Raw genomic sequence first — 72089 nt, forward strand, 5'->3', positions numbered from 1 at the left:
TTAAACGGCATCATAGAATGTATGGCTTCCTGTGACCCTGTGGTTTCCTGTGACCCTACATTTTATGATGCTGTTTTGCGATGGATTTCTCTACGTGCATCCAAACAAGTTGCTGTTGCTCCCCAGCTATCTGTGCACTTTGTTCTTGTAGAGGGGGGAGCTGATCTGCACTAAATGGGGTCACATTGAGACCCCAAAATCACCGCAGCCACAAATTCATCCTGGATGGTATTGTTACGTTTGTCATGTTGTAGTCACAGCCATTTGTGGTTTGCAGCGCAATCTCATTTACTCACATTAGCCGAGATGCCGCACAATTCAGGGAGCGCAACATAGTGATCTTTGTTCACGCAATCTGGGGAGAAGTTAAGCACTATTGTTCACAGAGCGAGGTTGTACTAGCTACAAGAGGAAATCTGAACCACACACTGGATACTACTATATGAAATATTACAGTCAGTCTACGGGCAAGTTCTTGCATTTGATTTTTAATATTCATCAATCTTACTGCGGTGATATTATGGAGTCCTATCTGAAAGGGCATTAAAGGGGCAGTCCGGCGCTAAGACACCTTATCCCCTATCCAAAGGATAGGGGAGAAGATGCCTGATCGTGGGGGTCGCGCGGCTGGGGACCCCCGTGATCTTGCACGCAGCACCCCGTTAGAATCAGTCCCCAGAGCGTGTTTGCTCAGGGTCTGATTACTGGCGAACATGGGGACGGAGCAGTGGGACTTCACTGCTCCTCCCCGTGTGCTGTCACGCTCCGCCCCGTGTGATGTCACGCTCCGCCCCCTCAATGCAAGACTATGGGAGGGGGCGTGACAGCTGTCACGCCCCCTCCCATAGACTTGCATTGAGGGGGCGGAGCATAACGTCACATGGGGCGGAGCCGTGACGTCACACTGCTCCATCCCCGTGATCGCCAGTAATCAGACCCGGAGCGAACACGCTCTGGGGACTGATTATAATGGGGTGCTGCGTGCAAGATCACGGGGGTCCCCAGCGGCGGGACCCTTGCGATCAGGCATCTTATCCCCTATCCATTGGATAGGGGATAAGATGTCTTAGCGCCGGAGTACCCCTTTAATGCCCTTTCAGATAGGACTCCATGATATCACCTCAGTAAGATTGATGGATATTAAAAATCAAATGCAAGAACTTGCCCGGAGACTGACTATAATATTTCATATAGTAGTATCCAGTGTGTGGTTCAGATTTCCTCTTGTAGATAGTACAACCTCGCTCTGTGAACAATAGTGCTTAACTTTGGGCTGCACCATAAGGACAATGCCTCATGGTTCTGTTTGATTTAGTTAATGTTCCTCCATGGAATTCATATCTCTAAAATTCAGTTTTGTTATTGAAAATTACATCATTTAATAAACAATATTGGTGATTTTATGTCCTGTTGGGGAGCGTGAGAATTCCCCTTTCACACTCCATGTGCGCTATTAAAAACATGTTCTAGGAGTTACAAGGTTTGGTTTCTATCTCTTCTCCCCCTGGGACCCTAATTCATCTTTTATTATCAGGATAACAGCTTTTCATGAGACAAAGCCACAATCTCCACTGGAAATGACATCATTCATTGAGATCTGCAGGGAATAGGATTTAACCTATTGTTATTGAAAATATTCCTTTAATTCATGTAACAATCATTAATCAGCGGCATCAATAAATATGAGGGGGACAACAGGAGGGTCTGTGTAATCTTCTATTATCCACAGTGAGGAGAGGAGAAAGAAGGGGAATGGTATTTGGAGCGGTGACAGATTACAAAGCTTAACTACTAACAAGGAAAAGTTTTCGGGGGCGGGGCGGGGTGGGGCGGGGGGCAACAACATTTTGGGATTTGGTTATGTGTGTGTATTTTCTCTTTTTATATTGTTCATTGACTTGAAATAATGTTTAGCTGGAGTGATCAATTCTGGACCAACAAATTTCAATAGAAAAGATTCCAAAAACTAGTAATATACAGCCAAACGCAGGTGAGATATCTGATCGGAGGGGTTCACTTACTTTTCTCTTCCAACTTCTCCCATCCACCACTCATATCCACAGAATTTGTCGGACAAATATCTTAGTCTCTATTTTAGCATCGTCTTTGACTTTACCTCACGTATAGTGCCCCAAATGGTAATAATGCCCCTCTTGGTATAGATAGGTGGGGGTCACCGAAAAAACACTAATACTTAACTTTTAATAGAGTTTGCTAAAATAGGGAATCATCCCCAAAAACCATCACACAAAAACAAGAAAAAGGAAATATCAAAATGAGATATATACAGATAAGGATTCAATAAGAGTCCATATGATCTCAATGATAGATCTCAAAAAATTATTGACTCATATGGACTCTTATTGAATCCTTATCTGTATACCGTATTTTTCGCCCTATAGGATGCACTGGCGTATAAGACGCACCCAATTTTTAGGGGCAAAATCTAAAAAAAAAAAGATTTTGAACCCAATAGTGGTCTTCAACCTGCGGACCTCCAGATGTTGCAAAACTACAACTCCTAGCATGCCCGGACAGCCGTTGGCTGTCCGGGCATGCTGGGAGTTGTAGTTTTGCAACATCTGGAGGTCCGCAGAATGAAGACCACTGCAGGAGGAGGTAATACTCACGTGTCCCCGCCGCTCCGGACCTGTCACCGCTGCCCTGGATGTCGCTCCATCGCTGTCGCCGTGTCCCCGTCGCTCCAGAACATCTCTGCTGCCGGCCGGGTATCCTCGTTCTCCGTCGCCGCCATCACGTCGTTACTCACGCCGACGCACGCACGCGACGACGTGATGACGAGGAAGGAGAGCGCCGGCCATACAGGGGATCCCTGAAAGGAGAAGACACAGAGGAGGCAGGTAAGGTCCCTCCCGGTGTCCTGTAAGCACTAACCCGGCTATTCAGTCGCGGTGAAATCGCGGCGGTCCCGAACAGCCCGACTGAATAGCCGGGTTAGTGTCACTTTCCCTTCAGACGTGGCGGTCAGCTTTGATCGCCGCGTCTGAAGGGTTAATACAGGGCATCACCGCGATCGGTGATGTCCTGTATTAGCCACAGGTCCCGGCCGTTGATGGCCGCAGGGACCGCCGCGATAGGGGTGTATTCGCCGTATAAGACGCACCGACTTTTTCCCACCAGTTTTGGAGAAGAAAAAGTGCGTCTTATACGGCGAAAAATACGGGTATATCTCATTTTCATATTTCCTTTTTCTTGTTTTTGTGTGATGGTTTTTGAGGATGATTCCCTAGCATACTCTATTAAAAGTTGCGTATTAGTGTTTTTTCGGTGACCCCTACTTTTGGTACACTAATAGCAATTGCAAAAATTCGGTGATACTCTATAGATAGGTGGCCCCCAGTAGGCAGTTACCTCCAGTTGGTAGATATGTGTCAACCCGTAGTCCGATGCCTCATACCCAGTAGATAGATAAGTGCATCAGTAGCTAGTTGCCCCCCATTAGGTAGATAGGTTCTCCCCACTGTGCGCCCAGTGGAGTGATCTTTCAGTCTTTCAGTCTCTATGGATGTGCTAGCAGTTGAAAGTGGTGCTTGGTAGCTTGGAGATCCAGGGCAAGTGCCCTGGATTCTCTGTATTGGTGATCTCCACCCAATTACACACCTGGGGTGTTCAATTGGGTGGAGGTGGTGCCCCTTCAGACCCCTTGTCTCGGCCCTGGTCACTTCTCAGTATTCAAGGTATTGCAGTGGGCGGGTAGATATGAAGGCAAGAAGCATTTCTGAAAGTAACAAACAAAAACAAGCAGCATGTGCCAGGAGAAAGGAAAATCTAACAATACAACACGCACAAAAAGTATGTAATTATTTTTGTTTTACAAAAGAAGTTTACAGAGCAAGATTTGGAATTTCACAAAAAAAAAAAAATTATTGTAAAGATGGAGTCTTTTTAGGAGAATGTCAGAGCCCCGGCATATGGGACGATGCTCTCATTATGGTGGGACAGTCTGACCCTGAAAAAAAACTAAAGAAACCATTCTGTATTTTGGACATCAAGACGCAACAGGTAAGACAAATGGAAACCCATGCAAGCCAATGGAACCAACACACCCCATACAGATGGTGCTCCAGGGGCAGTAGCAGTACAACCAGTGTGTCACATTGCTGAACATTACCTCTAAGGCGTGATTAGGAACTCATATACAGTTGTAAAGTGAATACTTTTTTCTTCACAGGGATATCTGATTTCCACCAATCTGTGCTTTCCAGCATGCACTGGGATTAGGTAAAAAGGTTTGAGCATCCCTGCAAAGTGCATTAGTCCAGTTGGTCCCACAGTAATGAAGACGAGATTGGGGGCCATTGTATCCTTGTTTGTTTATTGTCATTCGTGGAAATGAACACATGTCGTGTCTGTACACATTAGGTATCAGGGGCTGCAGTATCCTAAGTGGTAACATATCTGTTCTCCGCATACCCTAGACTTAAATTACTCCAGCGTTGATAAATGTAAAGGATTATAAACCTATCTATGGAGATGCAAAGTCGACTAAAGACGTTTGCCACCTGAAATGCATCAGATGTTCTTTGCTAAATTTGTGCCACTAAATAGGGAAAAACTTTAAGGGCCTGCTTGCGGAATTTGTGGGAGTTTAGAAAAATTAATCCCCCACTGACCTGAATGTGATGCTATATCTTAGCAATATAAATACACCTTGGGAGGCATACTACTAAGGGGGGCAAACTACCTACAGGGAGATCTTACCTACAGGGGGAGGGGGGTTCCTTCCTACAGAAGGGTCCTACATATAGGAGGCAAACTTACAGAGGGTTTTATCTACAGGAATTAAACTAGCTACATTGGGTGGGGGAAGATTCCTAGCTACAGGGGGTCCTATATATATTGGGGTAACCTACCTACAGGGAGCTCATGCCTATAGTAGGGGGCATATTACTGGATGGCTACAGAGAAATCATTTAAATACAGCAGAAGTCATGGGGGCACACACTTGAAAAAATGTCATAGAAAAGTCAATAATTCTATCCGTAAATATTCTGTAGAGTAGGAAAAAATCTGAGTATCTAAAAACACTTTATTACTCCAAAATAAAGGCATAGACTAACCTTGTCACTGGGCCCAGAACTTCCTTATTATCTAAATACACCACTAAATGTGTTGACAATAGACAAGCCCCATGTAGATGGACCATGTAGATGGACCATTTGTCTGATTCCAAGCCAGGACACTGGTGCTAACCACTTTGCCCCATTCAGTACATGGCAACCCATAAATACGTTTACTTGCAATATGGTTTTATATAATTTAAAGGGGCACTCCACTGCCCCAGTGTCTGGAACATTTAGTTCCGAATGCTGGGTACGGGCTACGGGGGTCGTGACATCACACCCCACCCCCTCAATGCAAGTCTATGGGAGGGGGCATGACGGACGTCATGCCCCCTCCCGTAGACTTTCATTGAGGGGGTGTGACGTCACGATGGCCGTGGCTGTGACGTCATGACCCCCACACCCAGCATTCTGAAATAAACTTTCCTGACGCTGGGGCAGTGGAGTACCCCTTTAATAATTCTTAAATTTTATACCATTTTGTACCTTCCACCTCATATTTACCGTACAGCTAGAGTTTGCATTTCTTTGTAGAGAAAACCTTAAATCTGTACTCTGAGGACGGCCATATTTACCCTATCAGGACACTATCCAAATATTTGCATTTTTGACACGAGAAGGTGCTTTCTGGTAAAGTGAGTCTCACAATAGAAGTTATTCAAAGCCCCTAAGCAGACATTTAAGCTTGTAGTAGTAATACCCTCCACCCATCTCCTCCAGCAGTTCACTGAGTCATGCATTTCGACAGGGCTTTTTGAGCTGCAACTTTTTTTTATTTATTTTTTTCTCTTTTTATTCTTCTTTTCTTTAAACAACCTACAGAGAAAAAAAAAACTTTTTAGTAAGAGCCACTCAACAAGGATTATCCTGGAATTGACTGGATGACCTGAGTTCCATCTCCGAGGTTGACCTTTGGCTCCTGGGTCATGGGTCCCTTCAACTTTTACCTTGTATCTAAAGAAAACCTGAAGGCAAGCAACAAAAGGCAGTGTCTCTTCTTTCAAGCCATGTTTTTTGTGAGGTTGTTGTGACAAATAGTGGACAGATAATAGTCTTCGGGACATTTATTATTTCAGCTGGTGAAATTGAAAGAAAACGTAGGGCGGGGGAGGTGGGAGAATGGCAAGGTAAATATTTCTGTATGGAAGAGGACCATTTCTGGGAGGTGGGAATCACTTTGGGCTCTGTAAACAGATAAAGTTTAGGTCTATGTACCCAGTAGATCCCATAAGGATGACATTTGATGAAAGAATGAAGACTGTCACTCAAGAACGAGGGACCGGGACAACTTTTTGAACTTGAACTTGACCTCAAGTATGTGAGAGTCATGGCTGAAGATCACATTTAGGAGACACCAGGGTTACAAGTGTTATGTTCTTCTGATGGCGTTGACTTCATCACACCGCCTGTTCTTGGCCGGCGAAGTACAATTCTTTCTGGACACCGATGTTTTATCTCATATTTTTTTCCAGGGCTTGCGGGATTAAGTATTAGTCAAGAAGACGAGAGTACAAAATGTTTTTGTATAGTGACATCACAGTTTTTGAGGACTTATTACTCCCCATGGTAAAATGAGTAGTTTTTCCAAAACTTTCCATAGTTACCTCTTCTGTTATGTAGAGAATAGATCGGTGATGTAAACGTAGAAATGAGACACCAGTTTTGTGGTAATTTTTGGGTTTTATTATGCTACTTATTCTCCCATTTGAAGACATTTATTCTGCAGGATCTATAGAATCCATAGGATCTAAATCCCAAATTTGGTTGGAACTTAGATTGTCAGGACAAACACTGATGTGAGTGATAACCTCTGTACAGTGCTGCACAAATAAAAAAAATAAAAAAATTATTACTATGTAGATCAGTGGTCTCCAAACAGTAGTCCTCCAGCTGTTGCAAAACTACAACTCCCATCATGACGGTCAGCCAACAGACCCTTTACACCAGTGTTTCCCAACCAGTGTGCCTCCAACTGTTGTAAAACTACAACTCACAGCATGACCAGACAGCCAGCAAACCCCTTGCACCAGGATTTCCCAACCAGTGTGCCTCCAGCTGTTGCAAAACTACAACTCCAAGCATAACCATACAACCAGCGGGCTCCGTACACTAGAGTTCCCATCCGGTGTGCCTCCAGCTGTTGCAAAATTACAACTCACAGCATGACGGTCAGCCAACAGACCTTGTACATCAGTGTTTCCTGACCAGTGTGCCTCCAGCTGTTGCAAAACTACAATTCCCAGCATGACTGGAGAGCCAACAGACTCCTTACACCAATTTTTCCCAACCAGTGAGTCTCCAGCTGTTGCAAAACAACAACTTCCAGCATGACCAGACAGCCAATGGACCCCTTACACTAGTCTTTTCCAACCAGAGTGCCTCCAGTTGTTACAGAACTACAACTCCCAGCATGCCCAGACAGTGTAAACTTAGAATGTGCCAGATTTATAACAGTGGCTGTATGAAAATCTGGTGGAAGAAGAAAGCACACGTGCAGGGGGGTCTCCAGCTGCTCCAAAAAGTCCAATTAGAAAATTAAAACTTCACCTTTAATGTAGCATGTTTAAAAACGAAGGATATCCATGATAAAAAATAAAAAGAAAGATAACCGACGCGTTTCGAGCCTATACTGGCTCTTAGTCGTGGCCACGACTAAGAGTCAGTATAGGCTCGAAACGCGTCGGTTATCTTTCTTTTTATTTTCTATCATGGATATCCTTCGTTTTTAAACATGCTACATTAAAGGTGAAGTTTTAATTTTCTAATTGGACTTTTGGAGCAGCTGGAGGCCCCCCTGCACGTGTGCTTTCTTCTTCCATTGTTTTCCGGGACTCGGCCCGCGCCTTGCCTGCCTTGCTCTCCTGCAACTACGGAGCTCTTGCATCCAATACCGCACGGTGGTGAGCTGAATCCCCCTTTTTCTTTGTTTTTTGCATGAAAATCTGGTGCATCTTTTAGATGGGCACTGTCAGATGCAAAAACATTTTGTATGTTGTACATCTTGGCAATCATGACTTTTAAAAAAGTCCACTAGGGGTCCCCATACCATTGAAAACATAATCCTATCTAGCTGCAGTATCATCTTTGTCCCAGCTTGTCACGATGCCGGCTGGCAGGAGGTGGATCCTCTGTGCCAGAGAGGGATGGCGAGGACCGTGCTAGTGGATCGGTTCTAAGTCACTACTGGTTTTCACCAGAGCCCGCCGCAAAGCGGGATGGTCTTGCTGCGGCGGTAGTGACCAGGTCGTATCCACTAGCAACGGCTCACCTCTCTGACTGCTGAAGATAGGCGAGGTACAAGGGAGTAGGCAGAAGCAAGGTCGGACGTAGCAGAAGGTCGGGGGCAGGCGGCAAGGATCGTAGTCAGGGGCAACGGCAGGAGGTCAGGAACACGGGCTAGGAACAAACAAGGGAACGCTTTCACTAGGCACAAGTGCAACAAGATCCGGCAAGGGAGTGCAGGGGAAGTGAGGTGATATAGGGAAGTGCACAGGTGGAAACTAATTAAGCTAATTGGAAGATTGGGCCAGGCACCATCATAGGTGCACTGGCCCATTAAATCGCAGAGACCCGGCGCGCGCGCGCCCTAGGGAGCGGGGCCGCGCGCGCCGGGACAGGACCGACGGAGAGCGAGTCAGGTACGGGGACCGGGGTGCGTATCGCGAGCGGGCGCCACCCGCATCGCGAATCGCATCCCGGCTGGAGGCGGGACCGCAGCGCACCCGGTCAGTGGATCTGACCGGGGCGCTGCAGCAACGAGGATGAGGCGAGCGCTCCGGGGAGGAACGGGGACCCGGAGCGCTCGGCGTAACAGTACCCCCCCCCTTGGGTCTCCCCCTCTTCTTGGGGCCAAAGAACCTGAGGAAAAAAAAGTCAATTTTTCCGTGATGAGGTCCGATGCACATTAGGAGGGGTTCTGTGCGGAAACGCATGAGACAGTCCAATCTTTTATTGTTAATACAATAGATGTAGAGGGGTCTGGCGAGACTGGTCACAGGGACGTAGAACCTGTTGATAAGAGAGGCCAAAAAAATTTTTCCTGCAGATCCGGAATCCAAGAAGACCGTAGTAGAGAAGGAGAAGGTAGAGGCAGATATCCGCACAGGCACAGTAAGGCGTGGAGAAGCAGAGTTGACATCAAGAACTGTGTCACCTTTGTGCGGAGTCAGCGTACGTCTTTCCAGGCGGGGAGGACGGATAGGACAATCCTTCAGGAAGTGTTCGGTACCGGCATAGTACAGGCAAAGATTCTCCATGCGGCGTCGTGTCCTCTCTTGAGGTGTCAAGCGAGACCGGTCAACTTGCATAGCCTCCGCGGCGAGAAGCACAGGAACGGATTGCAGAGGACCAGAGGAGAGAGGAGCCGGGGAGAAAAAACGCCTCGTGCGAACAAAGTCCATATCCAGGCGGAGCTCCAGACGCCATCCGGAAGAACGCATGTCAATGCGAGTGGCAAGATGAATGAGTTCATGCAGGTTAGCAGGAGTTTCTCGTGCGGCCAGAACATCTTTAATGTTGCTGGATAGGCCTTTTTTAAAGGTCGCGCAGAGAATCTCACTATTGCAGGACAACTCGGAAGCAAGAGCACGGAACTGAATGGCGTACTCGCCAACGGAAGAAACACCCTGGACCAGGTTCAGCAGGGCAGTCTTGGCAGAAGAGGCTCGGGCAGGCTCCTCGAAGACACCACGGACCTCAGCGAAGTAGGACTGGACTGTGGCTGTGGCAGGATCATTGCGGACCCCATCAAATTTGTCCGGCAGGGACAAGCAGGGGTTAGGAGCGGCCGGTTGCTGCGGAGGAGTTGCAGGAGCCGGCGGAGGAGATGGTTGTTGTAGCTGCTGTGTCTGTGGCAGCAGCTGCTGTATCTGAGACTGAAGTTGCAGTGTCACGGTGGTCAAGTATGCCAGCTGGTGATTTCGCTGGGCAATCCGTTGGGCTTGCTGGGCAATCTGTTGGGCTTGCTGGGCAATCACCGTGGTGAGGTCGGCGACAACTGGCAGAGGAACTTCAGCGGGATCCATGGCCGGATCTACTGTCACGATGCCGGCTGGCAGGAGGTGGATCCTCTGTGCCAGAGAGGGATGGCGAGGACCGTGCTAGTGGACCGGTTCTAAGTCACTACTGGTTTTCACCAGAGCCCGCCGCAAAGCGGGATGGTCTTGCTGCGGCGGTAGTGACCAGGTCGTATCCACTAGCAACGGCTCACCTCTCTGACTGCTGAAGATAGGCGAGGTACAAGGGAGTAGGCAGAAGCAAGGTCGGACGTAGCAGAAGGTCGGGGGCAGGCGGCAAGGATCGTAGTCAGGGGCAACGGCAGGAGGTCAGGAACACGGGCTAGGAACAAACAAGGGAACGCTTTCACTAGGCACAAGTGCAACAAGATCCGGCAAGGGAGTGCAGGGGAAGTGAGGTGATATAGGGAAGTGCACAGGTGGAAACTAATTAAGCTAATTGGAAGATTGGGCCAGGCACCATCATAGGTGCACTGGCCCATTAAATCGCAGAGACCCGGCGCGCGCGCGCCCTAGGGAGCGGGGCCGCGCGCGCCGGGACAGGACCGACGGAGAGCGAGTCAGGTACGGGGACCGGGGTGCGTATCGCGAGCGGGCGCCACCCGCATCGCGAATCGCATCCCGGCTGGAGGCGGGACCGCAGCGCACCCGGTCAGTGGATCTGACCGGGGCGCTGCAGCAACGAGGATGAGGCGAGCGCTCCGGGGAGGAACGGGGACCCGGAGCGCTCGGCGTAACAGTACCCCCCCCCTTGGGTCTCCCCCTCTTCTTGGGGCCAAAGAACCTGAGGAAAAAAAAGTCAATTTTTCCGTGATGAGGTCCGATGCACATTAGGAGGGGTTCTGTGCGGAAACGCATGAGACAGTCCAATCTTTTATTGTTAATACAATAGATGTAGAGGGGTCTGGCGAGACTGGTCACAGGGACGTAGAACCTGTTGATAAGAGAGGCCAAAAAAATTTTTCCTGCAGATCCGGAATCCAAGAAGACCGTAGTAGAGAAGGAGAAGGTAGAGGCAGATATCCGCACAGGCACAGTAAGGCGTGGAGAAGCAGAGTTGACATCAAGAACTGTGTCACCTTTGTGCGGAGTCAGCGTACGTCTTTCCAGGCGGGGAGGACGGATAGGACAATCCTTCAGGAAGTGTTCGGTACCGGCATAGTACAGGCAAAGATTCTCCATGCGGCGTCGTGTCCTCTCTTGAGGTGTCAAGCGAGACCGGTCAACTTGCATAGCCTCCGCGGCGAGAAGCACAGGAACGGATTGCAGAGGACCAGAGGAGAGAGGAGCCGGGGAGAAAAAACGCCTCGTGCGAACAAAGTCCATATCCAGGCGGAGCTCCAGACGCCATCCGGAAGAACGCATGTCAATGCGAGTGGCAAGATGAATGAGTTCATGCAGGTTAGCAGGAGTTTCTCGTGCGGCCAGAACATCTTTAATGTTGCTGGATAGGCCTTTTTTAAAGGTCGCGCAGAGAATCTCACTATTGCAGGACAACTCGGAAGCAAGAGCACGGAACTGAATGGCGTACTCGCCAACGGAAGAAACACCCTGGACCAGGTTCAGCAGGGCAGTCTTGGCAGAAGAGGCTCGGGCAGGCTCCTCGAAGACACCACGGACCTCAGCGAAGTAGGACTGGACTGTGGCTGTGGCAGGATCATTGCGGACCCCATCAAATTTGTCCGGCAGGGACAAGCAGGGGTTAGGAGCGGCCGGTTGCTGCGGAGGAGTTGCAGGAGCCGGCGGAGGAGATGGTTGTTGTAGCTGCTGTGTCTGTGGCAGCAGCTGCTGTATCTGAGACTGAAGTTGCAGTGTCACGGTGGTCAAGTATGCCAGCTGGTGATTTCGCTGGGCAATCCGTTGGGCTTGCTGGGCAATCTGTTGGGCTTGCTGGGCAATCACCGTGGTGAGGTCGGCGACAACTGGCAGAGGAACTTCAGCGGGATCCATGGCCGGATCTACTGTCACGATGCCGGCTGGCAGGAGGTGGATCCTCTGTGCCAGAGAGGGATGGCGAGGACCGTGCTAGTGGACCGGTTCTAAGTCACTACTGGTTTTCACCAGAGCCCGCCGCAAAGCGGGATGGTCTTGCTGCGGCGGTAGTGACCAGGTCGTATCCACTAGCAACGGCTCACCTCTCTGACTGCTGAAGATAGGCGAGGTACAAGGGAGTAGGCAGAAGCAAGGTCGGACGTAGCAGAAGGTCGGGGGCAGGCGGCAAGGATCGTAGTCAGGGGCAACGGCAGGAGGTCAGGAACACGGGCTAGGAACAAACAAGGGAACGCTTTCACTAGGCACAAGTGCAACAAGATCCGGCAAGGGAGTGCAGGGGAAGTGAGGTGATATAGGGAAGTGCACAGGTGGAAACTAATTAAGCTAATTGGAAGATTGGGCCAGGCACCATCATAGGTGCACTGGCCCATTAAATCGCAGAGACCCGGCGCGCGCGCGCCCTAGGGAGCGGGGCCGCGCGCGCCGGGACAGGACCGACGGAGAGCGAGTCAGGTACGGGGACCGGGGTGCGTATCGCGAGCGGGCGCCACCCGCATCGCGAATCGCATCCCGGCTGGAGGCGGGACCGCAGCGCACCCGGTCAGTGGATCTGACCGGGGCGCTGCAGCAACGAGGATGAGGCGAGCGCTCCGGGGAGGAACGGGGACCCGGAGCGCTCGGCGTAACACAGCTGAAACACAGGCCCAGACAAAGTCCAGTAAGTGAGGGGGGGGGGGGGGGGGGAGAGGCAGCACCCCTCTGTGCTCACTCCTGTTCTATCAGACTGTAGCATGAAAACAAAGGGGAGGGGGTTACAGAACAGCCTGCAGTGATTAGATGTAGACATTCAGCACAACACAGCATACTCAGGGAGGAAAATGAGTCATGCAGAGTGAGGGCACACCCCCTCCAAAGCACAGGATGATAAACAAGTGAGCAAGAGGAAGAAGGTATTTGTGAGAGAAATATAGGTGCTAGACACCTATATAATATTTACATGATCAGGATTAGATCCTGAGTAAAATATGCCTAGAGGGGTCTAAAAAGCCAAAACAATGTGGTATAAGTCATGTATGCCAATTATTGGGGGGGAGGGGGGGGTGTACAACAACAGTTTTATTCCCCCCCCCCCCCCCCCCCATTCTTTCCCACCATTTCTACAACAGTTGATGTACTATATTACATAATTACTCAAAGAATGTTGTTGAAATAAAAGACAGATCAGTTCATTTGGGGATAGAAACAAAAAAAGAACACAATAATAAGACACATATTTAATATGTTGATAGCAGTTCTTTATTTTGTGTGTTGAGTCTTCTGAATGTTTGTGCTTCGTCCAGATTGGCATACGAAAAGCAACACTGTCAAAATGGATAAAGAGAATGTCATAATCACGAAAACAACTCAAACACTATTACTAGGACACACATGATGCATTGTGGGAGGTATTGAACGGTTTCTCTACCCCCCTAATAGACAAGGCCATCCTGCCAACTTATTTTTCCTGAATTATACTTTGATTGTTTGAGACTGAGTTAAATATTTATCATATTGGGGAAATGAAGGACACAACTATTTATTATAATGGTTGATGAATCTTTGTTCCAAAAATCTCTACCTATAAGGGTCCACATCAATGCATTTCACTATAAGGGTCCACATCAATGCATTTCACTATAAGGGTTCACATCAATGCATTTCACTATAAGGGTCCACATCAATGCATTTCACTATAAGGGTCCACATCAATGCAATCCTGCCAAAAGAATGAACATGTCTATTCTTTTCCGGGCCCGGAATATGACATTTCCACCATGGAAAATATTGTAGTGTGAATGGTTCAACAGAAACCCCATTCATGTGACAACACTAAAGAAATGACACTCTGCTAACTCAACATATAGCCATTATTGCCTAAACCTTGGCAACAAAAGTGAGTACACCCCAGAGTGGAAATATACAAATTTGGCCCAATTGGCCATTTTCTCTCCCCATTGTCATGTGATTCCTTGCCAAAAAAAATGGAAAATATCAGCGGGATTTCTACAAGACTCTTAAAGGGGTACTCCGCCCCTAGACATCTTATCCCCTATCCAAAGGATAGGGGATGACATGTCAGATCGCCGGGGTCCCTCCGCTGGGGACCCCCGAAACATTGCAAGTAGCACCCACCTGTAACTGCTTCCGGAAGCACTGGAGGATCTCAGGCTAATTCCTCTCGACCACGGGGACGGAAGATCGTGATGTCATGCCCCGCCCCCTCAATGGAAGTCTTTTGGAGGGGGCGTGATGGCCGTCACGCCCCCTCCCATAGACTTGCATTGAGGGGGCGGGGCGTGACATCACACCGGGGACGGAGTCGTCACGATCTTCCGTCCCCGTGGTCGGGAGGAATTAGCCTGAGATCCTCCAGCGCTTCCGGAAGCAGTTACAGGTGGGTGCTGCATGCTATATTGTGGGGGTCCACAGCGGCGGGACCCCGGCGATCTGACATCTTATCCCCTATCCTTTGGATAGGGGTTAAGATGTCTAGGGGCGGAGTACCCCTTTAAGGAAACATGCCAAAAATCCTGAAAAATTACAAAAAAATGGTTAAAAGCTACTTCTTCTACTTGCTAGGCTTGCCTGACAATATAACTTCAATGATGCTGTAAGAACATCTAGAAAGTCCCAAAAAATCCTAGAAGACCATCCTAAGAGCTTCAAGCGAGGTCTCAGTATATACAATATACTGTAAAATATCATAGTAAATATGGGGATTATACCAGGTTTGTTATAAATAAGCCCTGCTCTCAGTGTGAAGTTGACTGCTCCTGACAGAGTTCAGACTGGAGGTACATGGAGACTGCCAAGAGTTTTACGCACAATTTTAAGACATTGGAATGACTTTTGTTACAGTTCTGGAAGAAAATTCTGTATCTAATTTGTTTTGTCTTTGCCACAGGAAACGTCCAATAGTAACATGCTGCTTAGATTTTGGGATTTCCAGAGATAGTTGGCAAGTTATGAGGTAGACGGCATTAGCTGGAAGGAACCTAGACAAGTATTAAATGCCAAATTATTAACCTCTTAAACCTAACAGTGGATTCTTCATAAAGATGACCCCAGCCAATATGCCCTAATAGTGTATACAGTAGTATACACGAGCTAGCATGAAGAACCTCTCAATTTTTGGGTCTCCTGCTCTGGCAGACCCAACCTGCCGATTTATTACATGTGTAGACCTTCATGTGAACAGTGGCCATGTTATATTGCATTACCCCTGCAGCGACCACTGCCTCATCTCTTCCTATCCATTTTTTCTATTTGTAGTGGATTCAGAACAAGAACTGGAAAAAAAAAAAACACTGGTTTAGTACAACGCCAACTACTAGAACTTCATTCAGTCAGAATCATCAGAACAGCTAACAAAAATGTTTTATATCACAAGCGCGTTTCGAGACATGTGTCTCTTCATCAGTGTAAAAACAGCTATATAAACAGCAATGCTAGTACCAACATATAAACTTGCTCCAGATAGACCATTTATATTAGATTTGTCTTTTGTTTCAACCATACAAACTATGTAACCATCTTACCTTGCTTAAATAGTGGTGAACATGTGTGTTTATATGTGAATATTGGTGTATTTGGCCATTTGTGTCCACATAAGTTCCAAATAACATCACTCTACCTAGTAGAGATCAGAATGGGAAACATCATCACTAAATTACTTAGTATAGCAGTCTCAGGTGGAGAACCTGCAACCTTAAAAGGTTGCTCCCCCACTAGACATCTTATCCCCTATCCAAAGGATAGAGGATAAGATGTCCAATCGCAGGGGTCCCACCACTGGTGACCCCCGCGATCTCCCTGTTGCACACAGCGTTTGTTTAGAGCGTCGGGTGCAGCGCCGGGGGCTCTTAATATCACGGCCATGCCCCCTCAATGCAAGTCTATGGGCTTACATTGAGGGGGCATGGCCGTGATCTCATGAGCGGAGCGTGGCGTGATATCACGGACCTCCACCTTGCATCGCCAGTCATCCGGCACGGGGCAAAGTTCGCTCTGTGCACCAGATGTCTGGGGTGCAGCAGGGAGATTGTGGGGATCCCCAGCAGCAGGACTCCCGTGATCAGACATCTTATTCCCTATCCTTTGGATAGGGGATAAGATGTCTAGGGGAGGAGTACCCCTTTAAGATATTGTATCTTAGGATAATAAGGTATTAAAGGGGTTGTCTTTTTAACTTTTTTACTATTTTAACATTTTGGCTCATCTATCAGGCAGGTCATAAATGTTAGGAGGGGGTCCAACTTTGATTCATAAAAAAGGAATGAAGCATGTTAGTCCTAATCTCAATTAGGGCCACATGTTTCTTTCAGTGGTGAAGGTCACCAAGGTCACAACCTCACATAGCTTACTTTCGCAGCTTATGAAATTGACAAAATCATGAAAGAAGTTGTCATAGGACAAGCCCTTAAAAAATATGTTTTTCACATCTTTATTGTACAATACAAACCCTTTCTATATTTCCTTTGGTGAGTTAGCTGTAAGTTCCTCATGGCTGTTGTGCACCGTTCATGGTCCGTTTGGCTCTTTCATTTGTTCCAAACGGATCTTAAATGGGTCAGAGCACAACTGACATTACCGGGTCCTGACGGATCCCATTGACTTAAATGGGGTCCATCTGGTGTCTGGTATTTTACAGGAGTTGTGCTATTTTTTCTTTCCACTCAACTACTGTCCTTTCAATAGACTGACTGACTGAGCTCCCTTCAGAGAAGCATGCCAGCAGTGTGAACAAGCCCTTAAAAGGGTACTCCACTGGAAAACACACATATATATATATATATTTTTTTTTTTTAATTTATTTATATATATATATATATATATATATATATATATATATATATATATAGTAGTTCCAAGCGAAAGAGCCAGCAAAGACCCCCTCTGTATGTGCACGTGGTCAGCCAACTGACAAGTTAGCAATCCATAAATATGCAATCTCCACCACAGCACAAAAAATCAGAGGTCCAGGATAAAGTAGAAAGGCTTCCAAGTTTATTCACACCATAAATGTGATAGCGGTGCAACGTTTCGACAAACTGCCTTTGTCAAGCATTTGTTTTTGTGCTGTGGTGGAGATTGCATATATATATATATATATATATATATATATATATATATATATATTTTTATCAACTGGTGCTAGAAAGTTAAACAGATTTGTAAATTACTTCTATTAAAAATTCTTAATCCTTCCAGTACTTATCAGCTGCTGTTGTTATCCACAGGAAGTTCTTTTCTTTCTGAATTTCCTTTCTTCCTGACCACAGTGCTCTCTGCTGACACCTCTCTCCATGTCAGGAACTGTCCAGAGCAGGAGAGGTTTGCTATGGGGATTTGCTCCTACTTCTTGTGGATCATACAGCATTTGATATGTACTGGAAGGATTAAGATTTTTTTAATAGAAGTAATTTACAAATCTGTAAATGTACGTCCTGGTGAGCTGGTACTTAACGCACCAGGATGTACATTTATGTCGTAAGCATAACCGCGAGCATCGGAGTGATGCCCGGATCATGCGCGGCAGGTCCCGGCTGCTGATCGCAGCCAGGGACCCACCCGTAATGGTGGACATCCGCGATCCCATGGATGTCCGCCATTAACCCCTCAGATGCCGTGATCAATACAAATCACGGCGCCTGCAGCATCACGGTCACTAAAATGGATGATCGGATCGCCCGCAGCGCTGCCGCGGTGATCAGATCATCCAGCACGGCAGACGCAGGTCCCCTCACCTGGCTCCGCTGCCTTCCAGGAGTCTTCTGCTCCGATCTGCCTTCCCGCAGACCAGAGCAGAAGATGACCGATAATACTGATCAGTGCTATGTCCTATACATAACACTGAACACTCGACCATCACTCGATTGCTATAAATAGTCCCCTATGGGGACTATTAAAGTGTAAAAATAAAAGTAAAAAAGTAAAAAAAATGTAGTTAAAAAAATGTGAAAAACCCCTCCCCCAATAAAAACGTAAATTGTCCCATTTTCCCTATTTCACCCCCCAAAAAGTGTTAAAAAATATTTTACATACATATTTGATATCGCCGCGTGCATAAATATCTGATCTATTAAAATAAAATGTTAATGATACAGTACGGTGAATGGCGTGAAGGTAAAAATAAAAGTCCAAAATAGATGCTTTTTTATAACATTTTATTCTCAAAAAAATTTATAAAATAATGGATTAAAAGTTCTATATAAGCAAATATGGTATCAATAAAAAGTACAGGTCACGGCGCAAAAAATTAGCCCTTATACTGCCACTTATACGGAAAAATGAAAAAGTTATAGTTCTTCAAAATAGGGGCATTTTATACGTAATTTGGTTAAAAAGTTTGCAATTTTTTTTAAGCGCAACAGTAATAGAAAAGTATGTTATCATGGGTATCATTTTAATCGTATTGACCCAAAGAATAAAGAACACATGTCATTTTTACCATAAATTGTACGGCGGGAAAACAAAACCTTCCAAAATTAGCAAAATTGCGGTTTTCTTTTTTCATTTCTCCCACACAAATAGTAATTTTTTGGGTTGCGCCATACATTTTATGGTAAAGTGAGTGATGGCATTACAACGGACAACTGGTCGCGCAAAAAACAAGCCCTCATACTAGTCTGTGGATGAAAATATAAAAGAGTTATGATTTTTTGAAGGCGAGGAGGAAAAAACGAAAACGTAAAAGTGTAATTGTCTGCGTCCTTAAGCCCAAATGCGCTGCGTCCTTAAGGAGTTAAAAACATTTTTTCCAGTTGAGTACGCCTTTAATATCTGAGTATTTTTATACAGGAGTTTATGTAAGACTAGTTCAGTGTTTCCCAACCAGTGTGCCTCCAGCTGTTGCAAAATTACAACTCCCAGCATTCCCGGACAGCCTTTGACATGATTTGGTGGCTCAGAGGTATCCTGGGGCTAGTGATATTCAACCTAGAAATCTGAGAGAGGTCCAGTGGTAACCATGAAGTTCCAGAAAAATAAGGAACTTAGGAGATCATCAAACTTCGAGGGTACCGGGAGTTTTCGTGGTGCTGATCAAGGCAGACACAATACAGGTGCATGGATACATGTAAAATCCCTTTAATGACCAGAATGCAACGCGTTTCGCTGCGCAAGCGCAGCGAAACGCATTGCATTCTGGTCATTAAAGTAATTTTACCTGTATCCATGCACCTGGATTGTGTCTGCCCTGATCAGCGCCACGAAAACTCCCGGTACCCTCAAAGTTCGATGATCTCCTAAGTTCCTACGGGAAGGCTCCAGACGGGCTTCTGAATAGTTGATATTCACTACGTGCGGTCCATTGTTGTGTATGTGGGTACACAACCGGAGCGGGTAAGCGGCCATTTTCCCCCCTCCCTTTTTTATTTCAGAAAAATAAGGAAGAAAGCTAGAAACGTCCTAAGAAGTCACAGAAGTTTTGCAGCCAGAAATGGGCAATTTTTCCACATTTTAAAATGTCTTTTTTCTTTAACATTGCCTTACATTTTCCTCTAATAAATGATCTGCTATTGTTTTTCTTCCCCCTATGGGGTATCCCACTTGTCATTGCTCCTGTTCATCTAGGCCGGTTTTCCCCAATCTATGGCCTTTCCACTCGTTCGGGAATGATGGGTGATGTAGTTCTGAAACAGCTGGAGAGCCACGGGTTAGGGAACACAGGTCTAGGCCTTGTTTATCTTGGCTTATCCAGAAAACAATAGGGCTTTCTGCCATTCCAGTCCTCGATCTACAATTACGATAAGGTTACCTTGAATGTAACCTTTTCTCTTTACAGCAACCTGTTCTACCGTTTAGACATTTTAAATCTTTTGCGCTGACTGCTAAAGAAGTACAATGGGGGAGATTTATCAAAACCTGTGCAGAGGAAAAGTCGACCAGTTGCCCATAGCAACCAATCAGCTTGCTTCTTTCATTTTTTTAGAGGCCTTGTTAAAAATGAAAGAAGCCATCTGATTGGTTGCTATGGGCAACTGGTCAAATTTTTCTCTGCACAGGTTTTGATAAATCTCTCCCCCCGAATCATTTTTAAAGGGGTATTCCGGGAATTTTTATTTGACTATGCTACAGGAGCTGTAAAGTTAGTGTAGTTCATAATATAGTGTCTGTACCTGTGTGTGACGGTTTTCTCACAATTCTTCTGTGATTTTCACCTCACTATTTATTTTTAACAGCATACAAAATGACTGTTGTCTCGGATTTTTCCCAGATTGCAATGCAGCCGAGACCTGACTCACTAGTCAGCTGATGACAGGGAGCCTGTCTGCTTCAATGGGGTGAGAGAGCAATCTGCAAGTAATGCAACAACTGTAGGCACCCTGATTGAAAACCACAGGTCTGCAGCTCATTTATGTTTCAATGGGTGGGGTGGCTGATGTGTGGGAAGGAGGAAAATAGAATTATGGGATTTGTAGTCAAAAAAGAAAAGTCAAACAGGAAATACAAGTTCACAGAAAGCTAGCCACAGTGTTATGGTAATCTCATGACATGGCCATTTATCCCCAAGACAAGCGCAGATCCTTCCTAAGCATGTCCATTACTGCCTGCCAGGTACGTACTAAAATCACCTTATGGGGGAGAACCCCTTTAATTTAATTTTAAGGGAAAGGTCACGTGTGCCGTATTTTGCTGCATATTTTACTGCTGCGTATTTTCCTACCCATTCGGTAGCAAAGTCAGCAGCGTATTTTGCTACCCATTGACTTTAATGAGTAGGGAAATACGCAGCACCAAAACACGCAGCAAAATACAGCACGTGTGACCCTTCCCTAAAAAAAAAAAAAGCAGAGAACTGCTAGAATAAACAGCCCCAAAAAAAAATTATAAAAAATTCCCCAAAAGTTATGTTAAAAAAAATTCCCCCAAAATCTCCTTTTCCAGTGCCACTTTCGACATACAGTAAGGACAGAATGAGGCCCAGTTTGGTCTCATTGATGCAACATTAGGACGCTTCATGCTTTTTAACCTCAATTTAATGCCAAAATGACCCTGATGCCAAGGGTCCCTTTAGGGTTTTTACAAACATCAAATTTTCCAGTCGATCAGATGTCACTCGCTTAACATTTCCCGACTGCTCCTCCAGCGACATGGCCTCATACAGGATCCCTGCTTACCTCCTGCTGAATAAGTCCCAAGGTCACTACTGCGTGGACTCCTTGATCTCTATACAGATTTCGGGCACGCTTCATTGCCCTCATCTCCTGCTTATTATTCTATGCTTTAAGACAAATCTCCATTCTAGTTTTGTTCCAGTTGTCCTTTTAATCTGCTTTTGCCACAAGTATCCCCCCCTAGGCCCAGGAAATCAGCTTTAGAAATGGTCTTTCTCTTGTCTGTTTGCTATTAACAGCAGAACATCAACCACAATGTATTATTTTAGATCCGAGGACATTAAATCATGGCGAAGACTCATCGTATGTGAACATTTCTGTGGTGGCGGGGTGTGTGGTGCAGGGCAGATGTTGTTACCCTAGGGGCAAATGGCATTAACTCCTTGTATTCGTGATGCCAGGGTGTGGTTTAGCCTTTAACCACCCGAAGGTATACCGCTGGATCCTGGGCTAGGAATGGGGCCAATAAAGACTCAGACACCAAGTTACGGACAACAGTAGCTTTACTGAGGGTAGACAGTTGGTAAAGTCTATACAGTTCAGCCAGGGCCCAAGGAGGTGACCAGTGACGCAGAGACCTTAAGGGCTTGCTGGGACTTGTAGTAGGACTGGACAATTGAATGCAGACCACCCTGACTTGACAGTTGACAGGGACTGATTTGACTTGACTCATATAGCTGCAACTTTAGCTTCCTTGACTTGATGGTGGCTGCAGGACTGGACTTTGAGGTCTCCAACACTCTGGACACACACACTAGGCGACTGCACTGGACCTCAGCAGAAGAGAGAGAGAGAAGCTCCACCCAGGGGTTATATGGGGGAGACTAGCAGGGAGCCCATAGGTCACTCTTGGGATCACCTGGTCACTGGTACCTCCTGGGTAACAATCACATGGTACATTTATTAAAGATACAACACCTAATGTAATACACAACATATTTACATGGGGGGAACAACTGCAGGGGGCCCTTGGGACACTGAAGGACACTGCCTGACAGGGCAGGAAAGGTTCAGGGAAACACCATCCCGTACTGGGCCACCCCATTTCCTTCTCTGGTAACCCTCTAGGACGGTGTTTTCCAATCAGGCTGCCTCCAGCTGTTGCAAAACTACAACTCCCAGCATGCCCGAACAGCCAACAGCTGTTCAGACATGCTGGGAGTTGTAGTTTTGCAACAGCTGGAGGCACCCTGGTTGAGAAACTTTACTCTAGGAGCTATGAAGGTGGAAAATTCTATCATGGTATTGGCTTCAATTATGCACTCCCCAATACTATATATATAAGACATTATGAGACATGATATTAAAGGGTTAAAAAAGTACAATGTAGAGGGTTTTTTTGCCCTTGTTTCACTTCTATTTTTGTGACAACTTTAAGAATATGAATTTTCAGAATAAAGCTAACATTGCATTTTAAATTCTAGGTACCATGACTAAGGGTGCCTAGGCTCCAGAAACACGTCGGCTTTACGCCTGTCCTGTGATTTCTGTATATATTATTATATAAACATGAAGCTTTTTTACTGCACTTGCTGGATCTGATGGGGATTTATCCCATGAGCTCTTGAGGGGTACAGGATCCAGGTCACGAGATCTGTGCAAACAGTGAGTTGAAACTCCATGTGGTCAGCTGAACATTATTTTACTTTAGTTACCAATATTAACCCTATGCCTTTAATTTAAAAAAATTCCTATATTTACTGGATCTGAAAATATTTCGAGTTCAAGGTTTTGTTTTGACTGTATTGACCGCTCCATTCCAGTCACCATATCCAGTGACTATACAGGTGGTTTACATCAACTTATACAAAAAAGCCCACAACAAGCCATACTGGCAATCACATAAAACATAATTTTTATTTTGGTGTATTAAAAGTAAATACTACAAAGTGTGAAGTGTATAGACGCGTGAGACAAAATTTAAGGAGTATCTGTCATTTCCCACTAAAAAAGTTATATATTACTCAGTACCTAATCCTGATCATGTATGTGAGCACCTATATTTCTCTCACAAATACCTACTTCTTGTTGCTCACTTGGTTTGTCATTCTGTGATTTGAAGAAGGCGTGTTCTAGTCCAGCCCTCACTTACTAGACTTTGTCCATGTCTGTGCTTTAGCTGGGACAAAGATGATGCTGCAGGTGGAGAGGGTTATGTTCTGGATGGTTTGGGGACCCCAAGTGGTTGTTTTTTGCCCATTTAAAAGCTATTTCATCAGTGGTTGAAGTCAGTCATCGTACATAGACCAGACCCCGTTTTTAAGGGACATGGTATCCTGCTACTTAAGCCTCAAGGGTCTTAACTTTTTCAAACTCAGGCCCTGCTTTCAAGGATCTCAGTTGCTTATGTTTTAAACCTGCCCCCCAAGGACCTTATTTAGTCTACTTCTTTTTTATATGGACACTGTTGGAAATGTTGAGGAGACATGTTAAAAGTTTTGATCGGTAGGGGAGTTCTCAGACCCCAAGAGCCAGGAGAAGAGCGTGCTAAGTGTGTTCACTCCCAGCTCCGTGTCACGTGATCAAGACAGACTTACAATGTAAGTCTATGGCATTGTCATGGCCGCTGACAAAAAGAGAAGAGAAGAAGCACTCAACAGCACACTTCTCTCCCCACTCATTCTAGTGATCGATCAGGGTCTGAACACTCAGTTCCCGACTGATCAAACCATTTAAAGTGTTTCTAGGATATTTCAAAAGGTTTTTACAGTGGGGAACACTTTAAGGAGAAACTTGAACAGTCCACGACTGAACCCACTGAAAAGGGTTATCCTAAGTCTGTACAGCGTTTACCTGTATTACATAAATTTATATCAAAATACCGTTACAAGAATACGCATGTTGGAGAGCTAACACAGACAGCATAGAATGCTTGTGAGATAAGAATGTGGACCCCTTGTTATGTAGATAGTTTGTAGAGAGGGTTGTGGGCCCCTTTTCTCATAGGGCCACTGTGCAGCTGATCGGCAGCCCGAGGAAGTGCGATTGGGGCGCAGGAAACAGTCTGTCGCTGCGAGGCTGCTCCTCTGCGTCTACCCGCTACACCGTTTTACGGATAACTGAATAAAGATTTCATCTGGCAAGAATTCCTGGGTGAGTGCATCCGCTTTATTCTTTGAACTGTTTGCTATCTTTGCTTGGCTTGGAGTGCACCCTCAGATCAGCCCCACTGGTTTTGTTTGCTGGACTGGCTAATCCAGGACGGGATCCATTATGGATTGCAGTGCCGGATTCACCTTGTCTTGCCTAGCTGGTAATTCCAAAGAACAGTGGTGTATTTGGAAAGATCTCAGCTTTGTGTAGGTACTGAGTCCACCATGCAGTGACCACTATTAGGAACATCATCGATAAATATGTTTTGTGTCATGTCCTGTTTCAAACATCTATTGACATAGAACATCATACAACATCTCCTCTTACAAGTAACAAAGCAGGAACCAGAGGATATGTGATGCCCTAATATCAATTTTACAGCAAAGTATGTACATAAACAACATCCTGCTGAGTATTTGGCTCCAGGAGAACATAGTGATCTCTCTTTGGCGTTTTGTCCTTTGGCTATTGTGAATCTTTTTTTCTTTTTTCTGTGAAGAGCCTGAAGGGGAGTCACAACATTGACCTGTAATTATCTAGAAGGCTTGTCTATGACATTGACCTCAACTTAGATTTCTAGGTAGAAGGTGAAATAGCGATCAGCCAATTGTGCTCGGAGACAAAGATCTATTGCATTAATTTCGTTATTATGGCCATAAATATTGTTGTGGTCCATTCCAGATCTAATGCACAGAGATATCATTTTAGGTGACCAAAATTGACTCAAAGCAGGGATGTTTTAAGAACAATAATAATTATTTCAATATAAAATGAAAAAAAAAAATGCTATTCTTTAAATATAGCACTGACACAGTCCGTAGTGAGTAGACCGACACCATGACAGCAGGAACAAGGGAGGTAAGAGTACGGTATATTTTATAGTTTTTTATCTGTTGTAAAATCTTTATAAAAACATCTCTATACATTAAACCATTCTTTGTCTAATTGGTGTTTAGCTTCACATGTGGCTTTAAGACCAAACCATAGCAATTTCCTATAGGATGAATGGCAAAATCAAATACCAGACCCATGACCACTATGACAAATATGATGCCCAGTATTTATGCACCTATAAGGGTAAATGTTTGGGGCTGCTAGACGTCTTATTTCCATCCACCTCCATAATATACCCAGCTGAAATGGTTCCCAACCAGTGTGCTGCGAGGACCCATCAGGTTGTCCAGTGGGAAAAATGGCAACTGGACATGCTAGGAACCCTGTGGTTTATCACCACTACAGGGTTACTGAGAAGCAACACTGTGTGTGGACAGCTCTCTCCCAGCACCAGCGCACGGGCTAGCCGGCAGCGTCCCCAGACCGGGGACCAGCGTCCCCAGAGTGCGGTAAAACGACAGGTACTTTATTGTAGGATCAGCAGACACAAGCTTGCATCGGGCAGGAGCCAACGCGTTTCGGACCATTACAGGTCCTTATTCATGGCATAACGCACAGGAACATCACATGTATCATGACATCACACTTACTAAAGACATGTGGAAAATATGGAAATGGAACAATGGATGTGTAGGAACACTTGAATTCAGGCAGAAAAAAACACACAAAAAATGTATGCAATTATACAGCAGCACTACACAAAGTAATAAACAAAACAAAAACAAAACAAAAAAAGAAAAACAAAAAAAAATTACTGGTGCATCCAACCTGTGACTTCTCCAGGCTTCTGGCCTCTAGTGACACTCCCTGTGGCCACAAGAGGCCGAAATGTCACTTCTTCTTGGATGGATAGGATGATATACTGTAAGTGTACATGTCCTGTAGGTAGAGAAGCTCCCAGTAGGCCTCTAGTGGGCGTAGGAAGAAGCTGGTGAAGACGTCGGTGACTGCAGGGGAACTAAGGTTAGTATGTTGATGTTATTAGTTTTTTTCTCCTTTGGGGAGTCCTACAGGTGTAGGCAAACGACAGGGGGGGGGGGAGCTAAATGGGGCTTGAAAGTTTAAAGGGGTACTCCGTCGCTTAGACATCTTATCCCCTATCCAAAGGATAGAGGATAAGATGCCTGATCGCGGAGGTCCAGCCACTGGGGACCCAGGTGATCTTGCACGCAGCACCCCAGTAAAAATCAGTCCCCGGAGCATGTTCACTCCCGGTCTGATTACCGGCCACCACGGGGCAAGTGGCGTGTGACGTCACGCCTCCGCCCCCATGTGGCGTCACGCTCTGCCCATCAATGCAAGCCTATGGGAGGGGGGCGTGACAGTCTAAGCGCCGGAGTACCCCTTTAAACTAATAGCATGTGAACTAAAGGGCATCATGTCAAGAACAAGGCTTGAATATCATTGTCTACTAAACAGGGAGCTCATATACAGTTGAGTTGGGTTCCTCATTTCCCTGCGCACAACATGTTTGTCACCAGTTTGGCTTATTGGTAGGGGCATCTGGTGACCTCTAACCCCCTTAACAACTGTTATTGATTAGAAATATAAAGGTGGCCATTCACTGGCTGACATACAGTAAGCTCTACGTGGTTAAAACCGAAGGTCTATCTGTTTTGCGCTATTTCATGCCTTGAAGCCCAACTTTTCCCCTTCGTGTTTATCTAACTTTAAAAAGGGAAAAAAAAAATTCTAAGGATTTTCTTACACTGTATTTACATTACAAAAAATAAAAAAGCGGCAGAGTTATTTTATACGTTTCCCTCTGAAGATTAAAGCTCCTTTGACCAGAAGGTGCTGATCTTTGGGTAGTTAAAGTGGAACATGATCTATAGCCAGATCAGAAAATCCCTTTCACTTACTGAGTCCTTTTTCCCCGGCAGCTACTATCAGATTCCAATGGGGGAAATTCTCCCTTATTCGCCGTGAGTGAGCGAGGAGGAGAGAAAATAGTTTTCCTTTCAATTTAAGTCTAAGAAGCGATTGTTTACGGGCGAGAATGAGTTTTATTTGTCAGAGGATTACGGCAACCTCTGCTGCACCAGAACTAATGAGATTAGGAGAACGAGTCCACAGTTCATTGAATATTTTTTTTAAAGATTTTTTTAAGCTGCTTTTTATATTATTATTATTCTTTTTATTTATTTATTTAAAAATTTTTTTTTTTTTTTTTTTTTTTTTTTTTTTTTTATTTAGCTTTGAGTGAACTGGGCCATAATTAATTTATATCACTTGTAGAAACAAGAAGGAAAGAGACGGGGAGGGGGGAACGGGCATGAAAGCAAACTTCTAAGTACATGAAAGGCGTTTGTATGATTCTAGAGGGTAGGATATTACAGGGAAGGGATAAAGGGTGAGAAAGTTATTAATAGTTATATTCACAAAAGCTGGCTTAGGGAAACATGTAGTGACGGATCGCATGTGCCAAAAAGGCGTTTAGGCTACGACTTAGTTCATTTTGATTCCGGAAAGCAAATTTGTGGTCAGAATTTCAGTAAATGTAACATATTGCAGTAACTAAAGCTGGTCATATATGGTATCATAAATGAGAAGTCTCGTAAAGCGACACATTTATTTAATGGATCCCCTATTTCAGTGGTCTTCAACCTGCGGACCTCCAGATGTTGCAAAACTACAACTCCCAGCATGCCCGGACAGCCGTTGGCTGTCCGGGCATGCTGGGAGTTGTAGTTTTGCAACATCTGGAGGTCCGCAGGTTGAAGCCCACTGCCCTATTTAAAGGGACACTTCGTCTAGCTATACTTTTAAATAAATATCCAATAAGAACAGCACCTCCAGAGATATCAAGAAAAAAAGAAATTGGGGTGCCCGCATATTCTGAACCTCGGTCCACTGGTTCCTCAATGCATACAAAAATATAGAAGCAGCACACCACAGGTAGAGTTCAAAAGAACGGTGAATTTATTCCATGATGTGAGAGATGTGAGAAACGTAGTCTCTCACATCATGGAATAAATTCACCGTTCTTTTGAACTCTACCTGTGGTGTGCTGCTTCTATATTTTTGTATACTTTTATATAGCTAGACGCATAGAGGTAGACTATGCAGTTGCTGTGGGGTTCTTTAAAGGGGTATTCCAGGCCAAAACTTTTTTTTATATATCAACTGGCTCCGGAAAGTTAAACAGATTTGTAAATTACTTCTATTAAAAAAATCTTAATCCTTCCAATAGTTATTATCTTCTGAAGTTGAGTTGTTGTTTTCTGTCTAACTGCTCTCTGATGACTCACATCCTGGGAGCTGTGAAGTTTCTATGGGGATATTCTCCCAGCATGCACAGCTCCCGGGACGTGACATCATCATTGAGCAGTTAGACAGAAAACTTCAGAAGCTAATAACTATTGGAAGGATTAAGATTTTTTTAATAGAAGTAATTTACAAATCTGTTTAACTTTCCGGAGCCAGTTTATATATATATATATATATATATATATATATATATATATATATATATATAAAGGTTTTGCCTGGAATACCCCTTTAAGAGAAAATACAGTAGAATGTGCACTTTGCTACTTCATCCCGAGAACCTTGGCAGGACTTCAGAAAAAAAACGGCATATGGTAGGGTTCTGATGTTTATTCTGGAGACTCAATTGGTGTTTTAGGCAATTCTCCATGGAATAAAGCTATGCAATTGAGTTCTCCTCCAGAAGGAAGAAAATTCATAGGGGGAGATTTATCCAAATCTGTCCAGGAGAAAAGTTGCTTATTTGCCCATAGCAACCAATCAGATTGCTTCTTTCATTTTGAACAAGGCCTCTGCAAAATGAAAGAAGCAATCTGATTGGTCGGTAGGGGCAACTAGGCAACTTTCCCTTTGGACAGGTTTTCATAAATCTCCCCCATTGTAGCTAAATCAAAAGAGGGACTAAAGGGGTAATGTTTCTCCTTAAGAAGAGTGCCATAAAGACATGTGGAGACATATAGGCCATTGATGCGCCACTGGAAATTCTGTGAAGAAAGGATATGCACAGCAGCTCTCATATCACCTTTTCCAGTCAGCTTTCCCTAGAAGTCAGTGTTTCACTCCAATTAGAAGTCTTGGAAACTGACTGGGAGTGTATGTCAAGCCATAGATCTCTCCTGCTCTGTACTGATGATGGTCAAAACCCCAAAACAGCTGTCTGTAGATTGGTATTCTTTCCTTCTGGAGAGATCTCTGGCTTGGCATACATTCCCAGTCAGTTTCCAAGACTCCAAGTTAGAGTGAAACACAGTTTTTTAGGGAAAGCTGCCTGGAAAAGATGGTATAAAAGCTGCTTTGTATATTCTTTCTTCTCCAAAAGAGTCACCCATTTGTAGACAGCTATTGTGGGGTAGTACAGAGCAGGGGGCTGGTTGTCTACAGAGTTACCTCAGGGGAGGGGATTTACTGATTCTCATTAAAGATACCCAGTTGGTGTATGAATAATATAGTATATATTCAAGCAATGCTCCGTAGGTAAAAAAAAAAAAAGATCCAAATGAAGGCCCTTATACGTAGGCCAATGGGTTTCTGACCTCAGTGATCAGCGCTTGTTTACTGAGTCTACACAGGATGATGTGTGGCCGATAACAATGATTTTATTGGCAGCACAAAGATGCACTCAGCCGACAAACTAGCGTTTTTCCTATTTGCTGGGTGATCACTGGCCCTTTAACTCAGGGGGATTATGGGGAACAAGTATTCCTAGAAAAGCTCAATCAGACAATAATCAGCCTGTTCACAGGAAGGATGAGAAACACTAGGCCCTTCTGTCCTCATTCCCAATCTTATTACCTTAGGATACATAATGAGAGTAATACAGTACTAACATGAATTCTATTGAAATATGATGCCCAAGTAATACCAAAATATGGTGCCACATTTAGTGTCCTATTGTGCCCAAAATATACTGTTATACAATGACACACACTTTACTCCATACAGTCATTGTTTAAATCAAGATTTTATGTTAACCATGCTTTTTCTATTTTTTTTTTATTTCTATAACTATATTTTAAAGTAATCCTGAAATCTTTCCATTCTGGTCACTAGGCCTTAAACTAAGCTGACACTTCCTGTTCTGTACAGATCTCATTTCATCAGTCTCCTCCTTATCATCACAAACAGGAGAACAACAGCAACAGTGACCCCAGGATATAGATAATAGAGGTACACACAATAGCTGTTCCTCACAAATCAGTCTCCCCCTTCTTGTGGAATGACCTCTGAAAAGGTCACAGAGAATGCCCTGTAACATTTCCAATTGATGTGAATGGGACAGGTCCAGGGGTACTGCTGTAAAGCATATCTCAAAATTTTGTTAAAAACTGCTCAAGTTAGTTGGCCGCTTCGATAATACTGTAAATAAAATAAATTGAAACAATTCCAATGAGAAAATAGAGACATATTACATATTGGCTATATGTGACTGCTATCTGCTATTTGCTACATGGCATAGATTTGAAATAAGCCTCTGATGTGACGTTTTAGTGTGAGTTATATGTAGCGGGCAATGAGATAGAGTAGGCTTCAAAACATTGGTAGTACTTAGCAGAAATGTTTTACAAGACATTTCTTGTCAGAATCTCCCTGTGACATCTTTATGCCCCAAAAGAGTCCATGGATAGGTGGTATGCAGCACAGTAGAGCATGTTGGGACTGTAAACACAATAAAAAATGAAAGTGCAATAATATAGCAACATGCAACTTGGTACATTATACATAAATTTGATGCATTTTGATACACAGCGCATACTGCAAACTGGAATGTCATACGTCCCTGTGTTAAAAAATGCTGATTACTCCTTTAAATGTAGTTTCCTTTGAAACAGCTCCTTTATCCACCCCCTTGGAGCTCATGACCTTTCCATTTTTAAGCTAACTTTCATTCTTCTTAAAAGTTGACTGATCAGAGGGAGAATGCCACCCTACCCTCTGCTGGCTATACGTCTTAAAGCTCCATTGGCAGGGTGCCCAGAAGGAGGGTTGTCATTGTGTGCAGGGGTGATGAGCTCCAAATGGGAAGCAGATGTGCCTCCAGTCTGGGACTTTAATAAAGGGAAGCACTCGGGGGTTTCCTAAAACCACAACAGGCTTTTTATTCACACTATAGACTCACATCAATACAAGAAAGAAGGCAAAGCAATCCAGGTGTTCCCTGCATCCTCATGCATAGTATGTAAGGATTACAGGGATTTCCTTCGGGTACGGTGACTTTCATGGTTTCGCTTGCTGGGGCCTGTCTTTACTTCCAAGTTGTTTGTCTGAACGCACAATACAAGCCACCAATTGGCTTCCTCCAGGAGCATTAAGTAACCCCCCCCCCTTCCCACCACCCTCCACCATCCTCCTCCTCTACATTGGTTGAAGTCAATCTGTTTTCTTTAACTATTTAAAAAGTTCATTGTTTCAGAATTTCATAGGGGCATCGCTGGAATTAGAGTGCCGGCTGAGAACAGGTCACTGTGACAGAATATGCCGGGAATGTACAAGAATTCTCAGGAGTAACAGCGTGTTCTTGTGTTATTGGAAACTCCATCGTATCTCATCCAGTCGGTACAGATACTAAAAGATCTCAGATTTTTTTTCTCACTTTTGCTTTACCTTTAATAGCTTTGGGTTATGTAATACAATATGTACAACCAGAAGCTGCTCTCGATGGGGGAGGGAAAAAATTCTCAAAAATGAAAAATAACAACTGCAAGGCAATAAAGAAGTCACCGCTCAGGAATCTGAGCTCACGTGTGACTATGAAGACCAAGCCAACATCTAGCACATCAGCCCCAGCTGATACCTGGCTCTTATCATGTGTTTTCAGTCACTGACAAACAATCAAGACTCATTTAGGCTGAGTTCACATATGTCCGGCTCAGTAAACCCAGCCTAAAACTCAACTCAACAGATGCTTCAACTGATGACAATGTGCATCAGTTGTCATGAGTTCTTTAGCATTCGGCGTCCACTATTTCTAAATGCCGGACTGGGGAACGCAGCAAGATGCGTTCCCCTGCAGGTGACCGTCCAACGTGTCCAACCATCCGGCCTGCAAACTGAGACGTCGGATGACTGTGAACAGTTCTACCATCAGTTTCCCTCTGGTGCTTTTAAGCAAGCAACGGAGGGAAAAGATGACTGATGCCGGACACGTGTGAACGAGCCCTTACACGGCCATATGGCAGTTCCGTGTAAGCTACACAAAATAATATCAAAATACATGGATGTTATAGAGAAATGGCAACAGAGTTGGACATAAAACAACTTCCTTTCCAGTGGACAAGCTACAGTCAGGCCTCCCAACACAACCCCAACAGGATCGGACATTTTACATTTACAGACCTGACACTACTGTTCTCTTTAGAGATAAGGCGCCACTAGAGATTTCATATGTGGGCTTACTCCCCTCGTGCCATGGGAAACACATGCATGTTAGGCCAAGCCAAACCTATATGGATTTGGGGGATTCGAGAAGAATTGCTTTTGGTCAACCATACATTTAACCAGTTATTGAAGGTGCATGGCCACCTTAAAGCAAAACTGTCACATGTTTGCTCCTGCACTAACCACAGGGACTGATGGGTAGTGCGGGAGACGCTGATTCCTACTATCCCTACCTTGGCCCGATCCGCCCGGCCGTTCGCCCGCAATCTTTTTAAACCTGGGAATGTGGCTGTAACTGGCATGGGCAGGGCTTCTGTAGCTTAACTTGCACTGACGTCAGCGCTGCCCGTCCGCAGAACCGCCCTCTTATGAATATTCATCCCCCCTCCCTCCAGCTCTCCCTCTCTACGCCACTCCTAACTGGTCTTCATTGCGCATACGCCGCTTCCTGACATGCGCAGTGAAGTCCAGTTAGGAGTGGCAAAGAGAGAGAGAGTTGGAGGGATGGGGGATGAATATTCATAAGAGGGTGGTGCTGCGGACGGGCAGCGCTGATGTCAGTGCAAGTTAAGCTACAGAAACCCCGCCCATGCCAGTTACAGCCACATTTCCAGATATAATAAAACTAAGATTGCGGGAGAACGGCCGGGGGGGATCGGGCCAAGGTAGGGATCATAGGAATCAGCGTCTCCCGCACTATCCATCAGTACCTGTGGTTAGTGCAGGAGCAAACATGTGACAATTTTTCTTTAATACAGTGGTCCCTCAACTTACAATGGCCTCAGGTTAAAATATTTTCAATATACAATGCTACGGACAGTCCAGATCTGCAAAACATGTCAATGGCTGGAAGATCAGAATGGATATTCACTGGTAAAACACTTGTATTACTGAAGTGCATGCACTGACTGGTGTCTGGTAGCGCCCCCTACAGTACAGGGAGGTATTACATGTTCTGTTCTACTCTTTACCTGTACCAGGGTTAGCTGCTCCTTTGGACACCAGGTGAGGGCGGCTCCATGATACTTTTTTAGGACACTGTGTGTTCTGTACAGGATCCTGAAGAAGCTCCTGTCCTTTACATAGACAGTGATTACAGCTCCCAGTAGATCTTTCTTACTTTTATATGTAAGGATTTGCTTTATCTGTATTAGTTATCTACAAATTTTTCTTTAATCCTCACTTTTTCCTATTTTTGAATGACATTTTGAGGCCTCAGAACCAATTAACCAGGTTTTCATAGAATGATGGTCTCAACATACAATGATTTCAACATACAATGGTCGTCCTGGAACCAATGAATATTGTAACTTGAGGGACCACTGTACTATATTTGCCCTTCACCACAAGGTCAAGTTACCCCTATCTGATCGCCTAGATGAATTGATTTAGATAAAGGACAAATGCAGGTCTATGTGCACGACATATCATTTTGGTATTTTTATAAATGATCAATTTGAAGACATTTTTTTTTTCAGTCATAGAAAACAAGACTTGAATATTCAGATATACTAAAAAACGTAGTAGTAAATAAAGAACAAAGGTGCCCTGCACTCACCGCTTTAGTCCAGGTAATCCTGCTCCCATCTCGGGTCACGACTCGAACACGGAGGACATGGATAGGGGAGCGCTCAGAGGCGACTGCCGGCGGTTTCACGCATAGGAAGGCGCTTCATCCGGCCTCGTACGAGGCCGGATGAAGCGCCTTCCTATGCGTGAAACCGCCGGCAGTAGCCTCTGAGCGCTCCACTATCCATGTCCTCCGTGTTCGAGTCGTGACCCGAGATGGGAGCAGGATTACCTGGACTGAAGCGGTGAGTGCAAGGGCACCTTTGTTCTTTATTTACTACTATTTGGTGACTACGGTCTTTATTGTCCTAGCACCTCCGCTGCCAGGGTGGATTTCCATACTAGCGGGACGCCGTCTCCATCTCGTGGTCTTAGGAGGCTCAAGGTATCGGTGCCACTTTTGTTTCTCTTTTACTAGTAGATACTAAAAAACATGTTGAAAGGTTCCCGGTGGCATGTGACTCAGCGGCGCATTCCACTGCAACCAATATTTTGTTTATTTACACCAATTTTGGTGGATGACTCACCGAGCCTCTGAGAAGTTCTCAAAAATAGTTTTTACAAACTAGGAAATGGCTTTTCATTGCTTTACAATGAGGTTTTCCCAAACACGGACCGTAGTAAAGTGAATAATGACATTGTCCGTTACGGCCTGAGTCCCCCTTTTGAGTTTTTACTCCTTCAATTCCCAACATCGTTGGTCTTTAAAAAGTCATTGCTCGGAAGCGTCCTTTACGTGTGCGTGGAGCTTGTCATTGTTCTCGCTGTTATTTTGCATGATTTTTTTTTTAGTTTAGGGGGATACAAGGAATAAGTGTGGGAAACCAATGATGATCTTTTAAGCAGGAAATGGGCTGAACCTAAGCCTTCCTGTTTTACTATTGTTCAGAAGACCAGAAAGGGAAACAGTGAAGAAGTTGTGCCAGAAATGAAATTGTGTCCTTTACAGCAAAAAAAAAAAAAAAAAAACACATTCAGATCAGCGGACGGGCTATCAGTGAAACACATTACTATTATCGCCAGGTCCTATTAAGTGAGTAGGAAGGGGGAAGGGAAAAAAAAGGATATATTTGCATAGCAAGCAAGAAGTAAGAACTGGGTAAATATTGCACAATCTTTATTGCTTTCTTATCTTTTAATGTCACCACGACAATTGTCCTTTGTCCCCTTTCCATTGATTGCTACAGGAAGGGTTGGCGTAAGACTGTGTTCACATCATGCTAATTGGATACGCTCAGGGCTGGTGCAAGGATTTTTGCCACCCTAGGCAAAAGCTAATATTGCCGATCCCTTGACCCTGCCAATTGTCTCCGCCCTTTGACACCTTACGACTTACTACTGGGGTGACACACTGTAGCAAACCTCCTCCTCATGTAATCTCCTTACTACTGGTGTGACACACTGTAACAAACCTCCTCCTCATGTAATCTCCTTACTACTGGTGTGACACACTGTAACAAACCCCCTCCTCATGTAATCACATTACTACTTGGGTGACACACTGTAACAAAGCCCCTTCTCATGTAATCTCCTTACTACTGGGGTGACACACTGTAGCAAACCTCCTCCTCATGTAATCTCCTTACTACTGGGGTGACACACTGTAACAAACCTCCTTCTCATGTAATTACCTTAATATTGGGGTGGCACACTGTAACAAACCTCCTCCTTATATAATCACCTTACTACTGGGGTGACACACTGTAACAATCCTCCTCCTCATGTAATTACCTTACCACTGCTGTGACACACTGTAACAATCCTCCTCCTAATGTAATCACCTTACTACTGGGGTGACACACTGTAACAAACCTCTTCCTCATGAAATTACCTTACTACTAGGATGACACTCTGTAACAAACCCCCTCCCCATGTATTCTTCTTGCTACTGGGGTGACACACTGTAACAAACCCCCGTAGAGATTTTATGAGACGCACATGCTGTAAGAATGCTGGACGGCCCTCAAACGGTACAGCGCTCCTTTGCCAGCCTGAAGAATACTAATTATTATGGTGGGGGGTGTCGGGAGGAGTGGTGCTGGTTGTTAGTGGGTGCTTCAGATGGTGGCTGGCTAAGTTTCTTGCGATGGGCAGGGTAGTGCCCCCCTCAAGAGGGCACTCTAGGCGGCTGCCTATGTTGCCTATAGTCAGAGCCAGCCCTGGACACGCTCAGGAAACTAGTGTGCACACCAAAGACAGCCAACGGCTGTCCGGGCATGCTTGAATTTGTAGTTTTTCAATAGCTGGAGGTCCACAGTTTGGAGACCACTGCTGTGAGGGAAAGTGTAGTAGACTGAGTTCTTCTATACAGTGGGCCACCTGTTATATTTTTTTTTAAATAGTATCTACCATTAGTAATAAAATTAAATATGTGATACATAAGCCTATTTGAATAACTTTTGTAATATACTTCATAAATATTTTTTGTAGCTTTATGTGTGAAAATAACCCCTAAAAGTGTGACTATCAGGGGTCTTCCTTCTGGTCCTGCCTGCAGATTGTCTCCTACATTAGCCTGGCAGAGACAAAAGTCAGGAAATGCAGGTGGGACCTCAGCTCAGCACAGCTCCATGTTCTTGCTGTTTACCGCTTGTTCGTACTGTTTAGTCAAATCTTACTTCTATATACACTTGTGTTTAGCCCATTTGTCATTCAATTCAGAATATAAGGGATGCTATACACATCTCTTTTGGTTTAAATTAGGTTACAGTCTGATGGGGTCCCACCTACCGTCAAGACTAGAGATGAAGCGAATTTTTTGAAAAATTAGATTCGGACGATTACCTGAATACTCCCCCCAAAATTTGTTTTGATCCGAATTTATTTGCGGCAAATCGCTATTAAAAACAGGTATTTCTGGCCTACAGAGAGCCTCAATGGGGGTGTAGAACACTTTGCCTTGCTGTAACACGCATAGAGTGTTTGCTGGGTTAGTGAAATAATACTGTTATTCACTATGACATGTAGATCAGAAGTGTCGCTTTTAGAATCACTGTCGTAGAGCGGCACAATGACAGAGCCTGGAGGTGGCATCAGTATGAGGAGACCATATAGTGGTGGAATGACACAGCTTGGAGGTGGAGGCAGCATGAGGAGACCATATAGTGGCTGAATGACACAGCCTGGAATTGGCAGCAGCATGAGGAGACGATATAGCGGCTTAATGGCACAGCGTGGAGGTGACAGCAGCATGAGTAGACCATATAGTGCCTGAATGACAAAGTGTGGAAGTGGCGGCAGTATGAGGAGACCATATATTGGCTGAATGACACAGCGTAAAGGTGTTGGCAGCATGAGGAGACCACATAGTGGCTGAATGACCCAGCGTGGAGGATGATGGCAGCATGAGGAGACCATATAGTGGCTAAATGACACAGCCTGGAGTTTGCAGCAGGATGAGGAGACCATATAGTGGCTGAATGACCTAGCGTGGAGGTGGCGGCAGCATGAGGAGACCATATAGTGCCTAAATGACACAGCGTGGAGGTGGCGGCAGCATGAGTAGACCATATAGTAGCTGAATGCCCCAGCCTGGAGGTGGCGGCAGCATGAGGAGACCATATAGTGCCTGAATGACCAAGCATGGAGGTGGCGGCAGCATGAGGAGACCATATAGTGGTTGAATGACATAGCCTGGAGGTGGTGGCAGCATGAGGAGAACATATAGTGGCTGAATAACACAGTCTGGAGTTGGCGGCAGCATGAGGAGACCATATAGTGCCTGAATGACCAAGCGTGGAGGTGGCGGCAGCATGAGGAGACCATATAGTGGTTGAATGACAAAGCCTGGAGGTGGTGGCAGCATGTGGAGAACATATAGTGGCTAAATGACACAGCCTGGAGTTGGCGGCAGCATGAGGAGACCATATAGTGCCTGAATGACACAGCATGGAGGTGGCGGTAGCATGAGGAGACCATATAGTGTCTGAATGACACAGCATGGAGGTGGCGGCATCATGAGGAGAACATATAGTGGCTGAATGACACAGCCTGGAGTTGGCGGCAGCATGTGGAGACCACTTAGTGGCTGAATGACACAGCCTGGAGTTGGTGGCAGCATATAGTGGCTGAATGACACAGCCTGGAGTTTGCGGCAGCATGAGGAGAACATATAGTGGCTGAATGACACAGTGTGGAGGTGGAGGAAGCATAAGGAGACCATATAGTGCCTGAATGACAAAGCGTGGGGGTGGCGGCTGCATGAAGAGACAATATAGTGGCTGAATGACACAGCGTGGAGGTGGTGGAAGCATGAGGACACAATATAGTGGCTGAATGACACAGCGTGGAGGTGGTGGAAGCATGAGGAGACCATATAGTGCCTGAATGACACAGCTTGGAGGTGGCGGCAGCATGAGGAGAACATATAGTGGCTGAATGACACAGCCTGTAAGGCCCTACTCTCCCTAATTCCCTTCTTGTATTACTCACCCTAAAAAGGGCAGGCCACACAGGAAACTCTCTATTTCCACATAAAAACCCTGGGAAACGGCAGTGTTTGTAAGGGAAATAGGGAGAGGTTCCTGTTTGGGGCCGCCCTTTATAGGGCGAGTAACACTTGCCAAGAAGGGAATTAATAATGCGAGAGAAGGGCCTTAAAGGGGAAGTGTTTACCCCCCACCGGCTGCAATGGAACATATGTTGTTCCCTTCCACCTTTTAGAGGTCTTTGCATCACATCAATACTTGGTTGTGTAGGTGGCACAAAATTTTTGGGTCCATATGTTTTATCCTAAGAATATTATTAAACGTTAAGTTTTACGTAATGCATATCCTCAATACTTGGTCTGATGCAGAGGAATGTTTGTAACTGGGGAGCAGCGCCTTAAATATGTTTAGCATATTTGTGAAGTGTTGGTGTGGCACCATGGTCAATCTACTCTGATGCATCAGGCATTGGTGGGTGGAAATCCTGGCTGATCCATGCCTGCTTCATCTTCACAAAGGTCAGTCTCTCCACAGTTCTTGTGGACAGACGAGTTCTCCTTGAGGTTACTATGGCCCCCGCCACACTAAACACCTGCTCTAATGGCACACTACTGGCCGGGCAGGACAGCTTTTAAGGGCAAACTCTGCTAGTTGCGGCCACAAATCAAGTTTGGCTGCCCAGAAGTCCAGCGGATCTTCAAGGTGTGTTGGCATGGGCATGTAGAGGTATGCTACCACCTTCTGGTTCAGGTCCTGCTCGAGGTCTACCTGCTGCTGATACGGAAGAAGCCTCCGTGGCGAAACGTCGGGTTGTGGCAGTGTGGATACACTCTCCTGTACCATCTGGTAACTATGTAATGCACTTTGCCTTGATGCTTGTGATGCTTATACCCTTTGTTCCTATAATGCACCAGAGGTTTAAGGCTGTCTGCCTTCTGGTACAGGACTGTATTTACAGCATACCAGCACTTTAATTAATGCTACATCTTATATGCACTTTGTTTGTTACACTTTGTATTATCTTAAACTGATTGAGCGTCCACTGCCATATTTTTCAGTTTCCTGTCTGTGTCTCCACTCCATGTTCTCCATCATATGGTGTACCATGGGTTATCATTTTTTAAATGTAGGATTTTACATATGTTTTCTCAATAAAGCTTTATATATTGATCCGTACACGCCTTTTTCATTTTTGTTTCTGCTGCTGATACTCATCAGCGACTGTAGACTCAGGCTGCTGCAGATTGAGCTGGTACTGCTCCTGCCACCCCATCCCTCCCCAGCAGCCATGGCAGTAGAAGGTAAGCGCAGAGGGCCCCCCGAATCATTACTGCGAGAGGATGGACGATGGCTCAGATAGGCATTGGCAAACTGACTACATAGGATGTCTCTGTAGTAGGTCCGTTTGTCCTCCCTCTCAGTGGGTGTAAAAAAGGCCCCCATTTTGTGCAGGTGGCGAGGGTCCAATAAGGTGGGGAGCCAGAAGTAATCCAGCTACCGAATGGTGACAATGCAAGTGAGCATGCATCGTGCCATTTGTGCAAGTGACTCGTAGGGACTCCCTGCCTCCATATCCACTGCATACTGCCATGGTGTGTCTGGGTCCTCTGCCTCGCCTTCCTCTTAACCCTCTAGCTCCTCTAGCTGCTCCTGCTCCTCCTCTCCTGTAAGATGACTAGAAATATCTTGTGAAACCTAAACTGTGCTCCTCCCCCTCCTCCTCCAGTTCAGCCCCCACGGGGCTCATGTGGCTGTGTGATGTAGGTGCCACGTCTCTGGTGCCCTGACCAGCCATTGTTTCCTACATGTGTTGTAGTAGATGAAGCGGTGGAATAATGTTAATCATCTCGTAATCCTGGTGAATGACTAATAATGTGGCTTCCTCAAAGATCCTGATGAATGGCAGGTGTCACGTATGAGCTGCCACTGGTTGATATTGAAGTTACACAGGGGAGTCCCCCTATCCGCTTGGATCATCAAAAAATTGGTGATGGCTTTTCTCTGATCGTATAGTCGGTCCAACATATGGAGGGTGGAATTCCAATGTGTGGAAATGTCGCAAATCAGACTATGTTGGGGGATACCGTTCTGACGCAGCAGCTTAAAGAGGGTGTGCTTTGCGGTGTACGAGTGGCTGAAGTGCATGCAATGTTTCCTTCCCATTGTTAGGATGTCATGCAGATGGGGGGAACACTTCAGGAACTGCTTGACAACCAGATTGAACACGTGTGTCATGCAGGGCGCATATCTCAGGCTTCCTTGTTGCAGTGCAGACAAGATGTTCCTCCCGTTGTTGGTCACCATGGTTCCCATTTCCATTTTTCATGGAGTAAACCATGATTCGATTTCTTGATGAATTTTAGCAGTTCCTCCCCTGTGTGATCCATTCGCCTAGGCAAACCGTGTGAAGAACAGTGTTACACCGCCATGCCCTGCACACATGGTATGCTGGAGGGGCACTGAGACTTGTCCGTGCAGTGGAGGCTGAGGACACGGTGGAGGATGAGGAGGCGGAGTCACACCCTGACACAAGATCAATGACCTGAGTGTGTGGAGTCAGAAGCAGCGTGACCTGTCCAAGTTGCTGTTGTGGCTGTGCAGGAACCACATTCATCCAGTGGGCCGTAAAGGACATGTATTGTTCCTGACCGTAGTTACAGCTCCACACGTTGACGCTGCCGACGCTTCGCCGAAGGATTGCTGGAGGAAGTTGGAGGAGCAGGAGCATCTGGAGCGACAGAAGGAGGGCATGACACACAACTCCACTCGGCTGAGGTGGTGGAGCTTTGGCTGGCTGAAACAGGGAGTGGCGTGCCACTGGATGATGCAGCAGGCTGGACCACCACATCGGAGCCATGGTTCTCCCAGGCTGCTTTATGGTGATGCTGCATATGTTGACGGAGAGTCGTGGTGCCAACATTGGGACTCTGGCCACGCTTCACCTTCTGCCAACACATCTTGCATGTGGCCAGGTTAACATCCTCCGGATGATTGATGAAAAACTGCCACCGTTGATTTTCCCACCAACAGTCTGCACTGACTGACTGCTACTGCTGCCGACTTCAGGATCCCCGGTTCCACTACCTCCCGGGAAGGTAGGCTGCCGCGAAGCAGGTGGTCTACCCCGGGCACGTTTGGCTCCAGACTTTCCACTTCTGCAACCATGCTGACTGCCAACCATGCTACCACCTTGCTGGCTTAGCTGCTGCCTCACGGGCAACCTGCAACTCTCTTCTCCTGATGATGATGAAGCCCCTTCTGCACCTGGCTCCCAAGTGCGATCGGCTTCATCATCATCGAGTTCTGTCTGCACGTCTGTCACGATGCCGGCTGGCAGGTAGTGGACCCTCTGTGCCAGAGAGGGATTGGCGTGGACCGTGCTAGTGGACCGGTTCTAAGCCACTACTGGTTTTCACCAGAGCCCGCCGCAAAGCGGGATGGTCTTGCTGCGGCGGTAGTGACCAGGTCGTATCCACTAGCAACGGCTCACCTCTCTGGCTGCTGAAGATAGGCGCGGTACAAGGGAGTAGGCAGAAGCAAGGTCGGACGTAGCAGAAGGTCGGGGCAGGCAGCAAGGATCGTAGTCAGGGGCAACGGCAGAAGGTCTGGAAACACTGGCAAGGGACACACAAGGAACGCTTTCACTGGCACTAAGGCAACAAGATCCGGCAAGGGAGTGCAAGGGAAGTGAGGTAATATAGGGAGTGCACAGGTGATAACTCTAATTGGAACCACTGCGCCAATCAGCGGCGCAGTGGCCCTTTAAATCGCAGAGACCCGGCGCGCGCGCGCCCTAGGGAGCGGGGCCGCGCGCGCCGGGACAGAACAGACGGGGAGCGAGTCAGGTAGGAGAGCCGGGGTGCGCATCGCGAGCGGGCGCTACCCGCATCGCGAATCGCATCCCGGCTAGCAGCAGGATCGCAGCGCCCCGGGTCAGAGGACGTGACCGGGGCGCTGCAGCGGAGGAGGTGAAGCGAGCGCTCCGGGGAGGAGCGGGAACCCGGAGCGCTCGGCGTAACAGTACCCCCCCCCTTGGGTCTCCCCCTCTTCTTGGAGCCTGAGAACCTGAGGAGCAGACTTTTGTCAAGGATGTTGTCCTCAGGTTCCCAGGATCTCTCTTCAGGACCACAACCCTCCCAGTCTACTAAAAAAAAATTTTTTCCTCTGACCTTTTTGGCAGCCAAAATCTCCTTGACCGAGAAGACGTCCGAGGAGCCGGAAACAGGAGTGGGAGGAACAGATTTGGGAGAAAAACGGTTGAGGATGAGTGGTTTGAGAAGAGAGACGTGAAAGGCATTAGGGATACGAAGAGAAGGAGGAAGAAGAAGTTTATAAGAGACAGGATTAATTTGACACAGAATTTTGAAAGGACCAAGATAGCGTGGTCCCAACTTGTAGCTAGGGACACGGAAGCGGACATATTTAGCGGAGAGCCATACCTTGTCTCCAGGGGAAAAAACGGGGGGAGCTCTTCTTTTCTTATCCGCGAACCTCTTCATGCGTGAAGAAGCCTGTAAGAGAGAATTTTGGGTCTCTCTCCATATAATGGAAAGGTCACGAGAAATTTCATCCACAGCGGGCAGACCAGAGGGCAAGGGGGTAGGGAGGGGGGGAAGAGGGTGACGGCCGTACACCACGAAAAATGGGGATTTGGAGGAAGATTCAGAGACCCTGAAGTTATACGAGAATTCGGCCCATGGAAGGAGATCTGCCCAGTCATCCTGGCGGGAGGAAACAAAATGTCGCAAATAATCACCCAGGATCTGGTTAATTCTTTCTACTTGTCCATTGGACTGGGGATGATATGCAGAGGAAAAATTTAATTTAATCTTGAGTTGTTTACAGAGAGCTCTCCAGAATTTAGACACGAATTGGACCCCTCTATCCGAGACAATCTGCGTAGGCAACCCGTGAAGACGAAAAATGTGTACAAAAAATTGTTTAGCCAACTGAGGCGCAGAAGGAAGACCAGGAAGAGGAATGAAATGTGCCATTTTGGAGAATCGATCAACGACCACCCAAATAACGGTGTTGCCACGGGAAGGGGGTAAATCAGTAATAAAATCCATACCAATCAGAGACCAAGGCTGTTCGGGGACAGGCAGAGGATGAAGAAAACCAGCGGGCTTCTGGCGAGGAGTCTTATCCCGGGCACAGATAGTGCAGGCTCGCACAAAGTCCCCAACATCCGTCTCCAGAGTTGGCCACCAATAGAAGCGGGAGATGAGTTGCACAGATTTCTTGATGCCCGCATGACCTGCGAGATGGGAGGAGTGACCCCATTTGAGGATTCCGAGGCGTTGGCGTGGAGAAACAAAGGTCTTTCCTGGAGGAGTCTGTCTGATGGAGGCAGGAGAAGTGGAGATCAGGCAGTCAGGTGGAATGATGTGTTGCGGAGGGAGATCAACTTCTGAGGCATCCGAGGAACGAGAGAGAGCATCGGCTCTAATGTTCTTATCGGCAGGACGAAAGTGGATCTCAAAATTAAATCGGGCAAAGAACAGAGACCACCGGGCCTGGCGAGGATTCAGCCGTTGGGCCGACTGGAGGTAGGAGAGGTTCTTGTGGTCGGTGTAGATAATAACAGGAAATCTTGATCCCTCCAGCAGATGCCTCCATTCCTCAAGTGCTAATTTAATGGCTAGAAGTTCTCGATCCCCGATGGAGTAGTTCCTCTCCGCTGGAGAGAAGGTCCTAGAGAAAAAACCACAAGTGACAGCATGCCCGGAAGGATTTTTTTGTAGAAGAACAGCTCCAGCTCCTACTGAGGAGGCATCAACCTCCAATAGGAAGGGTTTGGAAGGGTCAGGTCTGGAGAGCACGGGAGCCGAAGAAAAGGCAGACTTGAGTTGTTTAAAGGAGTCTTCTGCTTGAGGAGGCCAGGACTTGGGATCAGCATTTTTCTTGGTTAAAGCCACGATAGGAGCCACAATGGTAGAAAAATGTGGAATAAATTGCCTGTAATAATTGGCGAACCCCAAAAAGCGTTGGATAGCACGGAGTCCGGAGGGGCGTGGCCAATTTAAGACGGCAGAGAGTTTGTCTGGATCCATCTGTAGTCCCTGGCCAGAGACCAAATATCCTAGAAAAGGAAGAGATTGGCATTCAAACAGACATTTCTCAATTTTGGCATAGAGTTGGTTGTCACGAAGTCTCTGAAGAACCATACGGACATGCCGGCGGTGTTCCTCTAGATTGGCAGAAAAAATTAGGATATCGTCCAGATATACCACAACACAGGAGTATAATAGATCACGAAAAATTTCATTGACAAAGTCTTGGAAGACGGCAGGGGCATTGCACAGTCCAAAGGGCATGACCAGATACTCAAAGTGTCCATCTCTGGTGTTAAATGCCGTTTTCCACTCGTCCCCCTCTCTGATGCGGATGAGGTTATAGGCGCCTCTTAAGTCCAATTTAGTGAAGATGTGGGCACCTTGGAGGCGATCAAAGAGTTCAGAGATGAGGGGTAAGGGGTAGCGGTTCTTAACCGTGATTTTATTAAGACCGCGGTAGTCAATGCAAGGACGTAGGGAGCCATCTTTTTTGGAGACAAAGAAAAATCCGGCTCCGGCAGGAGAGGAGGATTTACGGATAAAGCCCCTTTTTAGATTCTCCTGGACGTATTCGGACATGGCAAGAGTCTCTGGGGCAGAGAGAGGATAAATTCTGCCCCGGGGTGGAGTAGTACCCGGGAGGAGGTCGATAGGGCAATCATAAGGCCTGTGAGGAGGTAGAGTCTCAGCTTGTTTTTTGCAGAAAACATCCGCGAAGTCCATATAGGCCTTGGGGAGACCGGTTACTGGAGGAACCAAAGAGTTACGGCAAGGGTTACTGGGAACCGGTTTTAGACAGTTCTTGGAACAAGAGGACCCCCAACTCTTGATCTCCCCAGTGGACCAATCCAGGGTTGGGGAATGAAGTTGAAGCCAGGGAAGTCCAAGGAGAATCTCCGAGGTGCAATTGGGGAGGACCAAAAGTTCAATCCTCTCATGATGAGATCCGATGCTCATAAGAAGGGGCTCCGTGCGGAAACGTATGGTACAGTCCAATCTTTCATTATTTACACAATTGATGTAGAGGGGTCTGGCGAGACTGGTCACTGGGATGTTGAACCTGTTGACGAGAGAGGCCAAAATAAAATTTCCTGCAGAACCAGAGTCCAAGAAGGCCACTGTAGAGAAGGAGAAGGCAGAAGCAGACATCCGCACAGGCACAGTAAGACGTGGAGAAGCAGAGTAGACATCAAGGACTGTCTCACCTTTGTGCGGAGTCAGCGTACGTCTTTCCAGGCGGGGAGGACGGATAGGACAATCCCTCAGGAAGTGTTCGGTACTAGCACAGTACAGGCAGAGGTTCTCCATACGGCGTCGTGTCCTCTCTTGAGGTGTCAGGCGAGACCGGTCGACCTGCATAGCCTCCACGGCGGGAGGCACAGGAACAGATTGCAGGGGACCAGAGGAGAGAGGAGCCGAGGAGACGAAACGCCTCGTGCGAACAGAGTCCATATCTTGGCGGAGTTCCTGACGCCTTTCAGAAAAACGCATGTCAATGCGAGTGGCTAGGTGAATAAGTTCATGTAGATTAGCAGGAATTTCTCGTGCGGCCAGAACATCTTTAATGTTGCTGGATAGGCCTTTTTTGAAGGTCGCGCAGAGGGCCTCATTATTCCAGGACAATTCTGAAGCAAGTGTACGGAATTGTACGGCATACTCGCCAACGGAAGAATTACCCTGGACCAGGTTCAACAGGGCAGTCTCAGCAGAAGAGGCTCGGGCAGGTTCCTCAAAGACACTTCGGATTTCCGAGAAGAAGGAGTGTACTGAGGCAGTGACGGGGTCATTGCGGTCCCAGAGCGGTGTGGCCCATGACAGGGCTTTTCCGGACAGAAGACTGACTACGAACGCCACCTTAGACCTTTCAGTGGGAAACAGGTCCGACATCATCTCCAGATGCAGGGAACATTGGGAAAGGAAGCCACGGCAAAACTTAGAGTCCCCATCAAACTTATCCGGCAAGGATAAGCGTATCCCAGGAGCGGCCACTCGCTGCGGAGGAGGTGCAGGAGCTGGCGGAGGAGATGACTGCTGAAGCTGTGGTAGCAACTGTTGTAGCATAACGGTCAGTTGAGACAGCTGTTGGCCTTGTTGCGCAATCTGTTGTGACTGCTGGGCGACCACCGTGGTGAGGTCAGCGACAACTGGCAGAGGAACTTCAGCGGGATCCATGGCCGGATCTACTGTCACGATGCCGGCTGGCAGGTAGTGGACCCTCTGTGCCAGAGAGGGATTGGCGTGGACCGTGCTAGTGGACCGGTTCTAAGCCACTACTGGTTTTCACCAGAGCCCGCCGCAAAGCGGGATGGTCTTGCTGCGGCGGTAGTGACCAGGTCGTATCCACTAGCAACGGCTCACCTCTCTGGCTGCTGAAGATAGGCGCGGTACAAGGGAGTAGGCAGAAGCAAGGTCGGACGTAGCAGAAGGTCGGGGCAGGCAGCAAGGATCGTAGTCAGGGGCAACGGCAGAAGGTCTGGAAACACTGGCAAGGGACACACAAGGAACGCTTTCACTGGCACTAAGGCAACAAGATCCGGCAAGGGAGTGCAAGGGAAGTGAGGTAATATAGGGAGTGCACAGGTGATAACTCTAATTGGAACCACTGCGCCAATCAGCGGCGCAGTGGCCCTTTAAATCGCAGAGACCCGGCGCGCGCGCGCCCTAGGGAGCGGGGCCGCGCGCGCCGGGACAGAACAGACGGGGAGCGAGTCAGGTAGGAGAGCCGGGGTGCGCATCGCGAGCGGGCGCTACCCGCATCGCGAATCGCATCCCGGCTAGCAGCAGGATCGCAGCGCCCCGGGTCAGAGGACGTGACCGGGGCGCTGCAGCGGAGGAGGTGAAGCGAGCGCTCCGGGGAGGAGCGGGAACCCGGAGCGCTCGGCGTAACAACGTCACTGATGTCCTCCTCAGGTTCCTCAACAGTGTCTGCTTCAGGAGCCTGAACGCTTGCAACACCACCTCCCATTCAACTCTCCACATCACTACTTGCCCTATTTTTTGGAGGAAATGGCGGATGTCTCCTTCACTTCATGGCTGTCCAGTAGCTGCTGACTGTCCTCTTTTAGATCGCCCTCAGTGAATAGTGGAGCTGAACCCACAGCATAAGATACTTCTATGAGGGAGGGAACAGTATAGGACAGAGGCAATGGGAGGACAGGGACTGCTGCCGGGTCATGTCAACTGAGGGTTGTGTCTGAGGAACCCACCGACTGTTGACTTGGGGTTTTAGCTGTCACCTGTGATGAAGTGGATGACCGTGTTAACCAATTGATGACTAGTGTTGCTCGCGAATATTCGCAATGCAAATTTTATTCGCGAATATCGCATATTCGCGAATTCGGGAATATTCGCGAGTATAGCTCTATATATTCGCAATTACAAATATCTTTTTTTTTTTTCACAGTACAAATCACAGTGATCATCCCTCTCTGCTTACAGCTTGTGTGGGTAAAGAAGGCTCTAATACTACTGTGTGAGACTGGTGTACGAATTTTCGCATATGCTAAAATAACGCGAATATTATGAATATGCGAATTTAGCGAATATATGATGAACATTCATCCAAATATTCATGAAATATCGCAAATTCGAATATGGCCAATGCCGCTCAACATTATTGATGACGGCAGATGGGTTGCTGGTTGAGACACGACCGCTGGCTGATAACAGGAGCTCAGGTCTCTCGCTGCAACTCCTGCTGCCACTCGCCCCTAGCCTGCTGCGACCTCTGCCTGATGAATTTAGGCCTCTGCCACTCCTCTGTCCACGTCCTGGCACTTCTCTGCCTAACATAATTAGTGCGTATATGAGAGGAGTACAATACGCTCCACTATGCTTAAAAGAGTATTTGTCTACAACACCAGCAGGTGTGTACTTTTGGCTGTCCTTTCACAGTATCGAAGCCCTTAAGACTTTAATAGGAACAAAATAGTACACCACTTAGATGTATGTATGTGGTATGCACTTATGAGGGGAGGACAATGCGCTCCAGTACGCTTAAAACAGTATTTGTCTACAACACCAGCAGGTGTATACTTTTGCCTGGCCTTTCACAATATCTAGGCCCTTGAGACTTTAACAGGAACAGTGGCTTACTTGCAAGTTTGTAGTTTGTGGCTGCAGACTGGACTTGAGGCCTTCTATGACTCTGGACACACACTTAGGCACCACTTGACTGGACCTCAGCAAAGACTAAGAGAGTGTGCAGAGGCTCCTCCCATGGCTTACATTGGTCACCCCTAGGTCACCTGGTCACTGATACCTCCTGTTTAACAATCACATGACAAATCACATGGTAAACAGTCTTAAAGGTATAAAACTCTTACATATATAAGATAGGGATATGGGGAATATATATAATTACATATATAATTACAATAAAAACAGATGCGGAGGGGGGGCACTGCAGGAGGCTGCCTGACAAGTCAGCAAAGGCACGGGGTAACAACTCCCGTACTGGGCCACCACAATATGATGTCTAGCAGTGGAGTACCCCTTTAATCTAGAGTCAGGAGCAACATCCAGAGCCGGTCCTATTCTAGAGATCCACAGAAATCATTTAAATGAATGTCTGGTCTAGAAATTCCAGATATGACATTGTGCATGAAAATAACCTAAGATTGCAAACGGCTGTGAAGATAAAATGAGCATAGTATGTAAGAGATGTTAGGTGCAAACGTGCAATCTATGAATCACATTCAGCTATATTTATACAATGCAGTAAGACTTTATTACATACTATCACATATTATGTATATCACCTGTACTTTGGAATTTAATGCATGGCTTTAGATAAGGGGAAGTGGAAAGTTGGGCGGGGCTTATATAAATAGGTGTAGCTATAGAGGAAAAATATTGTAAAACATTTACGCCAGTGTACGTGCTGTAGACTCCAGTATGCACTGACACAAGATCATGACTAAGGCTAGTTTCACGGGCGCATATTACTGATTTATCATACGGTCAATAAACCAGTGTTGGGGCTAGGACACTTGGCGTTAAAACACACACCAAAATGAATAACACACGTGGGAAACTGCTCCATATATCCATCACCGGAAATGAATGAGAAGTGGTCAATAGAATACCGTATTTTTTGCCGTATAAGACGCACTTTTTCTTCCCCAAAACTGGGGGGGGAGTTGGTGCGTCTTATACGGCAAATACCGCGGCGGTCCCTGCGGCCATCAACGGCCGGGACCCGCAGTTAATACAGGACATCACCAATCGCGGTGATGCCCTGTATTAACCCTTCAGACGCGGCGATCAAAGCTGACCGCCGCGTCTGAAGCAAAAGTGACACTAACCCGGCTGCTCAGTCGGGCTGTTCGGGACCGCCCTGGTGAAATCGCAGCGTCCCGAACAGCTTACAGGACACCAGGAGGGACCTTACCTGCCTCCTCAGTCTCTCCTCCGTGCCGGGATCCACTGCATGGCCGGCGCTTTCCTTTGTCGTCATCATGTCGTCGTGATGGCGTGCGTAGTGATGTGATGGCGTGCGTAGTGACGTGATGGCGGCAACGGAGAGCGAGGATACCGGCAGCGAAGACGTTCCGGAACGACGGGGACACCCCGGGGATGTGGCGACAGCGATGGAGGGCGACATCCAGGGCAGCGGTGACGAGCGGTAATGGGTCCGGAGCGGCGGGGACAGGTGAGTACTACCTCCTATACCAGTGGTCTTCAACCTGCGGACTTCCAGTTGTTGCAAAACTACAACTCCCAGCATGCCCGGACAGCCAACGGCTGTCCGGGCATGCTGGGAGTTGTAGTTTTGCAACATCTGAAGATCCGCAAGTTGAAGATCACTGTCCTATACTTTACATTGTATTTGGTTCAGAATCTTTATTTTCAAAATTTTTATGCTTTAAAATTGGGTGCGTCTTATATGCCGTAGCGTCTTATATGGCGAAAAATACGGTAATTCTGTCACTCTTCACCCAATACCCTAATATACCTCAAAATGTGTGACCAAAAAAGTTATGTATTATCAATTGGGCTTAGTTGGCAGCCAATAATTTGAATGGATTTTGCAGAATTAAAAAAAAAAAAAACAGCACCACACCGCACCTCAGGTTGTTTGTGGTATTACAGCTCAATTGACTTCCGTGGAACTGAACAGCAATACTGCACCCAAACTGAGTGTAAGACTAATGTTTTTGTAATACTGGATAACCCCTGGGTGTTATATAGGATGACAAAATTGATTCCCAATGTTTAAAGGGGTGCTCTGGTGGAAAAAAATATTTTTTGTTTAAATCAACCGGTGACAGAAAGTTAAAAAGATTTGTAAAATGCTTTTATTTGAAATTATTATTATTTTTTTTTATAACTGTTTATTTAATAAGTTTACACAATGTATAAACAACAAATAAAAATACACACATACAAAAAAAAAAAAAAAGGTGAAATGGTATACACCAATAGCATACAGAAAAAAAATTTAAGAGGAAAAAAAAAAGAAAAGTCATACATCGAGAACATATATCCAGCTTTGTAATAATATTCCACTGTAAGAATCTGGTAATATAATCACCAAAATATAAACAGTAACAATAGGAACAAGAGATCCCTCTAAGTTTTAAGATCTACACAACCTTCATCAGTAGAGATCTGTAGTCAATTATTCAAAAGATAGTGACCATATGTTAATGATTGATCCCAAGGGATCTAAAAGGAAGTAATCAGAATGTTCATGTATGAAATATGCATTAATATGAAAGAGATTAATCCAAAAGGAAATCATCCTTCCAGTACTTGTCAGCTGCTGTATGCTCCAGAGTAAGTTCTTTTCTTTTTGAATTTCTTTTCTGTCTGACCACAGTGCTCTCTGCTGACACCTCTGTCCATGTCAGGAACTGTCCAGAGTAGGAGCAAATCCCCATAGTAAACCTCTCCTGCTCAGGACAGTTCCTGACATGGACAGAGATGTCAGCAGAGAGCACTGTGGACAGACAGAGAGGAAATTCAAAAAGAAAAGAACTTCCTCTGTAGTATACAGCAGCTGATAAGTACTGGAAGGGTAAAGATTTTTTAAAGGGGTACTCCGGTGGAAACCTTTTTTTTTTTTTTAAATCATTTGGTGCCAGAAAGTTAAGCAGACTTGTAAATTACTTCTACTAAAAAAATCTTAATCCTTCCAGTACTTATTAGCTGTTGAATACTACAGAGGAAATTCTTTTCTTTTTGGAACACAGAGCTCTCTGCTGACATCATGAGCACAGTGCTCTCTGCTGACATCTCTGTCCATTTTAGGGACTGTCCCGAGCAGCATGTGTTTTCTATGGGGATTTTCTCCTACTCTGGACAGTTCTTAAAATGGACAGAGGTGTCAGCAGAGAGCACTGTGGTCATTATGTCAGCAGAGAGCTCTGTGTTCCAAAAAGGATTAAGATTTTTTCATAGAAGTGATTTACAAATCTGTTTAACTTTCTGGCACCAGTTGATTAAAACAAAAATGTTTTCCAGTGGAGTACCCCTTTTAAGATTAGGATGAGTGTCTTACTACGTGATGTTTTTCAGGCCTAACACATCTATCCAGCTGAATATATATACACATTCTATTTGAGGCATTGTTGCTGATAGCTGTATAGCCAACAGTACTCTAAGATGTAAGATGTATGTCCTCCTTTGGTGAAAAGGAAAAGGTTTTTGTGTATATGAAGTAACCTGAGAACGTGTGTAAAAGGCTCAAATGGATCAAGTTGCAGTTCTTCACGTGGAGACGTTGGAGCGCAGCAATAATCAGATGTCATCTCGGTACCTGCTCTATCTCTAATCTCTACATCCACTCTCTGTACTTTGGAAAAGTTCCAGAAAAAAGTTTGGCGTGTGGGAGAGGTATTACTTTCGGAGCAGTCTTAGCGCACGTTTCTTGAGATGTCAAAACTGTTTAAGACTCTGCCTTCTGATCAAAGAAACTTTCTTAGAATTTCGTTTTCTCCTTGCGACTCCCTCTAATCTTCACACTTTTTTGAGTCATTTCAGATGTGTTGGTTGTTGGGGGTACTTTGCCTGCCATTACAGTCAGTGGCACCGACTATGGAGATTTCCCAACCTCACTATAGACTTGAACATCACTGAACCTTTTTTTGATGGGAATTGGTTGACAAAATTACTGCCAGACCTCATGAAAACACAAAAAATGTGGGCACATTGAAGTTCAACATGTCCTAACATTGTCCCTGGGTGTTGTAGTTTTTCAACATCTGGAGGTCCGCAGGTTGTAGACCACTGTTCTATACTTTACATTGCACGGATCCCTCAACATACGATGTTTTCAACAAACGATGGTCCATTTGGAACGGATTACCATCGTATGTTGAGGGACCACTGTATAGCCCTGGTGTTACATTATACTACAGGAAAAATAATAATAGACTAAAAAAATCAAATAACCATTGGATTTTCCATCTAAAGGCTGCTTTCTTTTCTTATGTCTATGGTAAGCTTCATGTGTATGTGGGTGGTAGCATAAAAATGCATAAGGGTTCCTGGCAGGGAGCTCATGTTAGGGGTTTGCCCTGTGTGGTTCTCTGTGGCGGCCATTGTTGATGTGATGCTTTGTCTGTGGGTAGGTGTGGCCCAGAGCCGGGGGCTTGATCGGACAGCAGTGGGGCTGCCTGGCCACTGGGTCATTCCCAGTGTTGGCTTGGTGTGGTGGCAGCAGCGCTACGCCAGTGTTAGTTTAGGGACCCACTCTTATCGGGTGGCCTTGATGTGGCGATGTTCTGTTTCTCTATTTGTGAGATGAAAAGGCATTCACTATACTCCTGCAGCAAAGGATCTCCACTGCCAGCATTCATGGCGGTTTTGTGATGCTCATGTTATGGCCTTTGTTCTTTTCTGTCAGAAATTGGACCCACCAGATCCTAAGGGGGGCCTTTTGTGTACATGGAAGATACTTAAAGGGGTACTCCGCCCCTGGCATCTTATCCCCTATCCAAAGGATAGGGGATAAGATGTTAGATCACTGCGGTCCAGCTGCTGGGGACCCCGGGGATCGCTGCTGCGGCACCCCGCCATCATTACTGCGCAGAGCGAGTTCGCTCTGCGCGTAATGACGGGCGATACAGGGGCCGGAGCAGTGTGACGTCATGGCTCCGCCCCTAATGACATCACGGCCCGTCCCCTTAATGCAAGTCTATGGCAGGTGGCGTGATGACCGCCACGCCCCCTCCCATAGACTTGTATTGACGGGCGGGCCGTGTCATCACAAGGGGCGGAGCCGTGACGTAACGATGCTCCGGCCCCTGTATTGCCCATCATTATGTGCAGAGCAATCTCGCTCTGCGCAGTAATGATAGCGGGGTGCTGCAGCAGCGATCCCCGGGGTCCCCAGCAGTGGGACCCCGGCGATCTGACATCTTATTCCCTATCCAATAAGATGTCTAGGGGCGGAGTACCCCTTTAATATTTTAGGAGACTGGTTTAAGAAAATATGCATTTTGTAAGATCTTTTTTTTTTTTTTTAAATAAATCATGTTATGAAATCCACTTTGGCTTGGAGCTCACTTGAGGGTTTTTTGTAAAAAAATAAAAAATAAATAAAAATCAGTCTAACACTAGCTGAAAAAAGTTTGCCGCATGAAAAATACCTTAGCATAAGTATAAGAGTAGAGTGCATTACAAAGAAAGGACTAAAGTTTACAGGAAATAATCAGGACATCAGATATGTTAGAAACTCGGTTAATTTTTCATCAGAGACTGATAAGATTTCTGCTTGACAAGAACATAAACAGAAGAAAAAGACACCACAAACCTAAGGCAATAATATTGTACAAACCGCAAAGAACATATAATATGTAAGACAAATAGACTATAGAACTGTGGGGTTTCTCATGATCTCTTGCATTGGTCACTAATAAACAAAAAAAATAAAAAATCATGGACTAATCTAAATACGTAGGATATCTGGAGAATAAGTGTCTTACCTCCCCTCTCCCCAATTGCAATACTTAAAGGGGTATTCCAGGCAAAAACATTTTATCCCCCATCCAAAGGATAGGGGATAAGATGTCTGATCGTGGGTGGCCGCCGCTGGGACCCCCCGCGATCTCCCTGCAGCACCCGCATTCTAATTCTATGCGGGAGCTACGCCCCCTCCATTCATGTCTATGGGAGGGGGCGTGACGTCACGTCCCCAGTCCCGGAAACCCTGAGGTTTCCGAAACTGGAGACGCAGCTCCAGCATAGAATGCAGGTGCTGCAGGGAGATCGCGGGGGGTCCCAGCGGCGGGAGGGACCCCCGCGATCAGACATCTTATCCCCTATCCTTTGCCTGGAATACCCCTTTAAATGTTCAGCCAAGCATTCATGTGTAAGGGGTGAACAGGAGGGATAGCACTAGGTAGAACGAACATTTGTCTGACAGTCTTACGACCTAAGACATAGTTGGACTGGTGGGGCACAGGAACAGCTGTTTGAGCCAGTGCTCCACAATCTGGTTGTGATGTGGAAGAGTTCTTATTTGTCACCCGGCAAGTGTTCTGCATCTTATTCTTGGGAGTCTGTTGTTAGGACTTAGTCTTAAAGGGTTACTCCAGTGCTGAACATCTTATCCACTATGCACAGAATAGGGGATAAGTGTCTAAACATGGGGGGGGGGGGGGGGCTGACCACTGGAGCCGCCCTGCGATCTCCTGCCCAGCACCCCGGCTCTCTCCATGCATGGAGCAACCTGTTTTTCCGTGCACAGATTGCTGTTGACTGCATCACAAAACAGTGGCCGACACACCCCTCCATGTATCTCTATAGGCGGGCCGAGGGGATAAGATGTTTGGCACTGGAGTACCCCTTTAATTGATATGCATGTCCAAGGAAGGTAATAGAGTAGAGGTCACCATGAGTTTTAGAGGTGCAGTAGCCTTCAGGTTAGTAGTTAACACATGGTACCACGGGAGAAACAGGCCGCATAGCGCCACAAGGCTTGAACACCCACCGACTACTAAAACTGGGCATCTGAGTTCTCTTTTCCTCCTTAAAGGGGTACTCCGGTGCTCAGACATCTTATCCCCTATCCAAAGGTTAGGGGATAAGATGCCTGATCGCGGGAGTCCCGCCGCTGGGGACCCCCGTGATCTTGCACGCGGCACCCCGTTTGTAATCAGTCCCCGGAGCGTGTTCGCTCCGGGACTGATTACCGGCAACCACAGGGCCAACGGCGTGTGACGTCACGCCTCCGCCCCCGTGTGACGTCACTCCCCGCCCCTCAATGCAAGCCTATGGGAGGGGGCGTGACAGCTATCACGCCCCCTCCCGTAGGCTTGCATTGAGGGGCGGAGCGTGACTCCCGCTATCCTTTGGATAGGGCATAAGATGTCTAAGCACCGGAGTACCCCTTTATGAGGGAGTTTGAAACCAATGGTAGTTATGGAAAAACCTAAATTCTCCACATGCACTGTGTTTTTTTGTAAGGACATATGGACAGGGGTTATCTCATCCTTTAACCAGTCATGGCTTGTGTCAGGAGAGGACACACCGCATTTGTATTCAAAAGCCATATAACTTTTTGTCATTGGATGATTATTAAACTTTATTCACACATTATAAATGGAGCCAACCCCATCCCCAGGGACTCGTAGGATTACCAAGTGCCATACTCATACTCATACTCAGGTAGCTCGGTGGAGTTGTACACCTCTAACCTTCACAAAATGTGGTTTCTATGAGAAATGCTACTTTTTTTCCCCCCCTCTAGTATCTTCTATGCAAACATAACCAATGGGCTTTTTCTAAACTCTAATTATCTGAAAAGAATATATTACACATATATCAGCTAAATAGGTTGTGGTCACAGAGGGAGGAAACTAATTCAAGTAACACAGCGACTATTCTCATTTGCATGTTTGCCCAGAACTGGTGTTAGTAGCTTAAGAAAATGCATGCTGGGAAATCTGTGGTAAAGCAAATGCTTAACTCCTCTAGTTATATGTCTGTAGGTGAGATTATGTGGCTTGCAAAATATTAGCGCTCTATTAGGAAATTGCAAAATGCTAAGATTCAACTTATGTTTATATTATGGAAGTATTCTTCCCTAGTGATATACAGTGGTCCCTCAAGTTACAATATTAATTGGTTCCGGGACGACCATTGTATGTTGAATCCATTGTATGTTGAGACCAGAACTCTATGGAAACCTGGTAATTGGTTCTAAAGCCCCAAAATGTCATTCAAAAATTGGAAAAAGTGAGGATTAAAGAAAAAATAAGAAGATAACTAATATAGATAAAGCAAATCCTTCCATATAAAAGTAATAAAGATCTGCTGGGAGCTGTAATCACTGTCTATGTCAGTATTTCCCAAGCAGGGAGCCTCTAGCTGTTGCAAAACTACAACTCCCAGCATGCCCGGACAGCCAAAGGCTGTCCGGGCATGCTGGGAATTGTAGTTTTGCAACAGCTGGGGGCACCCTGCTTGGGAAACACTGATCTATGTAGAGGACAGGAGCTTCTTCGGGGTCCTGTACAGTACACGCAATGTCCTAAAAAAGTAACATGGAGTCGCCCTCACCTGGTGTCCAAAAGAGCAGGTAACCCTGGCACAGGTAAAGTGTACAGAACATGTAATACCTCCCTGTACTGTAGGGGGCGCTACCAGACACCAGTCAGTGCATACACTTCAGTAATACAGGGATTTTTACCAGTAAATTGCCCATTCTGATTGGTCAGTTCTCTCGGCCATTGACAAGTTTCACAGATCTGGACTGTCTTTGTCCAGATTTTCATTGTATGTTGAGTCTGGTTCCAACTTACAATGGTCCAGAAAAGACCATTGTATGTTGAAACTATTGTATGTTGAGGCCATTGTAAGTTGAGGGATCACTGTACATGCATTAACTTCAACCATATCACTTACCACTATGTTTTGACAGTAGGTTTAAAGTTTTTGCCAAATAAATAAATCCATGCCAGATTTTAGTTGTTGTCTGGTCTTTTGTGTGCTCTATGCCTTTAAAAGCCTACTTACCCTCGGGCAAAAACGTAAAAAAAATAACTTTAACTCACCTTCCTACGTTCCCCCATTGCTTCCTGCCGCAATCTATAACTTATCCCCTATTTTCCTTTTCAGTATTCCTTTAAGCCCTAAGGGGCATCTGAGTACAGGGAGCAGGGATGTGCACACATCAAAAGGGGGCTTGAGCCCCTGCCCTTTTAATGCACATGCCCTATGATCCCCTCACTGATTGGGACCTCTGCAGAGTGATACAGGTCCCATTCCGCCGGAGGTCCCTTACCTCAGGAATTGTGTTGTGTTAACAAATGTAACGTTTTTACAAACTTTTATATACTTATTTAATAATAATAAGTGCCCTTTTTTCTACTTGAACTCCTGCCCACCAAAATGTCTGTGCACGTGCCTGAGAGGAAGCCATTATTGTGACCGACCACAGAGATGTCCCTCCTCAGCTGGTGATTGGCTGAACTGGCTATCACTTGCGCTCGTCCAAGAAGGTGAGGGCTGGAGAGCGCCAAGGATGCGTAAGTAGATAGGGGATAAGTGTCTGATAAGTTCATTTCCCCTAACTACCCCTTTAACCCGTTAAGGACACAGGGCATACAGGTGCGCCCTGATGTCCTGGTAGTTATGGATACAGGGCGTACATGTACACCCGTGGGAATTTCGGTCCCCGCCACGCCCTGGGCAGGGACTGGACCAGGATGCCTGCTGAAACACCTGGGGGAGGGGTCAATTCATACTGGCGATTTACGGTGATTCCAGGTCAATTGGGTCTCCGGTGACCCGGAAAAAAAGGCTGAATGGGGCTGTCCAAGACAGCCCCATTCACCCTTACCCAGCAGGAGTGAGGTGGCACGTGATTGATCGGTCAGAACGACCGACCAATTACTACCCTGCTGGGCCGGCGGGGGTCTCCTACCTCTCCCTGGCCCAGTGGGGGTCCCCTCAGGAGCGGCGGCGGCGGACAGGAGCAGCAGGAATGGTGGCAGCAGTGGCGGCGGTTCCAGCAGTGCAGGCGGCAGGATACAGCAGGAGGTGAGGCCTGTTCACCTCCTGCTGTTGCTTAACAACAACTCTCAGCATGCACAGCCAAAGGGCATGCTGGGAGTTGTAGTTTTGCAACAGCTGGAGTTCCAACTACAACTCCTAGCATGCCTTTTGGTAGTCTGTGCATGCTGGGGGTTGTAGTTATGCAACAGCTGGAGGCACATTTTTTCTATGAAAAATTGTGCATCCAGCTGTTGCATAACTACAACTCCCAGCATGCACGGAGAGCCAAAGGACATGCTGAAGCATGCCCTTCGACTGTCAATGCATGCTGAGTGTTGCAGTTTTGCAACAGCTGAAGACACATTGGTTGTGAAACATAGTTTGTGTCATAACTCAGTGTTTCGCAACCAGTGTGCCTTCAGCTGTTGCAAAAATACAACTCCCAGCATGCACTGAGAGACTGTAAATGCTGGGAGTTCTAGTTTTGCAACAGCTGGAGGCACACTGGTTGCGAAACACTGAGTTAGCTGGAGGTTGCGAAACACTGAGTTAAGTAACAAACTCTCAGTGTTTTGCAACCAATGTGCCTCCAGCTGTTGCATAACTACAACTCCCAGCATGTATGGTCTGTCAGCGCATGCTAGGAGTAGTCGTTTTGAAACAGCTGGAGGTTTGCCCCCCCATGTGAATGTACTGCAGCAGCTCAAACTCCAAGCTCAAACTCACTGTAAACCCCCTCCCGCGTGAATGTACCCTAAAAACACTACACTACACTTACAAAAAATAAAAAGTAAAACACTACATATACACCCCTACACAGACCCCCCCCCCCCCAAATAAGAATAAAAAACATCTTGTACGGCACTGTTTCCAAAACGGAGCCTCCAGCTGTTGAAAAACAACTCCCAATATTGTCGGACAGCCACTGACTGTCAAGGCATGCTGGGAGTTTTGCAACAGCTGGAGACACCCTGTTTGGGAAACACTGCTCTTGCTCTTGCTTTGGAGCCTTGTCGTATTTCAAGGCAACAGCTTAGTGCCACATATGGGGCATTTCCGTACTTGGGAGAAATTGCGTTACAAATTTTGGGGGGCTTTTTCTTCTTTTACCCCTTATTAAAAGGTAAAGTTGGGGTCTACACCAGCATGTTAGTGTAAAAAAATGGTATTCTTTACACTAACATGCTGGTGTTGCCCCATAGTTTTAATTTTCACAAGTGGTAAAAGGAAAAAAAAAGTACAGAAATACCCCATATGTGGGTGTAAAATGCTCTGCGGGCGCACAACAGGGCTCAGAAGTGAGAGCGTCATGTACACTTGAGAGCACCATGTACATTTGCACAGGGGTGACCGATTTTACAGAGGTTCTGACATAAATGCAAAGAAAGAAATACCCACATGTGACCCCATTTTGGAAACTACACCCCTCACGGAATGAGAAACACAAGATATTCCCTATGAGAATAACAAAATCTCACGCTAACAATAAATGATTAAAGGGGTACTCCAAAGGATAGGGGATAAGATGTTAGATCGCCGCGGCTCCGCTGCTGGGGACCCCGGGGATCGCCACTGCGGCCCCCTGCCATCATTACTGCACAGAGTGAGTTCGCTCTGTGCGTAATGACGGTCGATACAGGGGCCAGAGCAGCGTGACGTCATGGATCCGCCCCTCATGACATCACGGCCCGTCCCCTTAATGCAAGTCTATGACAGGGGGCGTGACGACCGCCACTCCCCCTCCCATAGACTTGTATTGACGGGGCGGGCCGTGACATCACGAGGGGCGGAGCCGTGACGTAACGATGCTCCGGCCCCTGTATTGCCCGTCATTACGTGCAGAGCGATCTCGCTCTGCGCAGTAATGATAGCGGGGTGCTGCAGCAGCGATCCCCGGGGTCCCCAGCAGCGGGACCCTGGCGATCTGACATCTTATCCCCTATCCTTTGGATAGGGGATAAGATGTCTAGGGGCGGAGTACCCCATTTAAGCAACAGAACAAAAGCGTTTATGAGATATCAAAATTTTAAACTTTATTAAAGAGCTAATTTAAAATAGCTTAAAAGATACAACAAACATATATTCCTGATAGCAGGAGTCAAGAGACCAAGCCAGCATTATGCTGGAACAAGAAGTAAGAACTCGCTCAATCTAATAGCAGCAAATTACATAATAACAGTGTCAGTGCACATAATAGTTATACATCAAGTGTTAGGCTGGGTCCACACTACGTTTTGTCCCATACGGGAGCGCATACGGCAGGGGGGAGCTAAAAGCTCGCGCTCCCGTATGTGACCGTATGCGCTCCCGTATGTCATTCATTTCAATGAGCCGACCGGAGTGAAACGTTCGGTCCGGTCGGCTCATTTTTGCGCCGTATGCGCTTTTACAACCGGACCTAAAACCGTGGTTGACCACAGTTTTAGGTCCGGTTGTAAAAGTGCATACGGCGCAAAAATGAGCCGACCGGACCGAACGTTTCACTCCGGTCGGCTCATTGAAATGAATGACATACGGGAGCGCATACGGTAACATACGGGAGCGCGAGCTTTTAGCTCCCCCCTGCCGTATGCGCTCCCGTATGGGACAAAACGTAGTGTGGACCCAGCCTTAAAGAAACATAATGTTATACAAAGATAAATAACCAGTGGTTAAAATAACGGTAAATGGCGAGTCCTTACTGCCCGACGTTTCGCCAGGGAGGCTGGCTTCTTCCGGCCCGGAGAATGAGAATGTGTCCGAAATTGAAGCCCCCATGGTGCCAAAACAGCGGACCCCCCCCCCCCCCCCCCCCACAGGTGTTTGCACAGCCCACTGTTCCAAAGATCTGTCAATGCCAGTGGGGTGAAAATGCTCACTGCTCCCCTTATTAAATTCTGTGAGGGGTGTAGTTTCCAAAATGGGGTCCACTGTTCTGGCACTATGGGGGCTTTGTAAACACACATGGCCCCCGACTTCTATTCCAAATTCTCTCTCCACAAGCTCAATGGTGCTACTTCTCTTTTGAGCATTGTAGTTCGCCCGCAGAGCACTTCTACATCCACATATGGGATATTTCCATACTCAGAAGAAATGGGGTTACAAATTTTGGGAGGCTTTTTCACCTATTACCCCTTGTGAAAATGAAAAATTTGGGGTAACAGCAGCAATTTAGTAAAAAAAATAAAATTTTTCATTTTCATGTCCAACTTTAGCGGAAATTTGTCAAACACCTGTGGGGTGTTAAGGCTCACAATACCCCTTGTTACGTTCCATGAGGGGTGTAGTTTCCAAATTAGTATGCCATGTGTTTTTTTTTTTTGCTTTTCTGGCACCATAGCGGTTCCTAAATGGGACATGCCCCCCAAAAAACATTTCAGCAAAATTTGTTTTCCAAAAGCCAAATGTGACTCCTTCTCTTCTGAGCACTGTAGTGCACCTGCAGAGCACTTGATGTCCACACATGGGGTTACAAATTTTGGGGGGCATTTTGTCCCATTAACCCTTGTAAAAATGTAAAATTTGGGGGAAAACCAGCATTTTTGTGAAAAAAAAAATAAAATTTACACATCCAACTTTAACAAAAAGCCGTCAAACACCTGTGGGGTGTTAAGGCTCCCTGTACCCCTTGTTAAGTTCCTTGAGGGGTGTAATTTCCAAAATAGTATGCCATGTTGTTTTTTTTGTTTTTTTGTTTTCTTTTTGCTGTTCTGGCAACATGGGGGCTTCCTAAATGTGACATGCCCCCCAAAAACCATTTCAGAAAAACTCACTCTCCAAAGTCTCCTTATCCCGCCTTCCCTTCTGAGCCCTCTACTGCGCCCGCCGAACACTTTACATACACATATGAGGTATTTTCTTACTCGAGAGAAATTGGGTTAAAAAATTTCAGGGGCTTTTTCTCATTTTACTCCTTGTAAAATTAAAAAAAAACTGGGTCTACAAGAACATGCGATTGTAAAAAAATTAAGATTTTGAATTTTCTCCTTCATTTTGCTGCTATTCCTGTCAAACACCTAAAGGGTTAACACACTTTCTGAATGTCATTTTGAATACTTTGAGGGGTGATTTTTTTTTTTATAATGGGGTAATTTATGGGGTATTTCTAATATGAAGGCCCTTCAAATCCACTTCAAAATTTAACTGGTCTCTGAAAAATTCTGATTTTGAAAATGTTGACAAAAATTGGATAATTGCTGCTTAACTTTGAAGCCCTCTGGTATCTTCCAAAAGTAAAAACATGTCAACTTTATGATGAAAATATAAAGTAGACAAATTGTATATGTGAATCAATATATAATTTATTTGATATGTCTATTTTCCTTATAAGCAAGATTTGCAAAAAACGCTCTGGTCCTTAAGGTGAAAATGGGCTTGATCCTTAAGGGGTTAAACTTTATCAGGATGTATTGGGAAATTAATCTGTACAAAGTGATGGACCTAAAACAACACAGTGATAAAAAGTGGACATTTACTAGGTATTAAAGGGGTACTCCACTGGCCAACGTTCGGAACATTTAGTTCCGAATGCTGTGTGCATGCTGCGGGGGATGGCCACGCCCCCTCATGACATCCCACCACACCCCCTCAATGCAAGTCTATAGAAGGGGGGCATGGCGGCCATCACGAGCATTGAGGGGCGTGGCATGACATCACGAGGGGGACATCACTAAATGTTCTGAATGCTGGCCAGTGGAATACCCCTTTAAAGGAGTACCCTCGCAAAAAATAACTTATTCCTTATCCACTGGATAGGGGATAAGTAGCTGATTAGCATCTGTCGCTGAGAAGCATGTGTTGTCTACCCCACACGCTCCATTCATTCCTAAGGGAGTGCCCATGATGCCTGAGAGCTGTACTTGGATCTTTTCAGAGCTCCCATAGGAATGAATGGAGTGCATGCCAGCACATGCTCCTCAATGAGTGCAGGGTCTCATCTCGTCTCGGTAATTGTGTGTGGGGGGGGGGGAACCAGCAGGCGGACCCCTGTGATCAGCTACTTATCCCCTATCCTGTGGATAGGGGGTAAGTTATTTTTTTTGCCAGAGATCTCCTTTAGGAGATTATGTCCACAGATTCTGCCAACTTATATGTAAACTGAAGTCATTGTTCCCAAAACGTTCCCAACAGAAATGTGGCAAACAATAGACCAAGCGGGGGCTTTTCCATCATTCATGGGAGATTATCCTTCGCGTCTTAGGCCACTTGGATCTATGCCGATAAATGATCATGAAGAGTTCAGCGGATATTTGCCTCTTGGGTGAACCGTGGGGCGTAAGTTTTCCGATTGCTCATTCCACAGAGTTGTATCACCCATCACTTATTCGTGAATTGTTCTGAGTTGTGTGATTGTGTAATTACATGCTATTACTTAATGCTTTATTATTACAATGATTTTCTTAAGAACGACTTTCCGTTGTAAAGTACCTATTACAGATTATGTGTAAACACAGACAGAGGACAAGTCAGCTACAGTTACATGGAAGCACATATGTTTCTCCTAAATAGCCTGTAATCTAGATTTCCTTGGGCTGGTGTTTAGGTTAGGTCCTTATTAAATTTTAGGTTTTGTGAAGAAGCCAGACTTACATTAAATGAGATATTTTTTGTTTGCTTCGGAATTCTATTTTAGCTGTGATGTAACTTTGTAGAGCTCTTCTACGCTAAAGATCTAGATAGATGTCAGGGAAGTTTTCCATTAGGATCATGTTATATAAGACATAATAACAAAATGTGACACGAAGGAACTACTCAGGGTCTCTAGCATTTTATTATGAAAAGAGTTGGGGTTATAAGGTGATAGGGTTAACATATTATAATGTGTTCTTTTTACATAAATATAAGGATTGGAGATCAGTGAATTGATTCTAAACTAACAAATTTGTTTAAAATTTTAACAAAAGTCCAGACTGGTCTAAAGTACAATTTTCCTAGATTTGTTTCTGGTTAATGATGTACAGTACCTTCTCCTATACAGGGATCAGCAAAGCATACATGATATGCCTGGCCACTCAGTTAAGATTTGCAAATTTGTACCTTAAAGGGAACCTGTCAGATCCTCTAATCCCTATAAACCCACTACCTTGTAGATGACGGGCACAGCATTTGGATATAATGCCCATACATTTCTTCTATTGTGCAGTAGGGAAAAAACAACTTAAACCATTGCTCCCCGCTACCATGTAGGTAGTTTTAAAGGTGGTCTGCAGCACATGTAGTCATGCTGCCACCACCCTCCTCCTAATAACTTGTGCGTTTCATGAAGAGCTCGGCACTCAGTGTGTCAATCAAGCATGACAGGTTCCCTTTAAATCCCTGTTCTTGTATGTACTTTTCATGGCATCCTACTCCAATAGCATAGTGCACCACAGGAATTATATACAGGATCAGGGACTTTAGTTAAAGACAGAAGTCCATGCTCTTGTACAGTGAGCCAACCTAGAGGTAATACTCACTCACTAGTAAACTTGTTGTATTGGGTGCTCCACATCCAGCCCAGTAAAATGTGAATGGCTACACAGTGTACTTTACAGAAGCAGGGACTCCTGCCTTTGATAGGAATCCCTGCCCCTGTCCGGAACTGTTGAATCTAGATCAGCTGTCAAATTAAAATCTGCTGATTTGAGCAAATCAACTCGAAACGGATTATGGGAGGTTCACTCATCTCTAAAAAAGATACCTCGGATCAGACTTCACACAAGACTTCCCTAGCTTTCTGTCCTATCCATATATCTAAATACCCTGACAAAGACAAAGGGGGATATATAGACTGTTTTTTTCTGTCTAAATTTGTCGCACAGAAAGTCACAGTCTAAATATGTGCGACTTTTTTGAGACTTTTGCTCTAGAGGATTATGCTGAAAGTACGCCGAAATGTCAGACCATACAGGAGCAGGTTTAAATACAGTCTAAAGCGTCCGTGCGTAGAATTTATCAAGAACTGTGCGACCTTTGATAAATTAGGTGCACAATAGACCGGCCTAACCCTCTGTAGTTTGGTCTATATTGATGCAGGACATAGACAACCTGATAAATATCCCCCAAAGTGCTTCATTGGCTGCTTAAAAAATTGATGTTTCCTTCCCTTATAGAGGCCCAACAGGATCTTTTTTTTATATTTTGTATTATGTGGCCTAAGAAAATATATATAAAAAAAATGTTAAAAAACCTCACCCTTTTCCAAACCTTGACACATTAAAGTGAAAAAAAAGCATCAATGGTGGATTAAATGGGTTTTGGGCAAAATTATTGACTTTTAGCATAGGGTTCCATGTAGCATATATGCAGTATATTTCATGCTGCGAAAAATCTGCTGCACAGCGGGAAATATGCTGCGTATTCTCCTATGAGCAGATGCACAGGGTTACCCGGCGGCAGCTTTGTGTACGCAGTGAGTTTTTAAGGCGCGCCGGTACCACCTCCAAACACTTCACATAAAGGACTGCCGCGGATACCCTGTGTGCACTGATAGGAGAATATAAAGCGTATTTCCCTCTGTGCAGCAGATTTTGCACAGAGTGAAAACATTGTGTATGCGCTGTGTGACCCTACTCTTAAAGAGTTGTCTCACCATTTATAATAAATGAATGTTAGGTAGATGTCCAACTGCCAGAACCCCAAGCAATCTTGAGAATAGAGGTCCAAAGTCTGAATGACGCCGCCCCTCCATACATTGTCTATGGGACTCATGAAGACTGAGAGGCAGTCCCATAGTGAATACAACAGCGATGAGCATATGTGACCTCAAGTCAGACAGGAGACTCAAGACCCCCATTCTCAAGATCGCTTGGGGTCTCAGCGGTTGGACTTCCACCTATCATACATTTATCACCTGTCCTGTGGTTGAGTGTTGTTGGTAGGACAAAGGTTCAAGGTTTCATCCATACAATAAAGTTTTTGACTTCTTGCCCCTCAAAGTTTTAAACCTGGTAAGAGAAGGTTCACAGGTTGTGCATGGTATAGCATCAATAGAGTCTTTACACCAAATACAACCCAGGGATAGGTGCGGTGAGGATTTTATAGAAGAAATCAGCCATGTTTTTATTACTTCTTTAAAAGTGTTTAAAAAAATTCTATGATGCTCTGGTTAAAAAAGAAAACAAAAAACAAAAACAAAATAATAATATATATATATATATATATATATATATATATATATACATTAACCAGAGCATAATATATACTTAAAGGGGTTGTTCACTGCCCTGACTTTCGGAGGTCCGCTCGCAGCGTCCGGAAGTTCATTACTCCGAACGCTGTGTGCGGGCTTCCGTGTTCACGGCCGCCGGGCGTGATGTCATGCCCGGGCCCTCGTGACGTCTCGCCCGCCCCCTCGTGACGTCTCACCCGCCCCCTCAACGAAAATCTATGGGAAGGAGGCGCGACCGCTGTCACGCTCCCTTCCCATAGACTTTGGTAGAGGAGGCGGGCGAGACGTCACGGAAGCCCGCACACAGCATTCGGAGTAATGAACTTCCGGACGCTGCGAGCGGAGCTCCGAAAGTCAGGGCAGTGCACAACCCCTTTAAAGAAATATAAAGATATCAGATTCCTAAAAAAATTGTCTATGTGCTTACTGTTCAGAAAAATAAAAATGTACATAATATTTTTCTTTTTGAGGCAGAAAAAGTACAATTAATTCTTTGAACTAAGAATTCTAGTTGTTTGTCACATGTGAAACTTTGTCATGGGAAATGATTGTTTGCGACAAGCGGAGAGTATAACTGGGTAGACAGAAATTCTTCACCATGAGTCGATGATTCATATTGTGAATGGCTGTAATCTGGTAGAGAAGATGATAATACAGTCACCTTTATGAGAAGCTCTAATACCAGTAATGACGATAAGTGACACTTTATTTCTATTAACTTAGTGTGAATTAATGTGTTAAGTCACATGATTTCTATTGGTGTTGATGTGCTGACAGAGTACTGTAAAATCCAATGAAGAGTCTGGTCCTGACTTTTATATAAATGCTTGAAATTTCTAATACTTCCTGCTCCTAGGGTTAAGTTTGGGATTCCTTTTTTGGTGTGACCAACTGGTGACTGATGTTCCTACTACAGGGAAAAAGATGTAAGGCACAGAGATGCCCATTAAATAATGGGTAGGTCATGACAAACCCTCTTTATAACCTTGTGTATATAGGGTATATGAAGATAGGCTTTCTAAACCAGAAAACCCTTAGTGACACTGGTGGAGTACAGTAAAAATACCATAGGGAGTCTGTTAAAGGACATCTGCAGCGTGATTAGCACTTATCCCCTATCCACAGGATAGGGGATAAGTGTTTGATCGTGGGGGGTCCGACCGCTGGGACCCCCTGTGATCTCCTGTACGGGGCCGCGGCTGTCCCGTGCAGGGGGCGTGCCGGCCGCAGCATGACGTTGCAGCCGGCACACCTCCTCCATACGTCGCTATGGGAGAGGCGGGAAGGCAGCGTTCGTACCTCCCCACCTCCCCCATAGAACTGTATGGGGACGGGGAGGAGACGGGGCGTCACCGTTGACCTCTAGGTCAATGCTACGCACCTTAGCGCTCACCATGAGCGCTAATGGCGGCGCCCCGTTAGGGAGATCGCGGGGGGTCCCAGCGGTCGGACACCCCGCAATGAAAAACTTATCCCCTATCCTGTTTTTTTCCTGGAATACCCCATTAAAGAAGTTATACAGTATCAAAAAACATATAAGCGATAAGTGTCAGATCGCGGGGAGTCCGACCACTGGGACCCATCACAATCTTCTATACGGTGGCCCGCTCTTCTCTTGAATGGAGGAGTGTTGACCACCACATAAAGGGTTGGCCGTCACGCCCCCTTCCATAGACTTGCATTGAGGGGGTGGGGTGTGACATCAGGAGGGGCGGCGCCATGACATCACAATACTCCGTCCCCTGTATCGCCCTTCATCAGCCACAGAGTGATCCTCGCTCTGTACAGATGAGAAATGGGGGTGCTGTGGCAGGAAATGGGGGTCCCAAGCGGCAGGATCCCCTCAATCAGACATCTTATCCCCTATCCTTTGGACAGGGGATAAGATGTCTAGGGGCGGAGTACCCCTTTAAGCCTTCAGCTTTTTAGTCCATAATGTGGGGCACAATGTACACACTGTATTGTAGTTTGTTTAATTCTGTGTGAAGTATTGTAAATTGCATAGATTTTGCTCCAGTGCGGTGTAGTAAATAGAGCATTACAGGAATCTATACATATACTGCTGATTTTTTATATGGCACATTGAGTTTCATGGGAGCTGAATTCAATATTCTCGTATTATATGTATCCTAAAGATGGTCATGTGCATTAGGCCTAAGCGTGTAGACTTTACATGGATATTGGAATTAAATGTCTCCATAGATACCATAGGAACAATAGATTCAATATTTTGACAAAAAAAAAAAAAAAATAAGCAAAGATTTAGGATAGAGAGAAATCAGGTGGCAGTACCAAGGTGACAAGCTGAAATCATAGTCAGTGCATGGGGCGAGGGAGGCAGAGTTTTGCCATAATGGTAGCCAGGTTCAGGTCAGGGATGGGCAACAGGTGATGTCACGCCATGCCCCCTCCATTCATGTCTATGGGGGGGGGGGCATAAAGGCTAGTACACGTATCCCCCATAGACATGAATGGAGAGGGCGTGGCGGCACAAAGTGGAGTTTGCCCCGTGCACCAGATGACTGGGGTGCCGCAGTGGAAAATGCAGGGGTCCCCAGTGGTTGTACCCCCTTTGATTGGACATGTTGTCCCCTATCCTTTGGATAGGGGGAAACATGTCTAGTGGCGGAGTACCCCTTTAATGCCTGTAAGTATTCTGCTGTCATGTTTTTTCTAGTACTACATTGTTTGCCTTCATTTCATTATCAGCTGAATTTTCATACATATTTTTCACAAGGACACACGTAAAAAAGTAGAAAATATGCACTTTGCAATAAATAAGGGACGGAACCTTCTCTGTTATTTTTCACACATGGTGTAACTATCACTGGAATCTGGAACAGTTGGATAAACTTGTTTTTCTGTTATTTCTCTCGGTCCTGTTATTGAACAGTGTGGATTTTTATGCCTATATTAAGCAAACTTATGTTCTGGTTTACTTCATGTTTGCTTAGAAAGTTGAAACTTGAATTCAAATGAAAACAGGAGGCTGACCTTGTCAGTACAACCGGGAGCACAAAAAAGTTAAAAACTACATAGAAACTAGTGAGTGTACCAATAGGGGCTGCAGGGTAGTAGCAGTAACACCTGGACTTTTGTGCTTAAGGGTCCCAATGTCACAAAGAAAAAACACATGTTAGGGTGTGCAACCTGCTAGATAAAGTGGAGCATTGGGGCCCATGAGCTTCCAGTTATAACCCTGCTTTGAAATCCTTGCTTGTTGACATAATATCTACATTTGACATGAAATTTTCACCAAATGTTGGTAACATCTTAAGTAGTCCACTTAGTACAAAGAAATCAAAACTAAAAAAGCAAAAAATTTTAGTTAAGTGTAATAATGTGAAATGACACAGGGAAATAGTATTAAACACATAAAGAAAGAGGGGTGCAAAAATGCCAGGAAAGCCAAGACAACAGCTGAAATCTATCAGTGATTAGAAAGCAATCCAGCCCCTTGTCAGCAGGTTCAGTCAAAACTGCATTGCATATTCTAAAAATCCTTGTGTAGAACTGTAAAACAGTGAAGAAAAAAAAAATTTGTTTAAGCACTCCCCACCATGTTAAACTGTGCCTTTGGTAGTTTTTACACATCCTCTTGGCTGTCGGTTATTCTGTGAGCCAAACTCATGCTTTTTAAGGAGTGATTTTGGAAGTACTCCGAGTAATTTCAGATTTTTGTCGGGATCACGCCCATTTTTTGGTTAACCACGCCCATTTTCTTGTTATAAAAAACACTATGAGTGTTTTCAAAAGTGTAGGTTGTGCGGTGTAAAATTTGGGCACAGAATTAGTCGCACGGATGGTGCGACAAAAAGTTAGGAGCATAAACCAAGAAAAAAAGTCGGTTGGACTTTAGTAAATCAAGGCCAATATATGCAGCTGTTTGGGCTTCTCCATGATGGGGACTATAGTATTAGGATGTTATGTGTTCAGTATACAGGACAGGATATCGCAAGCCTGTTCCAGCGTGTTCCGGCAGATAAGCATGTGCTTTATTTAGTGATCCTACCCAGATACTTCCAGTTCCAAAAATGAAGATTCATTTCCATATCAATAGTTACAACAAGTTCAATCAAAGTTGTGAAACTTCCGTCACATTTTTTTCCATTTTGAGCATGTGAAAACAGTCTTGTGAATCACACGGTATTCTAGTCAGTAACATGCTTTCTCGTTCCTTCTTCGGCAGATGATAAATCATCTCCTCTTTCAACCCCTTCTCAGGTTATGACATCTCGAAATGCCTTTCTGCCTCACTTACTTTGCCTCCCCCATGCCAAAATAATAACGGTGTTTCCAGCGCCCTCATGACTTCTCGCTATTACTCCTATTTGAAGGTTGTGTCATGTTATTGACAGAGTGATATGACTATTGTTCCGCACAAGGATGCAAATTGACAACCATTTTGTGTTTAATTCTCTGGTTCGAAGGTCCTGTGGTTTACGCGTGCTGCCGCGGTTTCACTACAGCAACACGCTGAAGCCACAGGACCTCTGGACCTGTACCCAGGTCCGTCGCTACAGGACAGGCAAACCTAGCAATTGCTTGGGGCCCTGAGCTGGCTGGGGGGCCCCCGAGCACAGCCAGTGCTTGCCCGTCCTGAAACGATTCCCCCTATCACCAGGGCCAGATTAACAATCGTGCTCTTGGAGTTTGAGCTCCGGGCCCCAGGCACCCAGTCAAACAAGAGGGCCCCCGATTGTCTGACATTGTTTTTTATATAAACTCATTTGCAGCTTTGGAGTTCTTCTCACCTCACCACAATCACGCTCCCCCCACCCCCGCTGCACTTGGTATGTTCCCTCAGCCCCCGACTCTTCTCTCAGCCTTCAGCCGTCTGAGTAAGAGGAGGGGGAGGGGGGAGGAGAGAGCTGTGAGGAAAGGAGACCGCAGAGGCTGTACAACATGGGGCCTGACTACAGTAGGTGTCCCTGCATGTATATATGTGTATAAGCGTGTGTGTGTGTGGATATATAAGTGTGTGTACATATGTGTATGTCTATGTACTGTGCCTGTGTGTGTGTGTGTTACTACTGTGGATCACTATATAAAGTGCATGTGTGTATCTATACCAGTGTTTCCCAACCAGGGTGCCTCCAGTTGTTGCAAAACTACAACTCCCAGCATGCCCGGACAGCGAAAGGCTGTCTGGGCATACTGGGAGTTGTAGTTTTGCAACCTCTGTAGGCATCCTGGTTGGGAAACACTGATCTATTCTATCTGTGTGTGTATGAAGCATGTATAGTATGTAATGTGTACAGTATGTGTTTGTATGAAGCATGTACAGTATGTTGTGTGTGTATGATGCATGTACAGTATGTAATGTGTACAGTATGTGTGTGTATGAAGCATGTACAGTAT

General features: G+C 45.7%; 1 long non-coding RNA gene across 2 annotated transcripts; it reads right to left on the reverse strand.

Moving 5' to 3' along the window:
- Window positions 1-13362: 13362 nt before the first annotated feature.
- Window positions 13363-20012, reverse strand: LOC130360858 (uncharacterized). Of its 2 annotated transcripts, none has more exons than XR_008890837.1 (3): window positions 19890-20012; window positions 15352-15420; window positions 13363-13452 (listed from the first exon to the last, which is right to left on the reverse strand). It is a non-coding gene; the product is annotated as an uncharacterized LOC130360858 (long non-coding RNA). The 2 variants fall into 2 exon arrangements; XR_008890838.1 differs by having other exon boundaries at window positions 19625-20009.
- Window positions 20013-72089: the final 52077 nt, after the last annotated feature.

This window comes from Hyla sarda, chromosome 3, assembly GCF_029499605.1.
Source record: "Hyla sarda isolate aHylSar1 chromosome 3, aHylSar1.hap1, whole genome shotgun sequence".
In the NCBI taxonomy this organism is placed as follows: domain Eukaryota; kingdom Metazoa; phylum Chordata; class Amphibia; order Anura; family Hylidae; genus Hyla; species Hyla sarda.